Source organism: Carcharodon carcharias, chromosome 13 (genome assembly GCF_017639515.1).
Source record: "Carcharodon carcharias isolate sCarCar2 chromosome 13, sCarCar2.pri, whole genome shotgun sequence".
NCBI lineage: Eukaryota > Metazoa > Chordata > Chondrichthyes > Lamniformes > Lamnidae > Carcharodon > Carcharodon carcharias.
The window spans coordinates 142,479,994-142,549,861 of NC_054479.1; the positions used below are offsets into that span (position 1 = coordinate 142,479,994).

The 69,868-nt window shown below is 42.8% G+C and overlaps 2 protein-coding genes across 9 annotated transcripts; one reads left to right on the top strand and one right to left on the bottom strand.

Moving 5' to 3' along the window:
- Positions 1-2,807: 2,807 nt before the first annotated feature.
- dclre1c (DNA cross-link repair 1C, PSO2 homolog (S. cerevisiae)) lies at positions 2,808-46,886 on the bottom strand. Of its 6 annotated transcripts, XM_041203333.1 has the most exons (15): positions 46,718-46,886; positions 42,859-42,910; positions 28,595-28,679; positions 27,593-27,652; positions 24,539-24,594; positions 22,609-22,710; positions 20,065-20,137; positions 17,673-17,813; positions 17,065-17,166; positions 16,693-16,832; positions 11,636-11,690; positions 10,940-11,028; positions 10,064-10,164; positions 7,046-7,742; positions 2,808-4,341 (listed from the first exon to the last, which is right to left on the bottom strand). In XM_041203333.1, exons 1-15 carry the CDS (start codon positions 46,863-46,865, stop codon positions 4,329-4,331), a joined length of 1,914 nt encoding a protein of 637 aa, XP_041059267.1. In that variant the 5' UTR covers positions 46,866-46,886; the 3' UTR covers positions 2,808-4,328. The 6 variants fall into 6 exon arrangements, with proteins under 6 accessions (XP_041059267.1, XP_041059264.1, XP_041059263.1 ...); XM_041203330.1 differs by lacking the exon at positions 2,808-4,341 and having other exon boundaries at positions 6,569-7,742; positions 17,089-17,166; XM_041203329.1 differs by lacking the exon at positions 2,808-4,341 and having other exon boundaries at positions 6,569-7,742.
- Positions 46,887-47,827: 941 nt separating this feature from the next.
- On the top strand, positions 47,828-54,684 carry meig1 (meiosis/spermiogenesis associated 1). Of its 3 annotated transcripts, none has more exons than XM_041203337.1 (3): positions 47,828-47,876; positions 53,656-53,828; positions 54,513-54,684. In XM_041203337.1, exons 2-3 carry the CDS (start codon positions 53,670-53,672, stop codon positions 54,639-54,641), a joined length of 288 nt encoding a protein of 95 aa, XP_041059271.1. In that variant the 5' UTR covers positions 47,828-47,876; positions 53,656-53,669; the 3' UTR covers positions 54,642-54,684. The 3 variants fall into 3 exon arrangements, with proteins under 3 accessions (XP_041059271.1, XP_041059269.1, XP_041059270.1); XM_041203335.1 differs by lacking the exon at positions 47,828-47,876 and adding an exon at positions 47,910-47,949; XM_041203336.1 differs by lacking the exon at positions 47,828-47,876 and adding an exon at positions 51,700-51,773.
- Positions 54,685-69,868: the final 15,184 nt, after the last annotated feature.

Consider the following 69,868-nt stretch of genomic DNA (forward strand, 5'->3'; position numbering starts at 1 on the left):
GTTAACCAACATACCCGTTTTGTTAGGGCTCTTGCTAAACATGTTAAATGTTGTAATTGTTCAAGTTGGATTGTAACTGTTGCACCTGCCAACACCTGGACACATACTAAAGCCTTATCTATACAAACTATTGAGGAAGATTTTATAACACCTTTTACAGATTCTAGTCTGATAATAAATGGGACTTGCAGCAGTGAAGAAAACAGATGCTGTCAAAGGTGGATCTGAAGACTGCAGTTCGGTCTACCAATGGGAGTGCGTTACATTAAAGGACGCCTTTTGAGGCTGGTTGGTGTCTTGAAAGTAAATTTTTAAATGATTTTACAAGATTATTATTTTATAATAAGCACTTTAATTTAAATTTAAATTTCAAAGACCATGAAATCCCCAAATCCCAGTTAATCAGGAAGCCATTAAGCCCACGTGTGTAAATTCACACATTAGGGAGAATGATTTCAATGATAGTATTAGCACAATATATCCTTATAGTCCATTTAAATGTTCAGTCTGTCAGTTAGTATTTAGGAAGTTAATTTTCTAATTAGTTTTAGGAAGCATTTTAGGAATTCACGTAAGATTACTAAGCTTGTTGTCATGGGTAATAAATATCAAAGTGGGGAGAGTATCACTCCATAGCGTGTCACTATGCAAAACGTACAGGAAGGACTGTGGATGATACAGTTATTGTATTGGTATTGGCATTGGTATTTCAATGTCATCTTTGTGAGAAAAGCTTTTAAGACTCAGAGGCCTCAGTCAACACAAGGTCCAACTGCACCCCGATTTGAGAAATCAAAAACAAATTGCTATGCTAGGGAAATCGCTCCCGTTTCCTCTCTCCCCTCGGACCCCTCCCTGTGGCCTCTTACCTGCTCTCGATCCTTTCATTGCGAACTGTCGGTGTGACATCAGCCATCTTAATTTGTGTTGCTCTCTCCCACTCTAACCTGTCTCCTTCTGAACTTGCTGCATTCCGTTCTCTCAGCTCCAAACCTGACTTTGTTATCAAACTTGCTGACGAGGGTGGTGCTGTTGTTGTCTGGTGTACTGACCTCTACCTTGCAGAGGCTGAGCATCAACTCCCAGACACTTCTTCCTACTTCCCTCTGGACCATGACCCCACCACCGAACAACAAGCCATTGTGGAAATGGACCGTCACTGACCTCATCTCCTCTGGCAATCTTCCATCCACAGTTTCCAATCTCAGTCTCCCAACCCTGGACAGCCCACTTCTACCTCCTTCTCAAAATCCACAAACAGGACTGTCCTGGTAGACCCATCATATCAGGCTGATCCTGCCCCACGGAACTCATTTCTTTCTATCCTGTCTCTATTTCTCTCCATCCAGTCTCTTCCCACCTACATTTGAGATTCCTCTGATACCCTACATCATATCAACAATTTCCAGTTCCCTGGCCCTAAGTGCCTCTTCTTCACCATGGCTGTCCAATCCCTCTACACCTCCATCCCTCACCAGGATGGACAGAGGGCTCTCCGCTTCTTCCTTGAACAGAGGCCTGAACAATCCACCACCACTCTCCTCCGTCTGGCTGAATTTGTTCTCTCACTGAACAATTCCTCCTTAAACTTGTTTCACTTCCTCCAAATGAAAGGTGTGGCTATGGGTACCACATGAGCCCCAATTATGCCTGTCTTTTGGTGGGGTATGTGGAACATTCCTTGTTCTGGTCCTTCTCAGGTCCCCTCCCACAACTCTATCAGTATATCAATGACTGTGACATCTGGACCTGGAAAAATTTATCGATTTTGCTTCCAGCTTCCACTCCTCTCTCACCTTCATAAGGTCCAACTCTGACACTTCCCTTCTCTTCCTTGACCTCTGTGTCTCCATATCTGGTGACAGACTGTTTACCAATATTCATTACAAACCCAGCGACTCCCACAGCTACCTCGACTACAGCTCCTCACACCCCGCTTCCTGTAAGGACTCCATTCCATTCTCCCAGTTCCTTTGCCTCCATCGCATCTGTTCCAATGATACTACCTTTCAAAACAGCACTTCTGACATCTTCCTTTTTCCTTAACTGACGTTTTCCACCCACGGTGATTGACAGGGCCCTCAACCGTGTCCGACCCATTTCCCACACTTCTGCCCTCACCCCTTCCCCTCCCTCCCAGAACCATGATAAGGTCTCCCTTGCCCTCACTTTTCCATCCTACCAGCCTCTGCATTCAAAGGATCATCCTCAACCATTTCCGCCAACTCCAGCATGATGCCACCACCAAACACATCTTCCCCTCACCCCCACCCCATCAGCAGTCTGTAGGGACCATTCCCTCCAGGACGATTCCCTCCTGGTCCACTCCTCCAATCTGCCAACGCCTCATCCCCTTCCCACTGCACCTCTCCCATGCAACCGCAGAAGGTGCAACACCGGCCCCTTTACCTCCTCACGGTCCAAGGGCCCAAACACTCTTTCAGGTGAAGCAGTGCTTCACTTGCACCTCCTTTAATTTAGTCTACTGTATTCGCTGTTCCCAATGCAGTCTCCTCTACATTGGAGAGACCAAAAGTAGACTGGGTGACCGCTTTGTGGAACACCTTTGGTCTGTCCGCAAGCATGACCCAGACCTCCCTGTCGCTTGCCATTTTAACACTCCACCCTGCTGTCACGCCCACATGTCCATCCTTGCCCTGCTGCAATGTTCCAGTGAAGCTCAACGCAAACTGGAGGAACAGCACCTCATCTTCCAATTAGGCACTTTACAGCCTTCCGGACTGAATATTGAGTTCAACAACTTCAGGCCATGAACTCTCTACTCCATCTTGAGCCTTTTTTAAATCCGATTTTTAAATTCTTATTTATTATTTTTTAAAAATCTGTCTCCCCCCCCACCCTGTACAGGGCCATCTGTCACTCGTTTCTATGTTGTGCTTTCACAGAGCGTTGACTCTTGTTTTGCTTTTAACACATCCTGTTATCTCACCTTTATGCCACTGTCAGTACCTTCCTTATTCTTTAACATCACCATTAACACTCTCTTTGTCTTTTGTGTTTATGACATCTTGTCAAATGTCTTCCGCACTCCTACATATCCCTGATCTTTTTTGCTCCACCTCCTCAGTATAAAATCCATAATATTTCTACTCTTTAGCTCTGAAGAAGTCATACAGACTCAAAACATTGATTCAGTCAGACCTGAGCTTTTCTAGCATTTTCTGTTTTTATTTCACTTTACATAAATTTAAAGTAGATCAAAACTAATAGGAAAGGTCTTGGTAGACAGTTAATGGGCTCCTGGACCTGATAAAGTTACGGTTAAGGATTTAAAATATTTGATCACTAAAAATCCCAACGTATTACCAAATATGTTTACAATTTGGCTGTTATCCGGGATTACCCCAAATTCTATTAAGATTTGTGGGATTATATCAATTCCAAAAACAAATGATTCTAAGGCCCTAGAAAGTATTGATAATTGGCGACCTTTAACGATTATTCTTAGATTATTTACTAAAATTATGGCTAACAGATTAGCCAGGGCTGTTGAATTAAATGAAAGCCAAAAGCGGTTTATTGTGGGTGCCTCTGGGCGCAATGAGAATATTGTAGTCCTAAATAATTGTTAAAGGGAGCTAAAAGACATTAAAGGGATCTTGCAGTGGTATTTATTGATTTGGCAAAAGCATTTGATTTGGTTGGCTATAAGTTAATATTTAAAAGTTTAAAACAAATGGGGATTTGTGATAAATTTATTAAGATAATTTATATAACCTGGCCTCCAATTCAATTGAAACAACTAACGGTAAAAACAAATCTGATTTCTATTAAGAAGGGTGTTAAACGGGGCCGATCCTCGATCTCCAGCATTATTCAGGGCGATCCTCTGGGCAAGATTCTGCCCTTGGCGGGGGGCAGTCGGGTAGCTGACCGCTGCCCGCGATCGGCTCCGCATCGCAATTTGACGCGGGCAGGCCAATTATGGGCCACCTAGCGTGAAACGGGAATGGCACAGCACTGAGCACTGCCTGTGCAGGCCGGGGGAGGGGAGGAAGGCGAGTGCACGCGCGAGAACGAGAGCTTCAATCTCCTTGAGGCACGGAGCTATCGGGACGTTCGCCCAACATCAACGCGTGTCATTTTACATTCAAGCAGGTCAAGCATGCACCCGCCCACTGAGGTAAGAATTTCTACCCTGTGAATTTAAGAAATGGGCTGCGTTAAACTATCAAGACATTGGCACTTCATATTTTCACAATGATACCATATCAAATCACTGGCTTCGATTCCACTATTTTAAACAGTCTGTTTTCATTCATGGTCTTTTGTCAAGGTACAATACCCACGCCACTCGGCACTTTTCATCATGTGGAAGACCTGCTAACAATATCAAATTATCAAATGCTGATGTGGTAATACAATTAATTAATGAGACAATTTCACATTGCGGGCAGTTGTTCTTACGTTAAAAATACAAGGATCTTTGGACTCAACAAGATTCTACATCTGCTTAAGGACAAAGTTTTAAAAACGTGGTTTTACCTTTTACCTTGAGTCATACATTAAGACTGATAAGGGTCTACTTTTCAAACCGGGTATTATCTTCCATAAAGGTGACAATGGAGCCGTTATCAGTGTTACTGTCAGATTTGATGATAATGACAGTTCACTACAAAAGGCTTGGGATGAAAAAGGAAAGCAGTACCAACATTTAACTGAAAAGATCAAATCTTACTCATGGCTGGAATGTAAAATATTTTGGCTTTATCATTGGCGTGAGAGGAAAATGGTATGAACAAAATAATTCACGAATGAATTCTTTAAGGGTTGCTCATTTTGAAACTTCACCCAACAGACAGTGGTTTACCATGCTCCTAACTTTACAACTTTTACAAATCTTTATGGATGATTGATTTCGCCTATCATTAGTTTTGATTTTAAGATCTAGTCTTGTTTATGGATAGTCTTTAGATTCATTTTAATTTTTCCTGTTTTTTAGTGATAAAGTTTCTGGTTTTAATTCTAGTAATTGCCTTCAACACTCATCAAATGATGAAGGATACTCTCCATTTATCCTTTGAACGGAACTCATCCTAGCTTTGGTCCCTCTGTGGCTACGATGATATTATACAAGATATTTTATGCCTTTTAGTAACACCTTTTGCCCTGGTTTTCACTGGTGGGTAGGATTTTGATTTCGTGGATGAGCCATGTAAAAAACTTGAAATATACATTTGATATTTTATCGATGTTTTTGTTAGCAGGGCAGGTTGATGAGGTGGTTAAAGAAGGCATACAGAGTACTTTCCTTTATTAGCTGAGGTATAGAATCTAAGAGCAGGGAGGTTACGCTGGAACTATATAAAACATGAGTTAGGCCTCAACTTGAGTAGTGTGTGCAGTTCTGGTCACCTCATTACAGAAAGGATGTGATTGCATTAGAGAGGGTACAGAGGAGATTTACCAGGATGTTGCCCCCGGACTGGAAAATTGCAGCTATGAGAAAAGATTGGATAGTCTAGGGTTGTTCTCCTTGAAACAGAGGAGGCTGAGGGGAGATTTGATTGAGCTGTACAAGGTTGTGAGAGGCCTGGATAGAATGGATAGAAAGGGCCTAGTTCCCTCATCAGGGAGGCCCGTGACTAAGGGGCAAAGATTTAAAGTGATTGGTAGAAGGATTAGAGGGGGGATGAGGAAAACTTTTTTTTCCACCCAGAGGGTGGTAGGGGTCTGGAACTCACTTTCTGAAAGGGTGGTAGAGGGAGAAACCCTCAACTCGTTCGAAAGATGTCTGGACATGCACCTGAAATCCCATAACCTCCAGGGTTATGGACCAAGTGTTGGAAAATGGAATTAGACTGGGGTGATTCTTTTCCTTTGGCTGGCACAGACAAGATGGGAAGAGTGGCCTCCTCCTGTGTTGTAAACTTTCCTACATTTTCTAAATATCTGAAAAGCCGGAATGTGCAGGGATGTGAGGACAGGGCAGGGCAGTGGCAGTATGGGACTTGCTCCTCAGGAGAGTATAATGAGAGTAACTCATTCAGAAAATGAAAAGCTTTGCATTTAAACTCCATCATTTGAAGTGTAGATTATCTCTGGCCAGCACAAAGAATGTGAAATTGTGTAAATATGTATTAAGTTACTATGGTAAGGTGTTATAAACATGGTTTTTATTGATGAGGTCAATGCTGCCCATAAGGAACATAGGAATTGCTCGATGAATAAAGATCGGGAGTAGATGGGAATGTGGAACTCGAAACACGAACAAATCAGTCATGACCTTATTGAATGGCGGGGCTTGAGGGGCCGAATAGCTGCCTTCTGCTCCTATTTCATATGTTTGCATCAAAATCCATCTAATTTGCTTTTTACCATACATAGTCCCAAATGGCCACCTTCTGTGCTGTAACGATTCTATGATTTGAATGTGCAGGGATTAATCGATTTTGGTAAGTGGACCATTGTCCACCCCTAATTGTCCTGAAAAGATAGGTTTGGCTTTCTTTTTGACCCCCTACAATTCTGATAACGATGATGTTAGGTAGAGAATTCCAGGAAATTGTCCCAATGACTGAGGGACAATTTGTCCAGAGTTTTTAAATAATACAAAAAGTTTGTATTAAACAAAATCATTGTAGAGAAAGTGTATGCAACTTATGAGTTCTGTCATAATTCAGTATTTTTCCTCCCATTTTGATCTGGTCAGTGATGGGAAGGACATCAATCAGCCCTCAGGGACTTTTTTTTCTGTAGTTCCTAGTTTCTCATCTGTAAAATTGTGACATACCCTCATTCATATTATTAGGAGTTACTACCACTTAGCTGTTTATAAGCCTTGATTGTCACTGTTTTGCCAGCAGCCAGTTTATAATACAGGGTGTTCAGTTCCTCTGGTTGTGGTAATTCGGAGTCTGGGGTTGACGGTATTTCAAATTCTGAGGAAGTCTGAGAGTCAGACTTGGAAATGGGAATCGAATTTTGTTCTCTTTTTCCCTGCTGGCAACCAGCAATTATACTCAAATGTTCTGAATACATTTCCTTAACATTGGTATTTAACAATGAGCCGGTGGGATCGTACTTCAAATCTGAGACATCATCCGGATGAAATTCATTCCCTTGCTGAAGATCCCAGTTGTTGCTTTTCTCCGTATCAGGAGTTGCGATTAATGCTGATTTATCTTTCACTTTCACGATTTTCACAGAGCCTATTTTATTTTGTGGAATGTGATTTGCTTCAGTGTCAAACAAGCTGCCTTGACTGCCCTGTTCCGATATGTGAGTGGATTGGGATGAAGTTTGAGAGGGAAAGTGGGTGGAGTCTCCATCTTCAGAGTCACTGAACAGTTTTGGCGATTGTGAACCAAGCTCTTGCTCCCTGGCAATCTCGGAATCCTCGTCAGTTTCAGATGTCAAAACCGGCTCCGCTTTGAAAAACATGTCCCAACGTATAGACTCTGTGCCACATGCTTTTTCACCTGTGGTCAACCGTGCTGCGAGATTAGTAAATTCTCCCTTTTGCATGGAATTCAACTCACTTTTTGGGTATATTGCACCAGCCTCTTTGTCCTCTTCTTCATCGTCATCCTCATTTGACTCGTCACACTCAAGAAATTCAGTATTTAAGGAGATGGGAGGTTCACTTGTACTCTCTGTATTGATACTCTGATCTCTCTGCTGCAGCAAGTCCCTGGTTTCATTTTCAAGCTTCGGATGTTTCAACTTCTGCTTCAGTGGAATTAGAAGAGTGTCATCGAAAAGGTCATTGCAGTTCCCATCTGTTTAAAAACAATTTTAAATTAACATAAACTGAAGCAATTTAGTGAAAAATCATACCATACATTAAACCATACCATACATCAAGAAAATAAATGCAAATGGTTAACAGAACCATATTTGAAATCCTACATATTTGCAACCACTTAGTTCATTAGTTGGCTCATAACTTAATTATACATAGGCCAGTCAGTCTCCTGGTTAATGATAGGATGGTGGAAAGCAAACTAGATGGATTTTGATACAAACATATGAAATAAGAGCAGAAGGCCACTCAGCCCCTCAAGCCTGCTCTGCCGTTCAAAAGGTCATGACTGATTTGTTTGTGTTTTGAGTTCCACATTCCCATCTACTCCCGATCTTAATTCATCGAGCAATTCCAGTCGTTGACAGGGCCCTCAATCGTGTCTGGCCCATCTCCCGCGCATCCGCCCTCACGCCTTCTCCTCCCTCCCAGAAACATGATAGGGTCCCCCTTGTCCTCACTTATCACCTTACCAGCCTCCGCATTCAAAGGATCTTCCTCCGCCATTTCCGCTAACTCCAGCATGATGCCAAAACCAAACACATCTTCCCCTTAACCATCCTGTCGGCATTCCGTAGGGATCATTCCCTCCGGGACACCCTGGTCCACTCCTCCATCACCCCCTACTCCTCAACCCCCACCTATGGCACCTCCCCATGCCCACGCAAAAGATGTAACACCTGCCCCTTCACTTCCTCTCTCCTCACCGTCCAAGGACCCAAACACTCCTTTCAAGTGAAGCAGCATTTCACTTGCATTTCCCCCAACTTAGTCTACTGTACTCGTTGTTCCCAATGCGGTCTCCCCTACATTGGAGAGACCAAACGTAAACTGGGCGACCGCTTTGCAGAACACCTGCGGTCTGTCCGCAAGAATGACCCAAACCTCCCTGCCGCTTGCCATTTTAACACTCCACCCTGCTCTCTTGCCCACATGTTTGTCCTTGGCCTGCTGCATTGTTCCAGTGAAGCCCAACGCAAACTGGAGGAACTACACCTCATCTTCCGACTAGGCACTTTACAGCCTTCTGGACTGAATATTGAATTCTTGAGCTCCCTCCTCCATCCCCACCCCCTTTCTGTTTCTTCCCCCTTCCTTTTTTTTTCCCCAATAATTTATATAGATTTTTCTTTTCCCACCTATTTCCATTATTTTTATATCTTTTATGCTCCCCCCACCCCCACTAGAGCTGTACCTTGAGTGCCCTACCATCCATTCATAATTAGCACATTCGTTTAGATAATACCACCAACTTCAACACCTCTGTGTTCTTTTGTTCTTTTGTCTGTGACATCTTTTGATGATATGCTCCTATCCTAACACCACCCCCCCCCCCAACCTTAAACCAACTTATATTTCCCTCTCCTTGTAAAGAAAGATCAGTTCTGTTGAAGGGTCATGAGGACTCGAAACGTCAACTCTTTTCTTCTCCGCTGATGCTGCCAGACTTGCTGAGTTTTTCCAGGTAATTCTGTTTTTGTTGAGCAATTCCTATGTTCCTTATGGGCAGCATTGACCTCATCAATAAAAACCATGTTTATAATACCTTACCATAGCAACTTAATACATATTTACACAATTCCACATTATTTGTGCTTGCTAGAGATAATCTACACTTCAAACGGTAGAGCTTAAATGCAAAGCTTTTCGTTTTCTGAATGAGTTACCCTTCACATACAACATAGCATCAGGAAATCCAATACATGTTAGCTCAGTAAAAGTGCAGTCTTTGATTTTGCTTCATTATTCATTCAGTGGATGGAGTCATTGATGGCAAGGCCAACATTTATTGCTCATTTCTTACAACTGAATGGTTGCTGGGCCATTTCAGAGGCCAGTTAAGAGTCAACAACAGGGCTGTAGCTCAGAGTCACATATTGGCCAGACTCGATAAGAATGGCAGATTTCCTTCCCTAAAGGCTATTAGTGAACCAGATGGGTTTTTATGACAATCTGACAGTTTCATGGTCACCATTATTCCAGATTTAATTAATTGAATTTAAATTCCCCAGCTACCATGGTGGGATTTCAATTCCTGTCTCCATGACATTGATAAAGCTACAAAGTTAACCGAAGGCAGGTATAGCTCCCATTACGTGTCTTGATCAGTGATTTTTCTACAACTCCAGTTGTTTGAGAAGGAGTAATTTCCGTCAGGACTTGCCATTATGCAATATGGTAATATGCATTTTGCTTGACCCCAGAGTCTGTTTTAGGCTTGGTGTGATGGTGCTTTCATTCAGCTGGATTTCTGCAAAAAGTTAATATATCCCATTCCATATATTCCAATGCACATACCTTCCTCATCGATGAAACAACTCCTTGATCTTTTCAGCTTCCCCAGTGGTTTGTAGGTGGGTTCACTATCTCCTAGACACTTCCTACACAATGGCTTCAAACTAAATCAGGACAGAAAAAGAATTAATCACCAATGAAAATCAGATTAAAAATAAACAGTAAAGAGGATGTGCAATCAGCTCTAACTGGGAATTGTTCCAATTATACTTCAGGCGTAGGTTAGATTTACAGCACACAATTAGAAACCTCCTCAACTGGGGGAAGTCAGTGGCGTAGTGCTAATGTCACTGGACTAGTAATCCAGATGCCCAGGCTAATGGCCTGGAATTGAAAGCTAGTTTCAGCAATGGTGACCATGAAACTATCACTGATTGTTGTAAAAACCCATCTATTTCACCAATGTCTTTTAGAGAAGGAAATCTGCCATCCTTACCTGGGATGGCTTATGCGTGATTCCAGACTATTCCTCTGAAATGGCCTAAGCAAGTCACTCAGTTCAAGGGCAATTAGGGATGGGCAACAATGCAGGCCTTGCCAATAACACCCACATCCTATGCAAGATTTTTTTTTAAATGTAGTGTATTCAAAATAGTTACTTGATATTTGACTATTTTCTATTGCAATAGAGTCAACCATGTTGCTGTGGGTCTGGAGTCACATGAAGGCCAGACCAGCTAAGGATGGCAGATTTCCTTCCCTAAAAGGAAGGAAATAACATTTCCAATTATTATCTATTTGGTGTGGAGAAGGTCCAACTGTGGTGGAGTGAGTTTACAAGAAATCCTCAAATAAAAACCACTTGACAACTCAATACAATGGAAAATAGCCAAGGTCATTCACAATGAACACTCGAGGGTTGTCACATGCTGAACTTACATCTCTTTGACATCTTCAAAATTCCGGCCCATTGGCACAACATTTGGGTGAATCCTCACAGGCTGTACATGTGAAAGAAAATCCTTTATCTGAGTTGAGAGAGGGAAGAAAGTGACAGAGAGAGAACAAAAGAGAGAAGCACACAAGACAGAGCGAGGAAGAGTGCGAAGAGAGCAAGAGAGGGTGCGTGAGAAAAGAAAAAAAATGGAACATAGACAAGAGAGAAAAGGAAATGAGAAATGAAGGGAGGTGAGAGACAAAGCATGAGGGAAATAGAGAACAAGGTTGGGGACGGAAGAGAGGGCAAAAACAGATTTTAGTACATGGCATTTTTTCTTCCAAATTCCTTTACATCATTTAGTCTTCAAATAAGTCAACTGGTCTACTTGAGGAATTAAATACACCTATCTTCAAAAAAAAAAAAAAAAAATTCTCTACTACACTCTCGGGACAGATTCTCCTGTCATTCCAGTAGATTTTGGATGATTCTGTAACAGAGCACGGTCAGATCACTGACACCTCTATTTTCCACTAGAAGCAACCTTTGCCATACTAACATCAAGAGGCAAATCACGTAGCATGAAAGATGAGAATAGATAGCAATTAAGATTGCTCTACATGTTATTTATGTTCACCGCATAAAATCTCAGATGTGGAAAAGTATTAACGATAGATAATAGAAAATCTCAGCTTTACCTCACTGAAGGATGAGTGGAATGAGAAACAAGCCCTGTACGAACTCTCTCCAGTTCTGAAATAAATAATAAATACAATTCATAAGAGAGAGCGGAAATTATTTTTTAAGCAGAACCGAGTTACCAATTTCAGTAAATGCTTCAACAGTCCAAATTTATCTGACTCAAAAATACTCAATGTTGTCATCTTTCAATGAAAGCAAACCAAGAGGTTTCATGACTAAGTTTCATTATCAGTATGTGAATGATTATCTTCACCAGCATCAATCTCCATTACACACTTATTCCTTCATGAATCAAATTCTCTATAAACAGGATCCTGTGATGGTCTACACCTCGGATGTAGAGCATTTCCTTCCCAATAACTTAGAAGTATTCAGATTTCCTGTGTTTTGGATCTTTTCAGTCACCTGCCCAAGGCAGCATACATGGATCTACATGCATACCAACCACCAAGTCACATGAGATTTATTCTGGACTGTGGTTTAGGACATTTCCCAATTAAATACCTTTCCACAATTTAAACCACCTTTTGTACAGAAATGCAACTTATTTTATGATAAAAATAGCTGTGTGTTCCCATCCTAAGTCTGACAGGAACTGCTGATGCTACATGCATACACAAAGGATTTGCATTTATGCTCAAAATCTGGAGAATATCAAAGCTTGGGCTGTTAAATAACAAGTAACATTCATGCCGCATGAGTGTCAGGTAATAACAAGAGACAACATAATCATTTCCCTTAAAATACCACAGCATTGCCTTCATTTAATCCCCAACCATCAACATCCTGGGGGGTTACATTGACCAGAGGCTGAACTGGAGCAGCCATATAAATACTGTGGTGGAGAGCAGGTCAGAGGGTGGGAATTCTGTGACAAGTAACTCACCAACTGATTCCCTAAAGCCTATCCACCATCTACAAGGCACAAATAAATCAGTGTGATGGAATACTCTCCACTTGCCTGGATGAGCGCAGTTGCAACAACACTCAAGAAGCTTGACACCATCCAGGACAAAGCAACCTGTTTGATTAAAGCCCCATCCGCCACTTTAAAAATTCACTCCATCCACCAGCGATACACAGTGGCAGCAGTGTGTGCCACCTACAAGATGCACTGCAGGAACTTGCCAAGCCTCCTTCGATAGAACCTTCTAAATCAGCAGCCTCTACCACCAAGAACAAGGGCAGCAGATGCATGGGAACACCACCGCCTGGAGGTTCCCCTCCAAGCCACACACCACACACCACTTGACTTGGAAATATATCGCCGTTCCTTCACTGTCATTGGGTCAAAATCCTGGAACTCCCTTCCTAACAGCACTGTGGATGTACCTACAACACATGGACTGCAGCGGTTCAAGAAGGCAGCTCACCACCACCTTCTCAAGGGCAACTAGGGATGGGCAATAAATGCTGGCCTCGTCAGTGACGCCCACATCTCCTGAATGAATTAAAAACACACCACTGGCCCATGATGCCAAACTTCAAATTCACCATGTTCCATTGGTTCAATATTTTAACATATATTCCAAACAATTTTTGATTAAAATTATGTATTGGGCAAAACAAACTATGGATTAGAATTTAATTACCTTTGTATTACAATATTTTTTAAAGAATGCCATATACACCTAAAACACGATCGCAACAAATGCCTTCAAGACTTGTTTCACGTTTTTGTACATCTCAGAAGTCTCTCTCCCTCCAGTTGTTAGAGCTGGTGGATGTATTTTCTCCTTTTGTCTTGAAACCTATATACTCGATGTAGACCACAATGACTTTGAACAAATTTCGTTTTGTGGCTGTCCCACCTACATTACTGTGGGTTGAACATTGATCCTTCTGCACGCAAAATCTTTCATTAAGGGTACTTACTGTGGTTCAAAGATCCTTTGACAGACTCAGAGCTTAATGGTTAAATATGAAAAACTATGAAAGACGACCCCCCCCCCCCCCCCCCCCCCCCCCCCCCCCCCCCATCCCCCGGCCTGCTGCTGACTGAAAAATTCAGGCCATGAATGCATCGCATGTTGGCAGTAAACAGCAGGCTGGGCAATGTGTAAGAGGTAATCCAACTTAAGGGGTGCCCTCTTCTCTGGAAAAAATTCATTCTATGTTCTGTTAAATTATCTCTCCCAAAATGTTAACCAATGTTTCTTTTCCAGATGCCAATTTGTCTGGTGAACATTTTACCCAGTCTATTTTATTTTACAGCTCAAATTCATACTTGGCCTGATGTTCACAACTGAGGTTTATTCTATTCAGACCAACTGGGGGAAAACTGGTTTGAGATGGTAAAGAATCTACTCCTAAAATCTGCAGTCTTTCGTATCTCGAAGATGCAAAAAGAAAACAATTCATAAAAGAATAAATACATTTAAACTACCAGCTCTGTCACTAAGTAGGTGACCATGGTAACAATGTTAACCAGCTGGTCAAACTTTAGATGGTTTTGGTTGAGGGAAACATGGTGGTCAGAGTGAAATGTTAGATCACTGAATGAACCAATGCCAATGGATCTTTTAACTGCAACAGGAAGACAGGGCCTTGGCCTTCATGCCAAGGGGAGCATTACTGACGATGCTGCACACCCTCTGTACAGAGGGGTCAACCTTATTTATGTGCTTGAGCTCATAAGGGCTCAAATCCAAGTCAAAATATATACAAATTTTTCCAAGTGTGCCAGTGTGATACCGTGTCGATGGCAGTAACTGAGCCAAGAGACTACACCATTGACTTTTTTAAAAATATAGGGGTGAGAACATGGTGAAAAATCACTACTTCAACTGGCTTGATGATTATAAACTGTTACATAGGATATCATGGCTTTAACCACACTGGGGAATAGTACAGTCTGTATATTTTGTTTTGTGGAAATTAAGATTTTATCAGGAGTGTTGTACATGGTTTGAAGTTGGCTGTGTAATTTATACCAGGACACTCTTAATAGCATTTTTGTTTTTTTTTAAAACTCCTGAAATTATAAAAAACTCATCTTTTAAATGCTGCTCTTTAAGCAGCAAGTTCTAAATATAATCAAATTAGGTCAAATCTAGGAGGACAAGAGTAGCAGATGCACAGGAACATCACCGCCTACAAATTCTCCACCATCCTGACTTGCAAATTATATCACCGTCCCTTCAATGTCGCTGGGTCCAAAATCCTGGAACTCCCTCCTTAACAGCACTGTGGGTGTACCTACACCACATGGACTGCAGTGGTTCAAGAAGGCAGCTCACCACCACCTTCTCAAGGGCAACTAGGGATGGGCAATAAACATTGGCCTAGACAGCGATGCCCGCATCCCATGAACAAAAAGTTTGCCCTATTTGGCAATTTTAAAAAAAAATTCATTCCAGGAATACTTTTATTTTCGCGCTGCTGTTACTTACCTGCTTTCACTGCTCACAACCCCCCTTCACCTGGTCACGTTCCCACTTGCAAAAATTAGTTGCAGATTCAAAAGCTTTTCAGCCTCAAACCAGAAAAAAATTTGTACAACATCCCTTTTTAAAGCAAATTTCAGTTAGTGTCATTTTGGGGGCATTTTTGCTCATTTGGGTGTATACCATAGTTTATCTTCAATTGCTTTGCAAAATAATGCATCAGGCACAGTTTGATAGAGTTACTTCACTCACAAGGGGATCTGTAAACTTGCTACAGGCTAGTAACACAGTAAATTTTAATCTAAATTGTCAACATCCAATCTTTGATCCTTCGAGATCCTACCACCCTTCATCAAGCATCAACAATGTACATTTTGTCTCTTTGTTCCAATGCCAAAGCTACATCATAATCCTTAAAATATTAATTAAATCTTGTCTGACCAAAGAAGTGATTTAAAATATCTGTAAAGGATACTCATGAATGCTCACAAAAGGTAGTAAATGTATTGGAAGGGAAGATCTGGTACTGCAGTTTACAAACTCAATCTCAGGTCATTGATAATTGTCTGAACCCAGATTCACTAACAGGGCTGTGAATATTTTTAGGTTTGGTTATTTGTTATTCCAAGTCTCCCAAGTGGCTTTCCTTCACTTGGCAGCTTTGAGATCAAACACAAACAATTGTGGAGGCCACATTGCCCGTACATTGCTGGGAGAGGTCATTGGTTCAGGATCAGAAGGGGAACTCTGGATGAATTTTTCCTCCCAAGCCTGAATGCATCTTCATCAATTGTGGCGCCTCAGATAAAGATCTGGCTGAGATCAGCAAGCTGTTTCAGAGGCTTTCTGACCTATATAGTTGGCTCGTGACACCTTTAACCTACCAGCCATCCAGTTGGAGTGGTGGTGTCAGGAGTTTTACAACAGTTTTTTTTAAACTGAGAGGTTATATAATTTAATTTCTATGAAATTCTGTGTCATGTGCACATGGGACGAAATTAAATCAAGCCACAACAGAATGGCTCAAAAGTGAACATCCGTTCCCTCCCCCACCGACACACAGTAGCAGCAGTGTATACCATCTACAAGATGCACTGCAGCAACTTGCTGAGGCTCCTTCGACAGCATCTTCCAAACCCACGAACACTACCACCTAGAAGAACAGCAGATGCATGGGAACTCCACAACATGCAAGTTTCTCTCCAAGTCACATGCCCTCCTGGCCTTGAACTATATCGCTGTTCCTTCACTGTCAGTGGGTTGAAATCCTGGAACTCCCTGCCTAACAGCACTGTGGATGTACCTACACCACGTGGACTGCAGCGGTTCAAGAAGGCAGCTCACCGCCACCTTCTCAAGGGCAATTAAGGGTGAGTAAAAATGCTGGCCTAGCAGGAATATCCATATCCAATGAACAAAAAAACCAGAAATTGTGAAATAGGCTTGGACTAAGATGCTAACATGCAAATAATTTAATAGAAAAAAAATTGGATCATTTTATGTACTATATTGAATAAAAATTATTGAGGATTAATCTGAGCAACGACCTTCAGCTTCTTCCTTCAGTCAGTCATACCGTCTTCAGCATTTTGTAAGGTCATAAACAAGTTAATTGCCTATAGCATGCTGTGCAGATCATGTGACACTGTTGCCTGATGCTTTCGTACCTTACAATTACACTAGTCTTTTTTGACCTTTCACCAAACCACATAGTAGAAGGTTTAATACTGATAATGCGTAGTGGAGTCCCATCTTTTGCTGTAATACCACAGGGGAGTCTGTTTCCACGAATAAAATCCTCATCATGCTGAAAATATCAATTAAAATATACAAGTTTAGAGAGAGCATCCACGAGCCGGAGAGAGAGCGCGAGCTGGAACATTACATTGAAAGGATTGTGACAATTAAGATTTTTTTAAAAATCAGGATGGAAGAGATAATGCAGTGCCTCATGCATTACAAAATGTACTTATAAATCAAGGAATTGTTCTGGTTTGCTGCAATATGTTAACAAATAAAACCTCAGGAAATAACTGTACCCTGGGGTGTCTACATGCATGAACCTGCGTTGCTCTGTCTGTGGTCACATGGTGCAGAATTTCTGGCATATTATTAAACATATCCAGCTTGTTAAGATGGACCTGAAAGGTACAAAAAAAAATACATTCATACAAGAAAATACGGGTGTGATCTTGGTTTCACAAGAAGCAAGCTAAAAGTATGAAGCATTATACACAAGATAAAAATTACTAAATTAATTTTCCTCTTCCTTCCTTTATCCTGCTATATATCATCTCCGGCAAGATGACAAAGACTGATAGGCTGCACTTTTTACAATATGGCAATACCAGGAATGTAAGTGGCTGCTCACAGGAGAATGGGCCACCCCCACTTTCCTTAGCTTCATCTCTACTCAACATCTAGAGTCAGGCAGGATGTTTTGATTCTTATCACGATGTCCAACGGAGAGAAATTAGCAGGAGGAAATATTCAGACCAAAAAAAAAAACCACTGGACATTCAGCTTTACTTCACTCGATTCTGTTCCAAGAGCAAAACCTACTCTCACCCCTAAAGCACTAAGTTGCAGTGATCTAAGACTCTTATGTTTGTGAACAAACAACCAGCAGCAAACCTCTGCCACCCACCTTAAGGCTGAATTCTTCACTGATGTTAGTGAAGAGATATTCATATCCATAAGCTGCTTTACAGTTTAACCACACTATATGGTAAGAACTGATTGTGATCCAGCTTCTCACCAACTCCAGTATCCCATTTAAGCACTCCTCCTACATCAAAGTACAACACAAAATATTGAACACAGATTGGCTTTTGGCCAATTACTCAGTCATAAATTGCATAGCACTAACGTTGCAAATGATTTACATACTATCTAAATCAGCTGTCTGTACTCAGATGTACAAGATGTAAGAGGGCAATGTCCCAAATGAGAGTCGGTTTTGAACTGCAAATTGAACAGTTTCAGTATCATAAGAACATAGGAGATAGGAGCAGAAACAGACCACTCGGCCCACCGAGCCTGCTCTGCCATTCAAACATGGCCGATCATCTATCTCTACACCATTTTTCCTCATTATCCCCATATCCCTTGACGTCAGTGCTATCCAGAAATCTATCAATTTCTGTCTTGAACATACTCAATGATTGAGCTTCCAAAAAGACACTGGTGACAAGTCCCCAGTAGGTGCAGGATTCAACTCTGACACAGAGCCATAGGACAGAAGGACACTTGTAACATGCAAACCTGGGACAGCAGCATTGGGACAGACCTGTGATACCTCCCGCCTCTGCCACCCTATCTCTACGTTCCACTTTTTAAAACGAATTAAAAAGCAAGAGAATAGCAACGGCTGCTTGTGGGAATTGCAATATCGCCAACGTAGCTGGCTTTCCCCAGATAGCCAACTTTACATGAAAGATGCTGTTAATAATGGGGGAAATTGCGCTTTTTTTTTTAAACTTGTTCATGGGCAAATTGCCCTGGTTCACATTGCTGTGGGTCAGGAGTCACAGATAAGGATGGCAGGTTTCCTTCCCTGAAGGAATACCATTCATTCCCTAAAGGGCAGATCAGATTTTGCGACAATCAGCATCAGACTTTTAGTTCCAGATTTTTATTGAATTCAAATTTCACCATCTGCCGTGGTGAGATTCGAACTTGGGTCCTCAGAGCATTAACCCGGGTCTCTGGATTACTAGTCCAGTGATGATACCACTGTGCCACCGCCTCCTCATCTGCCAGCAAGGGCCCCCACTTGTTGTAGAAGTGCCCCTAGTCTTCACTCTGCACAAATCCTACATGAAATGGGTTTCACCATCAACTATTTCTGTCGTGAACAAAAGATTGTAACACATACGGAACACCACTTGATTAGCCAGCTTGTCATATTCAGTGGAATCATATTATAGATTAGGCCAGTACAGGAGGCCATTTGGCCCATCAAGCCTCTGCCAGCTCTTATTCTATCTGAAATTCTGTTAGTATGAAGAGATGAGAAGTCTTAAAAAAAAAACACACAAGTTCAGCACAGGCTGTTAGTGATGATAAAATCTTATTGACCACAATCATGATAGAGTGATAAGGAAAAAAAAATTCCCTCTGGCGAATGGATCAATAACTAGAGGTCATGGATTCAAAATCATTGGAAGAGATCCAGAGGGGAGAGGAGGAGAATTCCACCCCCACCTCAGTTGTCAGGATTTGGAACGTTCTATTGCAAAGGGTAGTGAAAGTTGATTCCATAATTCATTTGAAAAAAGGAGTTGGACAGAAACTTGAGGATAAGAAACTGACAGCTTATGGACACAAAGCAGGGATGTGGAACTAGGCACAACTCAGTCTCAGCAATGTATTTTTTGGAGTGTCAGCCATGGCTCTGTTGGTAGCACACTTGTCTCTCAATCACAAGAGTCTGGATTCAAGACCCACTCCAGGACCTCAGCACTAAAATCAAGGCTGATACTCCAGTACAAGATTGAAGGAGTGCTGCACTGTTGGAGTGTTGCCTTTCATTAAACCAAGGCCCCATCTGTCTGCTCAGATGGATGCAAGAGATCCCATGCACCATTTCTAAGGGCAGCAGGGGAGTGACCCCTGGTGCCCTGGCCAATATTTACCCCTCAATCAACAACACAAAAAACAAGTTGTTATCTGCTCATTATCACATTGTTTTTGTGGGATCTTACTGTGCACAAATTGGCTGTCATATTTCCTGTATCACAATAGTGATGGCACTTCAAAAAGTACTTAATTAGCTGTATAGCACCTGGTGATCATGAAAAGCGCCAGAGAAATGCAAATCTTTTCTTCTAACTCTTGTTTCAATAAGCTAGCACAGTCACAATGGGCTGAATGGTCTCTATCTCTGTGCTGTAAGTTTCAATGATTCTACAGGAAACTTGCATTACAACATAGATTATACACTCATAACTCACTGGGTTATCAGATTTAGAATGGTGCAAAAATATGACATTCTTGGCATAATCCAGTAGAAAATATTAAGCTTCCAAAATATTTACCCTGCTTGGGATTTGGTAAAATCGAGGATCACAAAAAGTTGTGTCTAAGTAAACAGTCTGAATGTCTTTGACTCTGTAATAGAACAATGAAGTACAGTTCAATTATAAAAGAAATATTTGCATACATACATAATGCAAAACATTCTCGCTATTAGGCCCCACACCATTCACAGAGGATAAGGCTAGAGCAGGAAGCCATAACCAGGAACTGCAAATGCCGCTTTGCAAACAGCATACACAAGAAACGTGAGCATAGTACAGGTGACTAAACATCTGGCTTATCAAACATTCAACTCGGGAGGTCAACACTTGACGCCTTTCCCAACAGAGTCATCCCCATCATGCATTGATATTGTACCTTTAATGTAGAAAAACGTCCCAAAAATCTGAAAACTGTGTACCACAAGGAGGAGTATTTAAGAGATTTAAAAAGGAACAATGGGAGGTAAAAGTGTTCAGAGCCTGGATTGCAGAGACTGGAATGAAGGCAATTGAATGCACAGCAGCAATGGTGGGGAAAGGAATGAAGGAAACATTATTAAACTTAGAAACATCATCATCAAACTGTTGTTTTCCTGAATATTCTGTTATTTGATGTTTATGTAAAAGCGTTACTAACATTTTCAATAAAAATTCTTATTGGTAAAATGTTTGTGACAGTTAACTAAGAATCTCTGAAAAAAATGTTTGAAAACATATTCTTAAAATAAAACCATCTTTCGATTTAAACTCAACTGCTTCAGTGAAAAACTGCACCAAACCATTCAGAGCAGGACACTCAAGTTTCAATGCCAAGATATGAATCACAGCCAGACAAGCGCTGCCCCAATCTCTATCTGATGATCTATGTTGGAAAGTGCAGGTGTGGACGCTACTTACATGGCAGTGTGACTGTCAGGAATATATAATAATTCTCAGTGGTTACTGGAATGTTTTGTAAAATAGTGGTGCGTGTACACGTGTCTTAATTCGATGAAAGGCAGCTGGTCGGAAGGTTTTGATGAATGCGTGTGCACGCAAGACTTAATTGGATTAAAGACAGCTGGTCTGAAGACTTTGATGTAAACATAGTAAACATGGGGAAGTTTAGAATGTAAGGTATAAAAGGACATTTGCATTTTTAAATAAACCAGGCTCGATTCTTTTCAAAGGAGGGGTGAAATGTGTCACCTAGCCAGGTGAAGTTTAGAAGCAGTGTGTTTATTTTTCCCAAAGATTACTGGTAAACTTAGTGCTACGAGAGATTTTTATTATCAGCAAGGTAAAGTCCAAATACATAGTGGAACAATGGGTATTGTATTCAAAGGGGAAAATATGTATAAAGGAGTGAAGGTTGTGTGTAAGGGAAGGCAGTTTAAGATCCAATAAGTGTGAAAAGCCTGTAACCTGTATGTATCAAACTGTTGCTTCCAGGGACTGAAGATAAGAGAACTCACTTTGAATTCAGATATAAAAACAAAAAACTGCAGATGCTGGAAATCCAAAACTTTGAATTCAACTGCTCAGGATATTGTTACTTTGCCTGGATCTTTTAAAATCTCTGTGTCTTACTGTTGCCTTATCAAAAGTGTAACTGGGAGTGAAATTAATTAGGGGATTTAGAAGTTATTATAGCAGTAATTTGTAAACATACGTATGCAGTTACAATCTTTTCTTTTATTAATAAATATTTAATTTAGTTTTATGAAAACCTATTAAGATTCAATCTTATTGCAGAATTCAAAGCCTGCACCTCAAAACGTACAAATTGAAAATTAGTCGTGACAGTTGTTTCAAGTTTCCCTCTGGGATTTGAACAGATCAGCATTTACCCATCTACTGTGTCATAACAGATACCGTCAGTGTTACTGACGCCAGATGCACATATCCAATACAGTCAATGGCAACACCACAGAAAACTTGCCAGATTTTGAAATGATGGTTTTATTACCACCGGTCTGCATGAATCTGGCAATCTGGGTGTCTGTGACAAAAGCAATGGTACAATATAAAAAAGGAGACAGCATTTCCAGCAATTCTAACCAGCAGCAAACAACTTCTGCAAAAATTTAATTTAGTTTACCAGACTAATACCTGGATGGACGGGTTGTCTTAGGAGGCAGGATTGGACAGACGAGGCTTGTATCTGCTGGAGTTTAGAAGAGTAAGGGGTAACTTGATTGATACCTTTAAGGTCCTGAGGGGACTTGACAGGGTGAATGTGGAGAGGATGTTTCCTCTTGTGGGAGAACCTAGAACTAGGGGGTCACTGTTTAAAAATAAGGGGTCACCCATTTAAAACAGAGAAGAGGAGAATTTTTTCCATTCAGAGAGTGGTGAGTCTTTGGAACTCTCTTCCTGAAAAGGTGGTGGACACAGGGTCTTTGAATATTTTTAAGGTCGAGGTGGATAGATTCTTGGTAAGCAAGGGGGTGATAGGTTATCGGCAGTAGATGGGATGCAGGTTTCAGGTTACCATCAGATCAACCATGAGCTTATTAAATGGCGGAGCAGGCTCGAGGGGCTGAACGAAAGGCTTAACAAATGAGGAAGGTAAAACTTTACCTGCCACCTGAATGCAACAATTCCATGCGAGCAGCTTCGCCTTTGGCCAGTCTGAAATCTCCAGTGTACAACACTGTGCCACCTACACCCTCAAACAAGAACCTGAAAGAGGCCAGAGGGACAGCCAGTTCAATTACATCTCGAGATAAAAGCAAAGAACTGCGGATGCTGGAAATCCAAAACAAAAACAGAAACAGAAATACCTGGAAAAACTCAGCAGGTCTGGCAGCATCGGTGGAGAAGAGCACAGTTGACGTTTCGAGTCCTCATGACCCTTCAACGGAACTAAGTAAAAATAGGAAAGGGGTGAAATATAAGCTGGTATAAAATATAAGTTGGATGGTTGGGACACGAAGAGCTAGGTAAAGGGCCAGTGATAGGTGGAGATAACCAAAAGATGTCATAGACAAAAGGACAAAGAGGTGTTGAAGGTGGCGATTAAGCATTACCCAGACCTCCCTGTCGCTTGCCATTTTAACACTCCACCCTGCTCTCATGCCCACATGTCCGTCCTTGGCCTGCTGCAATGTTCCAGTGAAGCTCAATGCAAACTGGAGGAACAGCACCTCATCTTCCGACTAGGCACTTTACAGCCTTCCGGACTTAATATTGAGTTCAACAATTTTAGATCATGAACTCTCTCCTCCATCCCCACCTCCTTACCGTTTCTTCCCCCACCTTTTTGTTTCTTCCAATAATTTATATAGATTTTTCTTTTCCCACCTATTTCCATTATTTTTAAATGTATTTCCATCCATTGTTTTATCTCTACCTTTTAGCCTTTTTAGATTCCTTCACCCCACCCCACCCCCACTAGAGCTATCTGTACCTTGCTCGTCCTGCTTTCTACTCTTAATTAGCACATTCCTTTAGATAATAGATAACCTTCAACACCTCTTTGTCCTTTTGTCTGTGACATCTTTTGGTTATCTCCACCTATCAATGGCCCTTTACCTAGCTCTTCTTGTCCCAACCCCGCCCCCCCCCCCCCACCTTTAAACCAGTTTATATTTCACCCCTTTCTTATTTTTACTTAGTTCTGTTGAAGGGTCATGAGGACTCGAAACGTCAACTGTGCTCTTCTCCACCGATGCTGCCAGAACTGCTGAGTTTTTCCAGGTATTTTTTTTTTGTGTTTGTTTTCAATTACATCTCATATCATTATTTAAACTGTGTTTAAACTTTAAAAGTTAAGAAAAGTGAGATGTAAATACTAGGAATATAAAGTTCAAGTAAAACATTTTATTTCATATTTTATAGTATTACACGTACTCCCTACAGAACCTGACAAAAGTTAAATTTTTAGCCATTCGATAAAATCTTTGTTTTCAAAGATCTGGACTGAACAACAGAGGAATGCGAGATGCATGGAATCAGACCTTCGCAATCTTGACATGCAAGAGGGAATTCAATGTTCAAACTCAGTAGCTCACATGTCAAGAGCTGCCAGAAGAGCAGAACAATGCACACATTCTCACGAAACCTGACCTAGATCAAAGCATTTTCAACAGCAAACTGGAAAGATCTGCTTCCACAATTTCCGCACAGTCTCTGTCCAACGAGCCTGCTCGATGGAGAGTTAGGTGTTCTTCTCATCAGCATATCACAAAGGCTGATCCAATTTACTTTGCTGGTAGCATCAGGGTGCCAGCATGCTGCTTTATTGAATCATAAGATATCTCAGTACCAAAGGAGGCCATTTGGCCCATTACGCCTTTGACACCCAATCTACCATTCCAACACAATTCCTCTACCCTTTCCTTCAGTTAACCATATCTCTTTTACAGATGGCCTGTTGCTACGAATTCCCAGTTTTTAATTCCCAACACTGGTCATATAAACACACACAACTTTACAAAAAGAATTATTTCCTAACATATGCACTTTCTCCAAGGCGTGTTAGATTAAACCACAAGATAGCAATACCTACATAACTGATCCAGGGCAGTGTCCTGCAGGTAAAAGGGTAACAAGTATATCTTCTTTCTATTTTAAGAGGAAAAAAAAAGACATGAAATTATATAGAAACAGACACACAGTAAGCAAACATAATTAACATGCTCGAGTTGTGAATTGAAGCTATTGTTATGGATTAATAAAATTTCTGTGATGAGATTTTCGGCTGGAAGGCCAGTGTGGATCAGGTGAGGTGAGAGTGACTGCCCTTGACATCAAGGCAACATTTGACCGAGTGTGGCATCAAGGAGCCCTAACAAAACTGGAGTCATTGGGAATCAGGGGAAAGGTCTCTGCTGGCTGGAGTCATATCTGGCACAAAAGGAGATGGTTGTGGTTGTTGGAGGTCAGTCATCTCAGTTCCAGGACATCACTGCAGGAGTTCCTCAGGGTAGTGTCCTAGGCCCAACCATCTTCAGCTGCTTCATTAATGGTCTTCCTTCCATCATAAGGTCAGAAGTGGGGGTGTTCACTGACGATTGCACAACGTTCAGCAATATTCACCGACTCTTCAGTTACTGAAGCAGTCCATGTCCAAATGCAGCAAGACTTGGACATTATCTGGGTTTGGGATGACAAGTGGCAAATAACATTCACACTACACAAGTGTCAGGCAATGACCATCTCCAACAACCATCACCCCTTGACATTCAATGCCATTATCATCTCATCATTGAATCTCTCAGTAGCAACATCCTGGCGGTTACCATTGACCTGGACAACTCAAATGCTGTGGCCACAAGGGCAGGTCAGAAGCTAGGAATTGTGCAAAAAGTAGCTCACCTCCTGACTCTTCAAAGCCTGTCCATCATCTACAAGACACAAGTCAGGACTGCAATGGAATATTCTCCGCTTGCCTGGACAAGTGCAGCTCCCACAACACTCAAGAAGCTTGACACCATCCAGGACAAAGGAACCCAGTGGATTGGCACCACATCCACAAACATTCACCCCCTCTGCCACCAAGGCACAGTGGCAGCAGTGTGTGTACCATCTACAAGATGCACTGCAGGAACTCACCAAGGCTCCTTAGACAGCACCTTCCAAACCCATAACCGCTACCAAACAGAAGGACAAGGGCAGCAGATAGATGGGAACACCACCAACTGGAAGTTCCCCATCAAGTTACTCACCATTGTGACTTGGGAAATATATCACAGTTCCTTTACTGTTGTTGGGTCAAAATCTTGGAGCTCCCTTTCTAACAGCGCTGTGGGCGTACACACGCTACTTGCATTGCAGCAGTTCAAGGCGACAGTACACCACCACCCTCTCAAGGGAAATTAGGGATGGGTAATAAACGTTGGCCTTGCCAGCAACACCCAAGTCGCATGAACAAATAAGAGATTGGTGCAAACATCATGGGGTTCAATCCCCATTTGGGCTGGGGCGGATTTGGGACCTGCCTTCTTGCCCTGCATGCAGTGGAGACACAGCACCATGGGTCAGACCTGCCACTGGGTAGGGAACCGACGAAAATTCTATGTAACTGCTAAATAAAAGATCTACAAGAAAACAGGTGTCTCAAAAGGGTTGGTTTCTGTTGAATGTGCATTGTGAACAGTTCAGCACATATTCAGCACTTTTTCAGTTACACAGCACAGCTGCAATGCTTTCATTTGCTGTAAAAGAATAAAGCTCCCTTCTTACAGAAGAAAACAATGTTTGATTTGCATGGTGGGAAGGAGGGTGGGGGATGGGGAGAGAAAAGGTTGCATCTGCCACCACAGTAATCAATGATCAGCTAATGTCACAGTTAAGATTTTCGTACAAGATAAGTTGTCATTTAAAAAAAAAATTAAGTAAAATATTCTGGAGTCACACACTGTTTGGGCCCTGGAAGATTTTAAAGCTCAGCTATTGCAACATTATCACAGCCATGTCATTAGGAAAGCAGTGATAATGAATATAAGCCACATGGAGTTACAGTACTGTAACACAGGCATATGGGAAAACCTATTGGACTCTGGGTTGAGATTAGGCAAGGAGAGAGAGAAGAAAAATAAAATTCCAAACTCCTGTCCATCAATATCGTATTATCCACTTGTGAAAGGCACATTCCAGAACCATGGATGTTAGCCAAGTTCAGCATCAAACATAGTTACAACATCTGCACAGTGGAACAACGTGCCAATAGCACCTTTCTGGGCTCTCAAATGATGAAATGCCACTTGGTGATGCATAGCTAATGGCCACACATACCCGTACTCAAATGAGAGAGTGAGCACCTTTAGGAGAAAGGGGGGGCACAGGGAAAATATTAAACACTTTCTTAACAAACTGACCACTGGAATATAGTCGGCTCTGAATACAGGCCAAAGTGTGAACGCTGTGCATTAAGGCATGAAAGGTGCCAGGCTGTGGTTTCTGATTCCTTATGTGATGAAGTTCTGGGGTACAGAGTCACTGAGCAGAGGCCAGATCCTTTCCAGACATGGCAAACAGAAGAACAATCCTTGTTATCGCAGGGTGCCTTAGTATCCCTGAACAGTGTGGCACTGGCAGGGAAAGAGAATGAGATGTGTACCTTGCCCTCTCAGGTGAGGGAAGTTTGCACAGGAAGTAACATCTCTACAGAAGGGATTACCAAATTTAGAAAATAAAATGCAGAGTGTCTTCACAAAAATACTTCCGTAACTATAAACGTAGCGAAGGGAGCCAAAGACGTTAAATTTTAAAGATAAAAGCAAAATACTGCAGATGCTGGAAATCTGAAACAAAATCAAAAACAGATGGAAAAACTCAGCAGGCCTGACAGCATGTGCGGAGAGGAACAGAGTCAACATTTCAAGTCCGTATGACTCCGATGAAGAGTCATACAGACTCGAAACGTTGACTGTGTTCCTCTCTGCAGATGCTGTCAGGCATGTTAAATTTTAAACGCTTCAACTTCTTAAAATTTATTAATTGCCAGATAAACATTTTCTTAAAGTGAGACTAACATATTCAGCCCACAGTCACAACTAACAGCATCATTTTGACATCTTCCCCTGAATAAAGTTAGAGAGCGAGGACTTCTTGCATCTACCTCACCAGTTGCTTCATCAACCAAGGAAATTTGTGTTGGAGTTTCAACTTCAATAGCTATCTGTAAAAAACAGAAATATTAACTGTACTTATTTTCTTGAAGTAACACAAACTGAATCCTACCTCGATACAAAACAAACATATCTGCTATTTCTCAAAATTTATGATTCATTGCTACTTGATATTAAATATCCATTCAAGCTGGTTATACTGCTCCAGGGCAAATCAAGGACATTCAGTGATGCAACTGTTAAAAACACCCTTCCCCTTTTACATCCCAGAGATCTGGGCTCATATACAGCCCACAATGACAGGATGAAAAACTCCTTTCTCTGCCTTAGAGAAACAAGAGCCCAGTTAAAAATAACCATGGGCACTCGCTTACTCAGTTTCTAACTGGCATGTGTCCATTGTGCAAGAATGACCCTAAAACAGCACCAATTGGGAATCTCACTCAGAGATTGAGTGGGGAGGGGAGGGGAAATGGAACACATGATAATCACATAAGGCGCTCTTTTTTGATACATTGGGCGTATTATTTGTGGGGAAAAAAACTTGTTAGTTACTTTTATTACCCAAAGATCACTGATAATGGTTAGAGATATAACTTATGGCACATTCTAGGCAATACCCAATAGACCCAGAGTGAAATGATTCCTATTGACCAGGAGGAGGTCTGTGCAAAGTCAACGTCAGCTGAAATACACAACAGGGCACAACAGCTGGCCTGAACATCCCTGGTTAGGAAGGTAGAGTTGTAAGAAACAGCCAGAGCTCCCGCTGGTGACCCCGAGCCAATGTTTCTTCCTGGACACGTGTCTGCAGCGAGGACAAAACCAGGCTCAGCAACGATGGACACTTCAATCAAACAGCCTGCTTACTACAACCTAACTTCCACACAAATTTGGTAAGTACCGTCAGGGGTCAATACTCCTGAGTGAGCACCTTAAGCAAAGGAGGTGAGAAAATAGGGTACAAACGATTTAAACATAAAGGAACTTACAATATCATTCTCCCAGAATTTGTACTTGCTACTTGTTAGTAGAATCTCCTTTGTGACTGGGGAACAATAAAGCTTCAACTTCAAGCTGTAATGAAGAGGAACAGGTAATAGTTTATTATAAAACAGTATGATAGCAAATATTGGCAGGTTTCAGTCTCAGTGCTAGCAGGTTGCAGAGCCTGATGTCGTTCTTACCCAATGATTGCACAGGTTCACTATCAGCTGGAGGTGCTAGACAGCAACATAACGAACCCTGACCGACTTTCTGCTTTCTAATCTATGGGTACAGAGTTCAACTGCACTCCCATTTATCTCTGAGAGCAGGTTACTCAATAAGGAATACATTTCCTCCACCCCCCCCCCCACCCCCGTCCATTCATGGGATGTGGGCTTCACTGGATAGGGCCGCATTTATTGCTAATCCCCAATTGCCCTCTAGAAGGTGATGGTCAGCTGCCTTCTTGAGCTGCTGCAGTCCATGTGGTACACCCACAGTGCTGTTACGGAGGGAGGGGTTCCAGGATTTTGACACAGCGACACTGAAGGAATGGCGATATATTTCCAAGTCAGGACAGCAAGTGGCTTGGAGGGGAACTTCCAGGTGGTGGTGTTCCCATGTCCTTCTAGATGGTAGAAACAAAAAAACTGCGGATGCTGGAAATCCAAAACAAAAACAGAATTACCTGGAAAAAACTCAGCAGGTCTGGCAGCATCGGCGGAGAAGAAAAGAGTTGACGTTTTGAGTCCTCATGACCCTTCGACAGAACTAGATTTGAAAGTCCACATGTCCTTCTAGGTGGTAAAAACAAAAAAACTGCGGATGCTGGAAATCCAAAACAAAAACAGAATTACCTGGAAAAACTCAGCAGGTCTGGCAGCATCGGCAAAGAAGAAAAGAGTTGACGTTTCGAGTCCTCATGACCCTTCGACAGAACTTTCAAATCTAGTTCTGTCGAAGGGTCATGAGGACTCGAAACGTCAACTCTTCTCTTCTCCGCCAATGCTGCCAGACCTGCTGAGTTTTTCCAGGTAATTCTGTTTTTGTCCTTCTAGATGGTAGTGCCCGTGGGTTTGGGAGGTGCTGTCAAAGGAGACTTGGCGAGTTCCTGCAGTGCATCTTGAAGATGGTACACACTGCTGGCACTGTGCATCATGGGATGTGGGTGCAGGGAGTGAATATTTGCGGATGAGGTGCCAATCAAGTGGACTGCTTTGTCCTGGAAGGTGTCAAGCTTCGAGTATTGTTGGAGCTGCACTCACCCAGGCAAGTGGAGAGTATTCCATCACACTCCTGACCTGTGCCTTGTAGATGGTGGACACATTTTAGGGAGTCAGGGGGTGAGTTACTTGCCACAGGATTCTCAGCCTCTGACCTGCTCTTGTAGCCACAGTAATTATATGGCTAGTCCAGATCAGTTTCTGGTCAATGGTAACCCCCAGGATGTTGATATTGGGGGATGCAGCGATGATAATACCATTGAATGTCAAGGAGAGATGGTTAGATTTGCTCTTGTTGGAGATGGTCATTGCCTGGCGCTTGTGTGACGCGAATATTACTTGCCACTTGTCAGCCCAAGCCTGGATATTGTCCAGGTCTTGCTGCATTTGGACATGGACTGCTTCACTATCTGAGAAGTGGCGAATGGTGCTGAACATCGTGCATTCATTAGCGAACATCCCCACTTCTGACCATATGATGGAAGAAAGGTCATTAATCTGTATCAAAGCTATTCACCTAGCCTGCAGGGACAGTGACTATAATTATATTGCTTAAGTTTTATTTACACTTTTATGGTGAGTGGCTCAGAAGGAAAAGGATTATCATTTTTCTGTGAATCTCCATTTTGTTGCATGTAGATTATTGTAGAGTAGTCATGAAGGATTGGTTAGTTCATTTCTGCTGGGTAAACCAACATAAACATCACATGGCCTATTAATATTCCTGTACAGCACCTGCAAAATGCCAAATAATACTTCAACAAAATACAGTTCAGTGACACATGTCAGCACCATGCTCCACTGACCACAACTACCCTGGCGAATTCAAAATAACATTTCACACTAGGCTGTGAAAGTTATGAAAAAAGGAGAATTATAAATGAATGCTATGTCTCCGTATGTAGGTTATGTAGTCATGAGTAATCAAGAGAAAAATTCTTGCAAAGTAATAGTTAATATTTACACAGAATGTTATTCACTGCTTTTAAAAGGCATCGTTCCAGTGACAGCAACAAAGAGGATCTCTCTTGGATTATATCTCCCCCTCATTTACAGAAGGCTATAAGAAATAGGAAGAGTAGATCACATCGAGCCTGCTCCGCCATTCAATATGATCAAGCCTGATCTTGGGCTTCAACTTCACTTCCCTGCCCATTTCCCACAATTCCTTCACTAGACACCAAAAATCTGTCCATTGCAGCCTTAAATGTATTCATTGGTGGAGCAGCCACAACCCTCTGGGATAGAGAATTCCAAAGACTCAAAACCCCTTGAGTAAAGAAATTTCTCCTCACCTCAGTCCTGATTGATTGACCCCTTATCCTGAGACCCCTCATCCTGAGACTGTGTCCCCACATTTTAGCTTCTCTGTTTCTGCTGGCCAATCTCTCAGCTTCTACCCTGTCACGTGCCCTCAGAATTTTGTAGCTTTCAATGAGATCACCTCTCATTCTTCTAAAATCCAGAGAACATAAGCCCAATTTACTCGGCCTCTGATTATAGGACACCCCCTCATTCCAGGGACCAATTTATTGAACCTTCACTGCACTGCACTGCATCCAATGCAGTATATCCTTCATTAAATATGGAAACCAAAGCTGCACAGAATATTCCAGATGCAGCAGGACTTCTTTATGTTTGTACTCCAATCCTCTTGCAATAAAGGCCAGCATGCCATTTGCTTGCTGTATCTGCATGCTAACTTTCTGCATTCCATGTACCAACACACCCAAGTCTCTTCGAACATCAAAAACTTACAGGTTTCTCACCTTTTGAAACACATTCTGCTTTTTTATTCTTACCGCCAAAGTGAATAACTTCACATTTCCCCACATTATGCTCCATCTGCCACCTTGCTGCCCACTCACCTAACCTGTCTATATCTGTTCGCAGTCTCTTGGTATGCTCCCCACAGTTTACTCCAGGTTAGGTGGGAAGGTAATGTGTCTAGGTTTGCTGATACCAAGTCGTTGATATGGATTGATAGGATTGCCCCACCACTGATTCTTGCAGCTCTCCACTATTCACTGCCTGTCAACTTGGTAAAAAACAACCCTGCTTATGCCCACTCTGTTATCTATCCATTAACCGCTCCAATAACCATAACACTTTTCTGTTGGAGTGTATAGAAACACAGCAGCGTGGGGATGGTGGGGTTGGAGGTGATGCTACCAATTAGAATTTTTCATTAAATTGAGAAACACAGGCGAACGACCAAGGTTCATAACACAGGGCTCCTTCCAGACTGAAAGAGAGAGAGGAAGTGGTGATTAGAAAATTATTTTAGGGCATCAGTGGAAAGGCCTGCATTTATTTTCTCAATTAATTCAACTTCTTAACTCCTGGTCTACTTGAGATGGTGGTGGTGAGCCCCCTGTTTGAATAATTGCAGTCTGTGGTCCATGGGGTGAAAGCACTCCCACAGTGCTGTTAGGTAGGGGTTGGCAGGTTCCATGATTATGGCTCAATGATGGAGGAATGGTGATGTCTGTAAGGATGGTGTGTAACTTGGGGCTGACTTTCCCAAGCGCCTACTGCCCCTGGTCCTTCCAAGCTCAGAGGTCACAGTCTTGAAAGTTGCTGCCAAATTCTGGTTCTTGTTTTCAAGCAGCTATCTCTGTAAACTACCACCACCACCACCACCACCACCCCCCCCCCCCCCCTCCCCCGGCAACCCCACCACCCCCGGCCTTACACTCCTCTGACATCAGTGCCCCTCCAATGCTGGCTTCTTGTGTGGCCCTAATCTTCATTGTTCCACCATTGCTGGTCATGGCTTCAGATGCTTAGATCCCAAGCTCGGGAATAATGTTGAGACCATATAACAGCAACTTGATTAAGTCTGCACACCAGACCTTGTCCGAGCCAGAGCTTCAGGAGTACATAACAAAGCAACAAGATAATAAATGGAATAGCCAAGTCAAAAAATACACAGGCTACCATGTATTAGGCTAGAATTAAAAGTGTATAAGTCAACTCAACATATAAGATGACCCAATTTTTTTGGCAGCAAAAATCATGTTTAGGCCTATGCCCAGCGTATAAATTAACACCCCGATTCCCGCCATCCCCCCACCTTTTCTGCTAAGGAAGGCTATTCTCTCATTAGGAGTCCACTCAATTTTTCACCTCAGAAACACATGTTTTACTCAACTTGTAAACTGGTGCATGGGATCAAGCAGGCCACCAAGATGATGTGTAGGAGTTTAAGACACACCCACAGAGAACAGACTGTACATAGTGAACGATGAACAGAAATGGGTCCTCCAGCAAGAAACTAACATACGAAGTTGGTCTCAAGGTAAAAGTTGTAACATTTGCTAACTCAAATACCTGAGCTGCAGCAAGAGAATTCAATGTTCAGGAAAAACTGATGTGAGAATGAGAGGAGGAGGAATCCATCCTGAAGAAGGTGCCCAAAGCCAATGTGCCAATGGCCTGATCTTAATCATGTATCAGAATGGTTCCTCGAAAATCGTCAGAAAAGGTTACATTGTCACCAGAAATGCAGTGTATTTACGCACTTAAGTTGCTGTTGGATCCAGTGCCTTGGTTTGTTGGTGCTAAAGGATCCAGGTTGCATACTTGTTTCAGGGTGACCGAGTTGGTACCAAGACAGAGAAGATCAGTAGAATGTTCCTAAGAAGAAATGCATTCTGTTTATTTACAAAAGGAACTCAGCAGCTACACTTGTGTATTTACAACTCAAAACTCTGTCTTCACTCTTCAGGCTCTAACCTAAGACTACTGACCACAGAGGTAGCCCGCACTACTCTGCTATTGGGTGCCAAGATCATGTGATCTAACATTACCACATGTGTCTTAAAGGTATATGACACATCAGGTTACTACATCCCTCGCCCTTTTCTCAGAAGTACATCTTACAATTTTATTTTCAAAATAACAAATTTTTCACACAGGTAAGTAATTTACAAAGTCAGTCTTTCTGGGGGTTTTCTTATGCATGTAGAACATCTCAGCTCTACAGCTTCTGATGTTTTATCCGGGACCTCCCTCACTGCAGTTGTCCGAGCTTCTGGTTCTTCGGTAGGTATCTGTAAACCTGTTTCCTCGACTCTCAGGTGCGGTCGACCCTTCAGACACATCTGTACTTGGTTGAGTTCTTTCAACAGGAGATGTTGACTCAGTCACAAACACTGGTGGAATCATTTCTGGGTATTTTGTTTCTCCTCTTCTTATACGATCCACATGTCTCCGTATGACTCGATCTTCCACTTTCAGGAAAGAGGCCCAGTTACTGCACTTATTTCACCAAACAACCGTGTTGGTCCTTCTCTAAAGCTTTTCACAAATGCTTTCACTCTTACTTTAAATGCCCTGTCACGACTGTGGACAGTCATGCCCAATTTTCTGACTTCCCTGACTCCTTTCCACCTTCCCCTCCAAGTTTGGCATAATTAGGTTCAATCTCGATTGGAGATGGTGTTTCAACAATTCTGCAGGCGTCACACCTGTCTCTGTACGAGGGGTGGTTCTATAATGGAAAAGAAAACTTGCTAATTTAGTCACTATTGAATCTCCAGACAATTTCATCATACCAGAGTTGAACGTCAGAACTGCTCTCTCAGCCAGTCCATTTGAAGAAGGGTGGTATGGTGAAGTTTTCACATGAGTAATACCATTCAGGCTAATAAATTGGTGAAATTCAGCACTCATAAATACTGTTCCATTGTCTGCTACGACCACTTCAGGTAGTCCGAATGCAAAACTTTGCTGTAGCTTGTCAATTGTAGAAGATGTCGTTGACCTCACTTCATATATGTCCATCCATTTTGAATGTACAACGACGAAAAGTAGAAACATTGCTCCCATAAAAGGTCCCACATAGTTGATGTGTAATCGCACCCACGGCCTTCCTGGCCACACCCAGGGGTGTAACGGAGCTGTTGAAGGTAATTTTTGTACTTGCTGACACTGCAGACAACTTCTCACTAAGTTTCCTATTTCTCCATGCATCCCAGGCCACTATAGATAGCCGTGTGCTGTTGCCTTCCTTTGGGAAATTCCAGGATGTGCACTGTGAAGTTCAGATAACAATGGTTATCATCCTTTTGGAGGAACAATCACTCGTGCTCCCCACAATAAGATACCTTCTTGGCTGATTATCTTGTATCTTCTCTGGAAATACAGTTTCATTTCATCAGATTCTTGTTCTTGTGGCCAACTGTGAAGAACTTGGTCTCGCACTTTGGATAAGACTGGGTCTCGATTTGTCCAACCTTTAATCTGTCTGGCACATATCGGTGATGAATTCAGGAAGTTCAATAATAAAATGAATTCTTGAGGAATTGGAACATCCTCATCTTTTACCTGTATGGGCAAACGACTGGTTGCATCTGAGTTTGCAATTTGACTCCCGGGTCTATAAATGAAAGTATACGTGCACTTGCCAAGATCAATACCCTCCTTTGCTTTCTTGCTGAGGCTATAGAGGGTATAGCCTTATCTTCACTGAACCGATATGATAGCAAAATGACAACCGTGTAAGTATTGGTGAAACATATCAAGAACGATTGACAGGCCGCCTTTTTCTATTTGAGAGTCCCATTTCTCTGCAGTATTGAGCACTTGCACTCTCTTTTCGGCTGAGGCTCCCAACCCAACATGGAGGATGGCGTCATTTTGCGCTCCCTGTATGGCTTTCGAGTCTCACACTGCACCTTCCATTGCCAGAGTGATTTCCAATGCCTTCTGAAAATCTAAATTTGTTTCAGTGATATCTTCTGAATTGCATCTTCGTTTGTACCGCACACCAATCGATCTCTAAGCATATCATTGATAAATGTACTAAACGCACAATATTCAGTTAATTGTTTCAGACTTGCCACATAACAAGCAACTGTCTCCCTGCGGCTCTATTCCTCGAGTTAAATTTGACCTGTTGCACCGACTTGGGCTGGTAATGATTCTTTATGAGATTGACTATGTCATCAAAACTTTTCGAATCTGTGGCACTGGGTGCCAACAAATTTCAAATTAATCCATATGTCTTACTCCCACACGTGGATAAGAGGATCACACGCTTCTTCTCCACCACAATGACGTTCGTCTGGAAGAACAACGCGAGGCGTTCAACATAATGAGACCAGTCGTCTGAAGTTGGATCCAGAGGCTCCACTCTTCCAAATTGTGGCACGCTCTAAGGGGATTGCTTCAACGATTAGGAAAGAAATTTTTTCTTTACCTACAACCATGTGCAGTCTGGCTCGATTTCTGTCCTTGAGATTTCCTTCCTTCTTTCTTGCTTTTTACTCTCGTCACCAGTTTGTTAAATCCAGTGCCCTGGTTTGTTGGTGCTAAAGGATCCAGGTTGCACATTCGTTTCAGGGTGACCGAGTTGGTACCAAGACAGAGAAGATCAGTAGAACGTTCTTAGAAGAAACACATTCTCTTTATTTACAAAATGAACTCAGCAGCTACACTTGTGTGTTTACAACTCAAAACTCTGTCTTTACGCTTCAGACTCTAACTCAAGACTACTGACTACAGAGGTAGCCCGTGCTACTCTGCTATTGGGTACCAAGATCATGTGATCTTACATTACCACATTTGTCTTAAAGGTATATTACACATCAGATTACTACAGTTGCCTGCAAAGTTTCCAAGCACCAAATTGTTGGTGCAACCACTTTATGGATCGAAAATGCCTAGCGTTACAGAAGGCCAAGATTACATAGACCAGTCATCTGAAGTTGGATCCAGAGGCTCCACTCTTCCAAATTGTGGCATGCTCTAAGGGGATTGCTTCAACGATTAGGAAAGAAATTTTTTCTTTACCTACAACCGTGTGCAGTCTGGCTCGATTTCTGTCCTTGAGATTTCCTTCCTTCTTAGACCTTAATGCCAAAATGAGCAGTTCCCAGCAATTTCATCATCAGGCAGCAGCAAAATCACGAGTAGCCATTAAGTCATATTGGTAACAAGCGTGAAAAGCTCATAAATTTTGGTATGCCCAGCAGCCACACTGGAGCAGAACTGTTTTTGAATCTTTCTAGTGAAAGCCTCAGGACAGGAGAAGACAAGTTTCACTGTGGTGCCAACCTACATGGCCAACAGAATGAAATTAATGCCTATGGTAATTTTCAAACATAAAATCATGCCAAAACAGAAGTTCCTGGCAGTGGTTTTTGCGACAACAGTTGGATGGATGGGGATGGAGCAAAGTTCTGGGTCGATGGTGGCCTACATAAAGAATGCTGCTTATTAGTGTGGGACATGTTCAGATCCCCATATAATCAAATGAGATCAAGAGGCACCTGTGAAGAAATAGCAGCCACACCGCAGTTATACTGGGGCGGGGGCGGGGGCGGGTGGGGGGTTGGGGGTGGTGTGTTGGGGGGGGGGGGGGTCCCAACATCCGCAGTTTAACCTTTGGATGTGTGCCTTAACCAGCCATTCAAGGGTCATGTCTGCACCGAGTGGAGTAGATGAATGGTTGGTGGAGATAAAAAACCCTTCACAAAAAAAAGTGAAAATATGCCTGTGCCGCTACTTAATGTTCTGTGCGGCTTCATCGTGAGATTGTGGGATCCTATTTGAGGGAGGTGGTGGCATGGTGGTATTATCACTTGACTAGTATTTCATTGACCCAGGATAATGCTCTTGCGAGCTGGGTTCGAATCCTATCACAGATGAAGTTTGAATTTAAAAAAAAAATAAATCCGGTGATGCGTGGTCATAAAAACCTCTGGTTCACTAATAGCCTTTAGGGAAGGAAATCTGTCGTCCTTACTTGCTCTGGCCTACATGTGACTCTAGACCCACAGCAATGGGATTGACTCTTAATTGCCCTCTGGACAAGGGCAATTAGGAATGGGCAAAAAATTGTTGGCCTAACCAGCGATGCCCAAATCCCATGAAGGTATATTAAGGAAAGGAATACGATTTGACACGGAGGCTGATTCAGAAACCAGAAGCACCAAATCTGATCCAGAGCGAGATCCTTACAAAGATGCCAGAGTTTAAGTGACTCAAATGAACTCGATGAACTCTTTGTATTGGATGCTGAAGACAAAGGATTTGGAGTTTAATGCAGTTTGATCGTGGTTAAAGCTATCTTTGCAGAATTAATTCACATTGATTTAATCTGAATTACTGGTGTTAAATTTTATTTTCACACTTCAAAATGATAACCAACCACACCAACACTGGCAGTTCACATTTTATACTCTTTGTTTAAGTCAACCTTTGAAGTCTCAAGATCCTTCCAAAAACAGGGGTCAATTTATACAGTTAAACTTACGATAATTTGAGAGTCAACAGCCTCCACACTGTAAAACGTACTAATACAAGCTGAACAGAGGGTTAAAACAGGCACAATAAAGGGTTTGGTGGACACAAAAGGTGTGCCAAGACTAAAAGATTGAAGAGAGAGCACAGTACAGAGACAGATTAAAAGTGTACACAGGGCAATGAGACCTACAGCAACAAGGCTAGAAGTCTCAGTTGTAGTCTAGAAAGAAGGCCTAGAAAACCTGGTGCAGTCAAGACCTGATGTTAGTGGCAATTCTAGAACAAGATTAGAAGCAGAAAAATAGGCTTAAAAATGGCAAATCTTTTCTTTGAAAGTAGCTGCTCTAGTACCATGGAGATGGAAGAAAAGCAGAAAGGGGATTCACACAATTCATGAGGGTCACAGGTGACAAAGAAATTAAAAAGTAACATCTGTTGAAGAGGAGAAAGACAGCAGTGTCATGCCCCAATATATTATGAACTTTCAGTCAATAAGTTTTAAACTGGACACAAAAGAGACTGTTAAAATGGCCACTGCAAGCGTGACCTTTGGCATTTTGAGATCCAAGAACAGGTCACAAGAACATAAAAAAGAGGATCAGGAGTAGACCACATGGACTGCTCTACCATTCAATACGATCATGGCTGATCTTGGACTTAAACTCCATTTTCCCACCTGTTCCCCATATCCCTTAATTCTGAGTCCAAAATCTGTCTATCCCAGTCTTCAGTATATTAAACAATGGAACATCCAAAACCCTCCACAGTAGAGAATTCCAAAGGTTCACAACCCTTTGGGTGAAGTAACTTTTCCTAATTCCAGTCCTAAATGATCGGCCTTTAATCCCGAGACTGTGTCCCCAAGTTTTAGACTATCCAACCAATCTCTCAGCATTCACCCTATCAAGACCCCTCAGAATTTTGTAGGTTTCAATGACATCACTTATTTTCCTAAATTCCAGAAAATAAACCCAATTTACTCTGCCTCTCATCATAGGACAACCCCCTCACCCCAGGGACCAATTTAGTGACCATTCACATACAAGTCCATCCTTTATTAAATGGAGACCAACATTGCACAGAGAATTCCAGATGTGGTCTCACCAAAACTCTATACAAATGTAGTAAGGCTTCTTTATTCTTGTACTTCAAACCCCTTGCAATAAAGGCCAACATTTGCCTTCCTAATGGCTTGCTGTACCTGCATGCTAACTTTTTGTTCCTTGTACCAGCACACTCAAGTCTCTTTGAATATCAACATTTACAAGTTTCTCACCTTTAAAACATTCTGCTTTTCTATTCTTATGACCAAAGTGAATAACTTCACACTTCCCTACATTATAATCCATTGGACATCTTGTTGCCCATCACTTAACCTGTCTATATTTCTTTGCACCTCTGTGTCCTCCCCACAGCGTACCTTCCCACCCAGCTCGGTATCATCAGCAAACTATGATACATCACTCTTTCATTCAAGTCATTAATATAGATGCTAAATAGCTGAGGCCTCAGCACGGATCCTTGCAGCAGTCCATTTTCACTGACTGCCAACTGAAAAGGCCCATTTATGCCCATTCTCTGCTTTGTTAACCAATCTTCTATCCATGCTAAATACTACCCCCAACTCAATGAGCATTTATCTTGCCTATTAACCTTTTGTGCGTTTGGAAATCTAGGTATACTACATCTACTGGTTCCCCTTTATCTGCCCTACTTGTTACAGCCTCAAAACACTCAATTTGTCAAACAGAATTTCCATTCAGTAAAACCATGTTTACTTGTTCTAATCATATTAGGCTTTTCTAAATGCATTGTTAAGATTTCCTTAGTATTAGATTCTAGCATTTTCCTAACAACTGGTGTTAGGATGTTAGAATTCCAGCTGACTCAACTCTGCTTCACCCTGGACAAAAGGGCATGTCAAAACGCTGGGTAAGGCAGATGTGAATGGATCCTATCAACATTCCATTGTATTATGATGGTGTCCCTCATCCGAACTAGGCTGGGTGAATCTCAAGGTGTCAAACAACAATACAAGATGATTGGAATCAACATACACATCACCTTTTGTTTGAAAAAAAGACTTTGAACTTGAAGTCACAAGGGGAAACTATTTTTATCGTCTGTTTTTAAAATTAGCAAGAAGCTGCTTGCAGGCAGGGTTTCACTGAAAGCCAAACGAGCTGAAAGTGATCCAAGCAGCCAAGGTAATTAACAGCAACACCCTCCTTGAAAGCGGGGGTTTCGGACAGAGACGGACTCCCTAGTCGATTCCAACTTTGAGTTCACCTGAGATCCAATCTTTTTGAAATTTGACTACAAGAAACCTCACGGCTTACTGAGAACCCATTGCTTTATCAGACCTACGCTTCATCTAACGCATCAACTTCAGCCAAGGCACTACAGGCTCACCATGAACGAGACCGAGATAATTATAAGCTGTAACAGTATATTACCTTTAGCTGTATCTAATCTTTGTGCGTGAGACACGAACAAGCAAAGCGTTGCATCAAATTCAGGTTAGTGTGTTATAATAAATGACCTTTTTCAAACTCTCAAAGTTTGCTGCTCGAAATATTTAATTAGGACGCTCATTCTGAGGCTAAGAAAACACACACCTCAAATATAAACACACTGATTGAGGGTAGTAAAAGGAAACACACAAATATTTGTTCATGACAGTAGTTTAAAATTTCCTTTCAATAAAGTTACATTGTGGATTTCCCTGAACCTCATATACCAGTTGCAATAGACAGAATTCATTTGAGTGCTGTAGTATTCTTATGAAGGGGAAGGGATGATGTTCATCAGCAAAGCAAAAGCATTTCATGGATAACACTGACAATCCTGGGAGAATGTGAGGTGAAACATTATTCTAGTAATCATCATCTCCATAAGATGTAGGAACAGAAGTAGGCCATTTAAAAAATATATCATTCATGGGATGTGGGTGTCGATAGGCCAGCATTTATTGCCCATCCCTAATTGCCCTTGTTCAGAGGGCATTTAAAAGCTAACCACATTGTTGTGGGCCTGGAGTCACATGTAGGCCAGACCAGGTAAGAACAGCAGATTTCCTTCCCTAAAGGGCATTAGTGAACCAGATGGGTTTTTACAACAATCGACAATGGTTTCAAGGTCATCATTAGACTTTTAATTCCAGATTTTTATTGAATTCAAATTCCACTATCTGCTGTGATAGGATTCGAACCCAGGTCCCCAGAGCATTACCCTGGGTCTCTGGATTACTCATCCAGCGACAATACCAGGACACCATCACCTCCCCATCTAGGTGGCCCATTGGCCCATCTAGTCTGCTCCGCCATTCAGTGAGATCATGGCTGATCTGATAATCCTCAACTCCATTTTCATGCCTTTTCCCCATAACCCTTGATTCCCTTACTGATTAAAAATCTGTCTCTCACAGCCTTGAATATAATGAACAACCCAGCTTCTACGGTAAAGAATACCATAGATTCACTACGCTCAGAAAATAAATTCCTCCTCATCTCTGTCTTAAATGGGCGACCCCTTACTCTGAGATTATGCCCTCTGGTTCTAGACTCTCCCACAAGGGGAAACAACCTCAGCATCTACCCAATCAAGCCTAAGAATGTTTTCTGTTTCAATAAGGTCGCCTCTCATTCTCATCCTCAATGAGTACAGGCCCAGCCTACTCAACCTCTCCTCATGAGAAAATCCCTCCATATCCAGATTCAACCTAGTGAGCTTTCTCTGGACTGCCCCAATACCACGATATCTATACTTAAAGGGACCAGAACTGTTCACAGTATTCTAGCTGTGGTCTAACTAGTGCCTTGCATAGTTTTAGCAAGACTTCCCTATTTTTATACTCCATTCCCTTTGAAATAAAGGCCAGCGTTTCATTTGCCTTTCCTATTACCTGCTGATCTTGTATGTTAGCTTTTTGTGATTCATGCACAACCCCCAAATCCCTCTGTGCTGCAGCTTTCTGCAGTCTTTCTCCGTTTAAATTATATTCAGCTCCTCTATTCTTCCTGCCAAAGTGCATAACCTCACATTTTCCCACATTATATTCCATCTACCAAGTTTTTGCCCTTTCATTTAACCTGTCTATATCCCTCTGTAGACACTGTATCATCTGCAACACTTGACTTCCCACCAATTTTTGTGTCATCTGCAAACTTGGTGATAGTACATTCACTTCCCTCATCTAAGTCATTAATATATATTGTAAATAATTGTGGCCCCAGCACTGATCCCTGTGGCACGTTGCTAGTTACAGGTTGCCTTCCTGAAAACGTCCCCCTTATCCCAACTCTCTGTCTTCTATTAGTTAGCCAACCCTCTATCCATGCTAACAGACTACCCCCAACACCATGGGCTCTTAAGTATATTAAACCATGCCACTAAACCTTATGATTTAATGAATACAAAATATTTATTCTAGAATGGAAAATCTTGAAGACTATAATATATGCACAAGGATCTAACTTGTTTGCAATTAAAACCATTTGATAATTTTTAGACAATATCTCATGTCTATTACCAAATGTCAAAAAAGCTAAACTGGACGGGCAGCTTTGAATTCGAAAGCAGCATTTAAGTTATAGACGGTGGAACATGTGATTATTCTTAGTTTCACCTCTGTAAATCACATTACCAGTACTATAAATTCTTCAGAGTGAGAACACAGGCGGGACCTAACTGAAATACACAAGATACACAATCCAGGTACACCACCATTCGAAACACAAGAGGAGACATTTCCTGCAAAGATCACTTAAGAAAAGCCAAAGCAGGATCAGTACCTGCATTCCAATCGTCTTTTCAAGGCAGGAGCTCTTAATCCTTTCATGTGATCTGCAAAATAGTTGGAAATCCTATGATTCAGCAATTATTTTTCCGAACTAAAAGCTTTACCACTCCTATTCTAATTGAAGTGTTTTTAGATAACAGTGTACAGCATTAATGGAGTGCTTGATCTTAAAAGAAATCTGTAAATTATCTTTACTATTCTCTCCCTTACACCCTATCCAGATACTTGAAAATGATGACCTCCAAATGTTTCTTCAGGTTGTAATCCATTGTCATTTGCTAATGCACTGTGTTAAAGAGTCATTAGCATGAGAATTTCATTCAGGTGAAGTGACTCACCTCCTGACTCCCCAAAGTCTGTCCACCATCTACAAGGTGCAAGTCAGGGCTTTTCTGCACGAGTGGAGCTCTAACAGCACTTTAAGCTCAAGACCATCCAGGACAAAGCTGCCTGCTTGATTGGGAGCCCACCCACCACCTTCAACATTCACACCCTCCACCACCAGTGCACAGTGGCAGCAGTGTGTACCATCTACAAGGCCCCTTCAACAGCATCTTCCAAATCTGTGACCTCTACCACCTAGAAGGACAAGGGCAGATGATGTATGGGAACACCACCACCTGCAAGTTCCCCTCCAAGCCACTCATCTTCTCGACTTGGAACTATAATCGCCATTTATTCATAGCCGCTGGCTCAAAATCCTGGAACTCCCTCCCTAACAGTGCTGTGGGTTTTCCTATACCACATGAACTGTAGCGGTTCAAGGCTGCAGCTCACCACCACCTCAAAGGGCACGTAAAATGTGAAGGGAATTTGCATTTTTAGATAGATGAAGGGGGATTTAGTTTTCAAAGGGCTTTCAGTCTGTTTACAAATAGTCAGACAAGCAGGCTAATGAATGTGTTTATTTTTCCCCCTCGAGGGTTACTGACAATATATAGTGACAGCATGAAAGTTTTATATTGTGAGGAAGATACAGTTTCAGAGACATATGGGAACAATGGAATTTACATTTTAAAAAAGGAAGAAACATATATAAAGGAGAATGAGGCTGTGTGTCAGGGGAAGGCATTGTTCTGTTGAAGGGTCATGAGGACTCGAAACGTCAACTCTTTTCTTCGCCGATGCTGCCAGACCTGCTGAGTTTTTCCAGGTAATTCTGTTTTTGTTTTGGATTTCCAGCATCCGCAGTTTTTTGTTTTTATCATTGTTAAGATTTAACAGGAGCGTGTGAAATAGCCTCCAAGAGGCCTCCAGTATTTATGCATCAAGCCTGCTGTCTACAGAAACCAAAGTTGGAGAAAGCCATTTTGAATTTCAGATGTGTAGGGTATTGTGTTAATTTGCTGGATCTATTTAAAATCTAACATCTATTTTTGGAATGTTGCCTTAAAGGGGCCGTAACAGGGAGTCCGGTTAATTAGGGATTTTAGGAATTATTATAGTAGTAATTTGTAGTTCTATGTATATACTTGAAATATTTTTTGTTAGTAAATATTTTAATTTTAGGTTTTTAAAAAAGTCTCTTAAGTTTTGGTGGACTTATTACTTCTGAATTCAGGGCATGCATCACAAAATAAATACAAATTGCAAAACCGTTGTGATAGCGTGATCAAGTTTCCCTCATTGCTTTGATCCACCTGGCACACATCATCTGCCACATCATGAGTGTAATTGTGTTTTGTTTCTTTCCTCTATTCTTTTAACAAATGTTTACTTTACTATAAAATTACCACAAGGAGTCGGGGACATCATTTCCTGAGTTCAGAACCGCTCATACTATACAAATTGCAGCTATTTCACGTTTCCCTCTGGGATTTGAGCAGCTTGGCATTTACCATCTGCTGTTCCTTAACAACATGTCTGTTGAGAGAATGCAAGAATCTCTTATTTTCTGAAGTTTTTAAAAAGTTTCTGATGAATCATCAAGAAACAAAACGCCTCATCCAAACTCTGCATCATTCCAAAGGTTAACATATCAGGGATTACTTTGAAATGCAGTAAGTGCCAAGTACTGTTGGGACAGCAATTTTGCGTTCAAGATCTCAAAAACATGATCAGTTAATTTGTTTGAGATAGTTTGGATGATGTCTCCATGTTCTTCTTGAAGGAACAGGGAGAGTAAAAGCATCTTTACTAGAAGATAGCGTACAGATGCACAGCTGGAAGATTTTCTAAATTTCAGAATGTGGACAACGCCAAGCTAGAAACTGCCATAACTAATTAACTGTCAGGATGCTGCATTCCCCCCCCACCCCCGCCCCTCCTCCACACCTTCCCCCACCCTACCCTGCCTCCCCCAAAAGAGGCTTTGAGGACATCCCCGAAACATTTCCCTTGCCCTCCTGATATCCGCTTGCCATGGCAAAACTTGGAGTAGTCAGCTTGCTTTGGGATTCTTGTGTCAGGCATGCAGACTATGTGGCCCGCTCAACATAGCTGATTAACCATGGCCAGTGCTGCAATACTGGGGATGTTGGCCTGAGAGGGGACACTGATATTGGAGCGCCTACCCTGCCATTCGATTTCCAGGGTTTTGTGGAGGAATCACTGGTGATATTTCTCCAGGGGTTTAAGATGTCTGCTGTACATTGTCCATGTCTCTGACGCATACAGGAAGGCAGGTAACACTGCAGCCCTGTAGACCATGAGCTGGGTGTTGGGTTTGGTGTCTTTGCCATCAAACACTCTCTTATCCTTAGGTGGCCACAGGCTGAGCTGGCACACCGGAGGCGATGTTGCGTTACATTGTTGATGCCTGCCCTCACTGAGGGGAAGCTCCCGAGATATGAGAAATGATCCACATTGTCCAATGGTTCCCTGTGGGTTTTGATATTTGGTGGGGGGTGGGGAGCAGGTAAAGGATCTTAGTCGAGAGTTCTTCTCCGCTGTGATCTGCATTTCTGCAGAGATTCTGTCTATACTGGCAGCCTTGTCGGTCCTTAGCTGTCGAATGGTCTTTCCAGCCTCAGGTCAGACTGGCACTTCTGCTGCTTCAGGAGCAGGAAAATCAATGTTGATGGACCCTCGGACTCAGCCAAGACAGACCCACTCGGACAGCGCCTCACAAACAATCTGGTGGCTCTTGGTTTTTTTTGAGCCAAGTTGGTAGAGACAGCAGCCCAGGTTAGGCGAGTTGATCAGTCCAACAGTCATCTGCTCTCCTGTCATGGTCCGGATGGTGCGAACATCCTTGCGGTCCCTCACTTAGATAATAACATAATCAAGCAGGTGCCAATGTTTGGAGCCAGGGTGTTGCTGTGAGGTTTTGTATTGGTCACTCCGACGAAAAAGGGTGTTCATTATGATCAGATCACGTTCTAGGCATCTATCATTTGGTTCCTATAGCTTGCACCCTCTCTCCTGGAAAGCCTGCGGTGCAGGAATTCAATTGAAATTGGGTTTTTTTTCCACTATTTTGTTGTAAGCCAACAAAATTGAACACAACTTGAATGCCAAAATTGTCGTCACGTGGAATTCAGTCCCAACCTCAGTCAGTGATCCCAGAGATTGCTCCTGTAACTAATACTACATAACGCTTATAGCAGAAACGAGAAATTCGTTGCGCTACCGAACTGGCAGCATCTGTGGAAAGAGACAGTTGACACTTCGAGTCCGTACGACTCTAGCATGTTCTGTTCTTATTTTACAGGGAGCCCCGTTTCACCTCCCTACGTCCCGGTGACCCACTCTACCCTCAAAATGTTAGGAAGGTGGGGAGAGAAAAAAAAAAACTAAATAAACTTGCGTGTGGCTGGTTACGTAAATAGAAACCTTGCTCCAACGATCTGAACAAACTGCATTGCGAATTACTTTCCGTTCCCCACAGGTTTAAAAGAGGAGTTGCCCACCTTTATGACAGTGCGACAGGAAATAAGCCTTGGCCAGCAAATTGTCTCTGTCAAATCTGTCGATAGAAGCGCTCGGATATTCCTGCATCCGACCCTGGAAGGAACTCATCGCTGTTCGAATTCGCAACAAATTGGAACCCTCTGACATGAAATTGCTACATTGCCAATCGTGATGTCCCACCGGCTGAGATTGACATCCCAGCCGACCAATCAGGCAGCTGGCCAGCGCCGGGCGCCTGTCTGCAGCACCAATCGAGGCAGCGCATGGGCGGGGCTTTCTTGCTGAGGATCCCGGAAGAACAGGCGGAAGAAAGAACACACACACACACACACACACAAAGCACCAAGAGGATCCAGAGCAGCAGACGTTCCGCCGGGTCTGCTGGTGCTCTCTGCTGGCTGGGAGCTGAATGTTTTAAGTGCCAAACTTTAATCTCTTGTTCACATGAACGAGGATTACAAACTATTAAGCCAGCACAACCTGCAGAGAGGCAAACACAGAAAATGCTGGAAAAACTCAGCAGGTTTAACAGCATCTGTGGAGAGAAAGACAGAGTTAGCGTTGACTCTTCTTCAGAGCTAACGTTGACTCTTCTTCAGAGCTAAAGAGAAGTAAAAATGTGATGAAATTTATACTGTTTAAGGGTGGGTGGGTGGAGCAAGTGAAGCTGGATAGAAGGCCAGTGGAGGGAAAGGAGAGACTGCCAGAAATGTCATGGACAAAAGGGTGTTAATGATAGTGATACTGGCTAAAGAGAGAGAGAGAGAGAGAGACAGTCATCATCCTCAAAGAGAAAGTTGTGCCTGCAACTTGACACCATTGTTTTTATTTCAGATCCCAGCGTTCAGTGTTTTCCCTTACTTTTTTGTCACTTTATCTTATTGTAAATCTCTGACATCTGCCCTCTCTCCTCAAGAAATTATGGACAACATTCAGAAACAGGAAGAGACCAATCGGTCCATTGCATCTGTGCTAGCCAAAAAGGAGCAATCCAGTCTCCTTTCCAGTTTCTCGTCCATAGCCTTGTAGGTTACAGAACTTCAAGTGAACATCTGAATATTTTTTAACCTTTAAGCCATCAGCATGAGGAGGGAAATTGCCCACCGATAATTCATTCTTTTTGATGCTGAAGATGGATCCGACCTGCCTGTTCTTCATGTGAGCAGCTGTTGCTTTTTATTCATTCATGGCATGTGGGTGTCGCTGGCTAATTACCCTTGGGAAAGTGCTGGTGAGCTGCCTTTTTGAATGGCTGTAGTCCATGTGGTGAAGGCTGTGTTTGCTGATGCTGCAGCTACAGATGGCGCATTCCCCACACAGGCAGTTGCAATGCAGTGACAGCACTGACCATGATATCCCAGGCAGCTGCCTGCATCAAAGCTGGAGAAGACATAAACAAAGCGAGAAAAGAGCACGCACCATGTTCCTGCTCGTGTCCCCCCCCAACTCTCTTTGCCACTCCCTCCCTCTCACTGCTCCTTCCTGTCCCCTGCCGTGTGCCTCCCTTCCCTGTTCACTTTCATTTCCTGTCCTCTCCCTCCCATTTCCCCCAGCTCTCTTCACTTGTCCATCCTGCCCTGGCTGTCTGCCTCCTGCTGCCACTCCTTTTGTTGCTCCCTCCTATTTGAGTGGGACACTGTCGGGAGGGAATGGTGAAGATAGTGTGGAAAACAGCGAATAGAGCTGAGGGAAGTGGGATTTTATTTTGAAAGCCTGCAAAGTAGTGATAAGTAAAAGTCACCGAGGATAATTTCACCAACAAATCTGTCTGGAAGAACTACTAGATTTATTGTGACCAGAATTCTGTTAGATCAACAGCGCTGAGATCTTTTCAAATTTTATCCTTTTAAAAGAAGCACTCCAATCCTCCAGCCTCTGTTGGGACTGTGTTTGTTTTGTCCTGTTTATGTGTGTGTATGGGGGTTCAAATATATGTTTTTTTTAAAAGGGGAAAATTGTTACATTTCTAAACTACAATTTGTATGTTAACTAGTTTACCAACTTGTTTTTAAAAGGAAGTTTGTTTTAAAATAAATCAATATATTTTGTGTTGACTGAAAGAAGCCTGGTTAGAATCTTTTTATGCTGAGAATAACAGTATCAAAGGTAACAATTCACTGCTCCCAATGCAGTCTCCTCGATATTGGAGAGACCAAACGCAGACTGGGTGACTGCTTTGCAGAACATCTTCGGTGTGTTCACAAGCATGACCCAGACCTCCCTGTTGCTTGCCATTTCAACATGCCACCCTGCTCTCTTGCCCACATGTCCATCCTTGGCCTGCTGCAATGTTCCAGTAAAGCTCTACGCAAACTGGAGGAACAGCACATCATCTTCCGACTAGGCACTTTACAGCCTTCCAGAATGAATATTGACTGAATATCAACGACTTTAGATCCTGAACTCTCTCCTCCATCCCCACCCCCTTTCCAATCCCCCTTTTTTCCAATAATTTATATAGATTTTTCTTTTCCCACCTATTTCCATTATTTTTAAATGTATTTCCATCCATTGTTTTATCTCTACCTTTTAGCCTATTTCGATCCCTTCCATTCACCCCACCCCCACTAGGGCTATCTGTACCTTGCTCGTCCTGCTTTCTACCCTTAATGACACCTATTAGCATATTCCTTAGATAATATCACCACCTTCAACACCTCTTTGTCCTTTTGTCTCTGACATCTTTTGGCAATCTCCACCTATCACTGGCCCTCTATCCAGCTCTACCTGTCCCCCCACCCCACCCTTAAACCAGCTTATATTTCACCTCTTTTCTATTTTTCCTTAGTTCTGTTGAAGAGTCATGTGGACTCGAAACGTTAACTGTGTTCCTCTCCGCAGATGCTGTCAGACCTGCTGAGTTTTTACAGGTATTTTTATTTTTGGTTTGTAACAATTGGCCAGTTTTGTGAGTGAATTCAACATTCAAACTATTGTTGCGATCTATGGTGGCAGGAATTGCAGTATTTCAACTCTGGTAGAGAATATTCTGGGAGATTTCACCTCCTGCCTTGTCCAGTCAAACAACAACCCCATCTGTTTAACTTCTCATTGAAATGATAGCATCCTCTGTAAGGTAGCAGTCCCTCAGTGCTGCACAAAAGTATCTACTGAGACTCTGTGCTCTCACATTCAGTGTGGGCCTGAAACCCACAATTTTCTAATGCAGAAATAAGAATATTACCAGTGAGCAAAGTTAATTGTTGTATCCAATTTCCCAGGGTGCAGAAAAGGTGCAATTACACAATAAGGCCATAGCCTGAACCTCCCAAACACCTCATAGTAGCCAGGGTCACTCATTTCAACCCATCCGAGCATCAGATTCAACATATCCACCCTGGGAGACCTTATTGGTGCAGATGAAGCACAGGCGTGCTGGGGAAGGGTGTGGTGCAGTCAGTGGAGGAACAGGATCATGCTTTGTGAAGGGCCAGATTGCATCCCCTAACTAAAGGAGAGCCAAGGAATGCAGGCCTTATAAACGAAAATGCTTTCTGAGCACATAAATGATAGTCAGTGGACACTGTGCCATTCACCCGAGAACAACTGAAGGCTCTGGAGAAGTGTCCGCATGCTGCATCTTTATAGAGGTGAAAATGCATACTGCACTCTGCAGTTTACCTAGGGACATCTAGTGAACAACCTTCCTCATCAGAGACCTGTACGCCAATACACAATGTGTTCTTTCTTCAAGTTTTCTAGCAGACTGCACTGAATGAAGTGTCAGCAAGGGCCTCACATCTGGTGTGGTCATACGGATGAGTGGCCATGGAAATTCAGTTGCAGCAGTGAAAGTATGGTTAAAACTAGCATGATGAAGGTACTGCGCCTCTGGACAATTCCACATCTCGCTCAATTCCCTTCTATAAACTACAGCCGCCTAACCAGGCCAAAGTGGCAATCCTAGCAGCTGTGGATGTGGTGGAGTCAGTAACTTTGTGATTTCAGGTCTTAGCTCAGTGTCACAGTGCTACTTCAGTTCAAAGAAGCTTCAGCCTCTTTGACTGCAGCCACGCAGGGGGGGCCATATAGAGCAGTAGTAGACTTCGCTCAAAATTACAACCCCACCCCAATTCTTCCAGGCTCAAGAGCTGACCCCATTATGCTGTCACATGGTGCAAAGCAATGATCAATTTTCCGTATGCTCCTGAAATTCTGTATGGGTTGCCTCTGTAACTCCAGTCGAGGGTTCCAGTGATTTTTTTTTGTGCATCCACTGATGTATTAATCCATTCGTTCTCTGCAAATCTGTCCTTAGTTTCATTAGTGTATGCCACTTTGTCACATTTCTCTCCAACCCCGAGGTTCTCCCCATTTGTGCTTGGCTTTTATGTTCACCTAACTCTCTCTCCCTTATACCGTCACAGGCAACCTTGTGTTAACCTCTGTTAACCGGCGTTCCATTACCATATTATAAATAACTTGGTATTGCAAGCTTCTTAACGTCATTCGTCCATGGTATTAATCGAGGAAGTGCTATCAATAGTGCTAATCAAATATGCTTTTAAAGGATGAAAACCCCCCTTGTTTCGCCTGCATGAATGAACACAAACCAGCTCATTGATAATGGGATAAAAGCAAAATACTGCGGATGCTGGAAATCTAGAACAAAAACAAAAATAGGTGGAAAAACTCAGCAGGTCTGACAGCATCTGCGGAGAGGGACACAGTTAATGTTTCGAGTCTGTATGACCCTTCATCAGAACTAAGACTTATAGAAAGGCTTTTTTTCATCTCATTTCATTTCACACCTCATTGCAATATTTAAACGAGATGGATATAGACATGTCTTAGTTCTGATGAAGAGTCATACGGATTCGAAACGTTAACTGTGTCCCCCTCCGCAGATGCTGTCAGAGCTGCTGAGTTTTTGCAGCTATTTTTGTTTTTGTTCATTGATAATGGGCCCGGAAGAATATTCTCAGCTATATTGTAGCGTCACGGGTTGCCTAGTTACGTTGACAACAACACACTAACGACATCCAACGTCCAGCGTGAAGTAACAGTCCAGCCTGTGTCGTCCTCTGTGTAGAAATAACTGTGTGGCACTTCAGGGTAAGTCTCTTTCATCTCTGTCTTAGCTGCTTCCACCGGAGAATTTTTGGCAAGTCAAACAACTAAAAGTTTGGCAGTGGATTCTCACTACGGGGACCTGGAGGATGATTGACTTAAAGATCTGGTTCCAAAATAGAGGCTCAGTGATTGGGGATTGGACCCCGCACCTTCGGAAAACTTGGTCATCCTACACTTGAGTCAGGCAAGTCTGCCATATTTCCGGCTGCTGCGCTAGATTGGCCGGCTCTGACCCATTGATGGACCTGGGGGAACAAATCGGCCACTGGGGAGTTTCCCCAGTCAACAGCCTTGTATGCCAATGCTCGAAAGAGCCGGATAATCCCAAGTACATTTGCCAACGCCCTTTGCCAATAAACTGCAGGATTTTAATCAGTAGACATCCCCTAAACTTGGCTGCTGCCAATGTGTAACTGACAGCTCTGTTCTTGGATAAATGAGACCTGACTGTCTGGGAAGTACGGATTTTGCATCGTGCAGAGGGACAATTTATTTAAGTTACATTTCTCAGTGGGTTTCTTTCAACACTGCTCAGCACGGTGATGGTTTTTCACATGTGCCCCAGGCATGCTGAGCAGGTCACAACAGTCATTTTCAGAATACACGGACAATGCCTCTGTTTAGGATCTGTCATTGTTTCGAAGCAGAACAGGGAAGTTTCACTCAGTGTCCTGGCCATCATCCCTCAGCCAACTGAAGCAGGTTATCTGTCACTGCTGTTGGTAGGAGTTTGCTGTGTGCAAATTGGTTGCCTCATTTCCCACATTACAACAGTGGCTGCATTTCAAATATACTTGATTAGCTGTAAAGTGCTTTGGGACATCCTGAAGTCATGACAAACATAATATAAATGAAACTCTTTCTTTCTAAACATAAGTTAAATGTATTCTGAAGGATCAATGCCCACAAATATACAACTTCAGAAATTTCATATATTTTTGCTGAATTTACACGTGAACATAGGCATTAGGAGCAGGAGTAGGCCACTCGGCCCTTCGAGCCTGCTCCACCATTCAATAAGATCATGACTGACCTGAATGTAACCTCAACGCCACATTCCTGCCCACCCCTGATAACCTTTCACCCCCTTGTTAATCAAGAATCTATCTAGCTCTGCCTTAAAAATATTCAAAGACTCTGCTTCCACCACCTTTTGAGGAAGAGAGTTCCAAAGACTCAGAAAAAAATTCTCCTTATCTATGTCTTAAATGAGCGACCCCTTATTTTTAAGCAGTGACCCCTTGTTCTAGATTCTCCCACAGGAGGAAACATCCTCTCCACATCCACCCTGTCAAGACCCCTCTGGATCTTCAAGGTTTCAATTAAGTCGCCTTTTACTCTTCTAAACTCCAGCGGATACAAGTCTAACCTGTCCAGCCTTTCCTCATAAGACAACCTGCCCATTCCTGTTATTAGCCTAGTAAACCTTGTCTGAACCGCTTCTAACACATTTACATCTTTCTTTAAATAAGGAGACCAGTACTGTACACAATATTACAGATGTGGTCTCACCAAGGCCCTGTACAAGTGAAGCATAACTTCCCTACTTATGTAATCAATTCCCCTCGTAATAAACAATAACATTCTATTAGCTTTCCTAATTACCTACTGTACCTGCATACTAACCTTTTGTGATTCAAAAGGTAATCTATTATAATGATATGATTTTTGTGGCACCTTAAGTGAAGATGTAGGCTTGGCCTAAATAGCCAAGTGGTTATGGTACTGGGTTTGGAACCCCAAGATCAAGAGTTCAAATCTCACAATGGCCAACTATGAAACAATGAAGGTGTTTGAGTGAGTTAAAATCTTAAGTGAAGATGTACATTAGAAGGTCAATTTTTAACTTTCTTTTTTGTTTTAGGTATTTATTACATTATGTCTTTGAGAGATTTTGGAACCCAAGGGCAGGAAGTAAAGCCTAAATTTATGAGTCGTGCCAAGCAATGGACTGAAGAAATAGAAAATTTGTACAGATTTCAACAAGCTGGATACAGAGATGAAATAGAATACAAGCAAGTAAAGCAAGTAGATGGGGTAATGAATTCCATGGTTTATTAATTGTATGCACAATTATCTAATTTCCAATATTTGTAATTAAAAACCTGCTGAAAATTTATAAGGGGTAGTACACATTTATCTATTTCAGGTGATTTAATCAATGGAATGAACACAATGGACAGTAATGAGATACACATAGCACTACAAATAAGGTCAGCCCAGGTTTGAGTGATGAACTCATAAAAGCATTATGGGTGTGGCCAAGTTCTACAATTCTACAAGTTCTACAAATTCTACCAGTTCTACAAGACTGATTTTTATAACATAAAAGCAGGTTAAAATTATCTCCTTATTTAAAAGTAGCTATTGCTATATTTTTCTAGAGAAATTGCTGCTTCCAAAACAATCTGATTGTCTAGGCTCCCTAAATCTTTGTCCCTCATTCTTGCAATTTCAACATCTGCTGGTTAATTTTTTTTTTTACAATCTAATCAATTTTATTCCCACGGGAGAACTGTGAAATACTTCTGAAATAAAGTACCATTCCACACAACGTGTTATATATTTATAAGGAAGTTTCATCGTATATCACAACAGCTACCCAGCTGTTTCATATGTTGCATTTCAATGCCTACCTATTGGTTTGCAATGTGTTATATGTATGAGATAATCAATGAGATGTGTGATAAAATTGAGACAGTGATGTCCTGTTCAATGCAGGTGGATCGTTGGCCAGATACTGGATATGTGAAAAAACTTCAAAGACGAGATAACACATTTTATTACTACAGTAGAAAAAGGGAATGTGAGGACAAAGAAGTTCAGAAAGTCAAGGTTTACGCCTATTGAACAATTCTTGTTTGACACACTTTTGAGTCTAAATAAATCAACATTTACCTTCAAAATCTTTGTGATTGAACAGCTTACGTTTCAACATTTGTGAGTTTTTGTTGTGTTCTTTCCCCTTTACTCTCTAGTTAAACCTGAATGAAAATATGTGAGCTCTGTTGGAAAAGACCAACAAGCTTATTAGTAACTTATGAATATATTGCCCACCTGAATGTTTATCACACAAGGAAGGCAAATGTTATAATTCTAAAGGGCTGTTAAAATCACTTCTATAAATGGGGAGATGATATAATATTGGATTGTTTTAGTTTTACATTTCAATATAAATTTTCTGTTTAATTTTACAATTTTTTTGGTATTGCTAGTGTTTTGCTTTTATCTTCAACAGAATACTAATGCATGATTTTATTAAATTACTTTTGTTTTTACATTAAAGTAAATTCACACATCATCAAATTAGATACTAATAAGTAGCGAATTAATACATAATAATGAGCAAAATGATACTGTATTTTAAAACCTTTACTGTGTTCCAACAAACATACATTCTCATACATTTTGGAGTACATGCACACGTATTCTATGAAGCCATTCATTTTGTAATTATAGGTAACTTCATACAGATATATTTTATGAGCTCCTTATATATTTAGGTGCACAATTATGCACTTCTTATGGACAAGTACATTTCCATACATAGCTAATGACTGTGCAGTCTGACTGCAAAATACCTGCAGGAGGAATCAGTCCATGCTGGGATAATTGTAGGTTGCATGTGTTTTGCTGGGATAGTTGAAACTGGGGACAATGGAGAGGGGATCAGAATTTTGATATGTTTTTTAAAAATTAATTCACTGGATGTGGGCTTCGCTGGCTGGGTCAGCATTTATTGCCCATCCCTAGTTGCCCTTGAGAAGGTGGTGGTGTGCTGCCTTCTTGGACTGCTGCAGTCCATGTGGTGTAGGTACACCCACAGTGCTGTTAGGAAGGGAGTTCCAGGATTTTGACTCAGCAACAGTGAAGGAACAGCAATATATTTCCAAGTCAGGATGGTGAGTGACTTGGAGGGGAAATTCCAGGTGGTGGTGTTCCCATCTCTCTTCTGTCCTTATACTTCTAGATGGTACTGGTTGTGGGTTTGGAAGATGCTGTCTAAGGAGCCTTGGTGAATTCCTGCATTGCATCTTGTAAATGGCACACACTACTGCTACCGTGCATCAGTGATAGAGGGAGTGAACGTTTGTGGATATGGTGCCATTCAAGTGGGCTGCTTTGTCCTGGATGGTGTCAAGCTTCTTGAGTGTTGTGGGAGCTGCACTCATCCAAGCAGGTGGGGAGTATTCCATCACACTCCTGACTTGTGCCTTGTAGATGGTGGACAGGCTTTGGGGAGTCAGGAGGTGAGTTAATTGCCGCAGGATTCCCAGCCTCTGACCTGCTCTTGTAGCCACAGTATTTATACAGCTAGTCCAGTTCAGTTTCTGGTCGATGGTAACCCCTAGGATGTTGATAGTGGGGGATTCAGTGACGGTAATGCCATGGATTGTCAAGGGGCGATGTTTAGACTCTCTCTTGTTTGAGATAGTCATTGCCTGACACTTGTGTGGCATGAATGTTACTTGCCAATTGTCAGCCCAAGCCTGGATATTGTCCAGGTCTTGCTGCATTTGGACTTGGACTGCTTCAGTATCTGAGGAGTCGCGAATGGTGCTGAACATTGTGCAATCATCAGTGAACATCCCCACTTCTGACCCTGGGATGGAAGGAAGGTCATTGATGAAGCAGCTGAAGATGGTTGGGCCTAGGACACTACCCTGAGGAACTCCTGCAGTGATGTCCTGGAGCTGAGATGACTGACCTCCAGCAACCACAACCATCTTCCTTTGTGCTAGGTATGACTCCAACCAGCGGAGAGTTTTCCCCCTAATTCCAATTGACTCCAGCTTTGCTAGGGCAGTCACTCTCACCTCACCTCTGGAGTTCAGCTCTTTTATCCATGTTTGAACCAAGGCTGCAATGAGGTCAGGAGCTGAGTGGCCCTGGCGGAACCCAAACTGGGTATCAATGAGCAGGTTATTGCTAAGCAAGTGCTGCTTGATGGCATTGTTGATGACCTCTTCCATTACTTTACTGATGGTCGAGAGTAGACTGATGGGGCGGTAATTGGCTGGGTTAGATTTATCCTGCATTTTGTGTACAGGACATACCTGGGCAATTTTCCACATAGCCGGGTAGATGCCAGTGTTGTAGCTGTACTGGAACAGCTTGGCTAGGGGTGCAGCAAGTTCTGGAGCACAAGTCTTCAGCACTATTGCTGAAATATTGTCACGGCCCATAACCTTTGCAGTATCCAGTGCCTTCAGCCATTTCTTGATATCATGTTGAGTGAATTGAATTGGCTGAAGACTGGCATTTGTGATGCTGGGGACCTCTTGAGGAGGCCAAGATGGATCATCTACTTGGCAGTTCTGGCTGAAGATTGTAGCAAATGCTTCAGTCTTATCTTTTGCACTGGGCTCCCCCATCATTCAGGATGAGGTTACTTGTGCAGCCGCCTCCTCCAGTGAGATATTTAATTGTCACCACCATTCACGATTGGATGTGGCCGGACTGCAGAGCTTATATCTGATCTGTTGGTTGTAGGGTCGCTTACCTCTGCCTATCACTTGCTGCTTATGTTGTTTGGCATGCAAGTAGCCCTGTGTTATGGCTTCACCAGGTTGACACCTCATTTTTAGGTATGCCTGCTGCTGCTCCTGGTATGACCTCCTGCACTCTTCATTAAACCAGGGTTGATCCCCTGGCTTGATGGTAATAGTAGAGTGGGTAATATAACAGGCCATGAGGTTACAGATTGTGTTTGAGTACAATTCTGCTGCTGCTGATGGCCTATAGCACTTCATGCCTGCCCAGTCTTGCTAGATGTGTTCACAATATATCCCATTTAGCATGGTGGTAGTGCAACACAATACGATGGAGAGTATCCTCAATGCAAAGGCAGGACTTCGTCTCCACAACAACTGTGCAGTGGTCACTCCTACCGACACTGTCATGGACAGTATCATGGATCTCAGCAGGCAGGTTGGTGAGGATATCAAGTATATTTTCCTCCACTTCTTGGTTCCCTTGCCACCTGCCACATAGTCTACCAGCTATGTCCTTTGGGACTCGGCCAGCTGAGTCAGTGGACATTGAAATCTCCAACCCAGAGTACATTCTGCGCCCTTGCCACCTTCAGTGTTCAACATGGAGGAGCATTGATTCATCAGCTGAGGGAGGGCAGAACATGGTAATCAGCAGGAAGTTTCATGCCCACGTTTGACCTTCATGGGGTCCGGAGTCGATGTTGAGGACTCCCAGGGCAACTCCCTCCCGACTGCATACAACTGTGCTGCCACCTCTGCTGGGTCTGTCCTGCCAGTGGGACAGGACATACCCAGGGATGGTGATGGTGGACTCTGGGACATTATCTGTAAAATACGATTCTGTGAGGATGCCTATGTCAGGCTGTTGCTTGACTAGTCTGTGAATCAGCTCTCCCAATTTTGGGATGTTAGCAAGGAGGACTTTGCAGGGTTGCGTTGTTGTTTCCAGTGCCTAGGTCGATTGGTCTGACCTCTTTTATGACTTCGTAGTGGTTTGATACAACTGAGTCGCTTACTAGGCCATTTGAGAAGGCATTTAAGCGTCAACCACATTGCTGGGTGTCTGGAGATTGCAGATTTCCTTCCCTAAAGCACATTATTGAACCAGGTGGGGTTTTACAACAATCGACAATAGTTTCGTGGTCTTGCCGTGCTGGGATTTGAACCCACGTCCCCAGGGCATTATCTGGATTACTAGACCAGCGACAATACCACTATGCTATCGCCTCTCCCGTTAAGCTGGTTAAAGTTGTACAGTGCGTCAATTGCTGCTCTGAGAGGATAGGGGTAGTTTGTGCTGAGTGGGTCTCCAAGAAATTATCAGAAACTGCCTGGTAGTCCACCCCCACCCCCCCCAACCTTCTAGCTGGGGGCTGATCATCACTCGTTCTGCTTGGCAGATTTCTCACATGTGTTTCAGTGTTACATTTATTACGGGTGAGACTGCACTTCCTATAGAGCGGGATGCATCTCCTTGCAATTAGTAGCAAGATTACACTGACCCACCTGTTGGCTTCAGGTATTGGAGGCATACGAGGAGATGGGTGCACCGTGTCCAGAGCCCAGCAGCTGACTGGTGTGGAGAGGTGGACCTTTTGGAGCATGTGCGATTTGTGTAATACCTGGTTCTAAATTGGCCTTACTACATTTTTCTGCAGTTGATGGTGTTTAGGGATTGACTGCTCACCTTTAGCCATTCCTGCTTCCTTATCACTTGGTCATGTTACCACACGGCCTTCAGGCTTTCTGTCCCGGCTTTGGTCATGGAGATAGAGGTGCACTTGCAAAAAGGTTGTTGGGCAGCAGAGGAAAATTTCCAAAAGTTGTATGTTGCCTGATGCTGAAGCCTGGAAGGTATTGCAGAGTTCTGGAGGATCTGGAGAAAGCAGGGTTGGCCATGTTGGACAAGGTGAAATTTGTCAGCTAGCCAGCGGAAGAACATAGGCTAGCCCCACATGATCATCAAGTAGTCTTTCTACTCCTAGTTACTATGTGAGGGTACAACCATAGCTCTACACTCTTGAATTGTTTCCAACGTCAACTTCGGAGGTAAAAGCAGAGGCTACAGCATGAGCTCACAAACTACACCACTTGACCTCAGTCTCTAAGTTAAGGACACCAGTTTTGCCAAGTCAAAGGACATTCATTGTTAACTTCTACATATATATGATGAAGATTAATTGTGGAGCAACTATTGCAACCTATCGCTTTAAAAAATCTTCCTGATCCTTTCAGCATGTTTAGCTTGCAATTACATAATTTTAAAAAAATTATAGTGATCTTTGTTACTTGTTATGGAGCCTTGTTACAGTAATCTTTGGCTCCGGTTAGTTGTTATGCCATTTCATTTTATAGAAAAATTGTACAGATGAATCTCCAAGCAGTTGACTAACAAGCCATGAATTTTAAAATTGATGCAAAAACGCTCCTATGGAGAGGGACCTTCATCGGCTGACATGCTATTTGATACAGTGGAATTCATTTCTATATTTTTTGTTCTTTTTCCCCTCCTGTTAACTTCATGTCCCCACATTGACCTCTTTTCCAGAATATATTTTACAGACTAAGCTCTGGCACAGAGAGAGAAGATTGAAAAGTAAAAGCAATCTAGGTCAATCCTCTGCATTCCCTGGGTGTCACTCCCGCTAAGTCTTTATTCACAAGGGCTGAGAGTCTATGAAAGTCATCGCAATGCCCTGGCCTGAATGATTATCATGGGAGCCCATTAAATATTTTCATGCATTGGGATAGGAGGAGACCTTTCAGCCCCTCAAATTTGTTCCTTTAAATTAGATTAGATTATGGCGGATCTGTATCTTAATTCCAACTACCTGACTTTTTACATAACCCATAATACTCTTAATTAGCTTACCTTAGCTACAGCAATGGTAGATGTTTTACAATCGGCATCCCTAATGCATGATTTGGGAGAGGAAAACAGATCAGGATGCTGCCAATCCACTGTTCAATGGTTCCTGCTGGAAGAGGTCGTGTGTGAACATCAGGTGAGAACAGGGTGAACTCATAGAAACATAGAAAATAGGAGCAGGAGTAGGTTATTCGACCCTTCGAGCCTGCTCCGTCATTCATTATGATCATGGCTGATCATCCAACTCAATAACCTGCTCCTGCTTTCTCCCCATATCCTTTGATCGCTTTCGCCACAAGAGCTATATATAACTCCTCCTTGAAAACATACAATGTTTTGGCCTTTACTTTCTGTGGTAACGAATTCCACAGGCTCACTACTCTCTGGGTGAAGAAATTTCTCCTCATCTCAGTCCTAAATGGTCTACCCCATATCTTCAGACTGTGACCCCGGTCTGGATTCCCCCACCATCGGGAACATCCTGCGTCTACCCTGTCTAGTCATGTTAGAATTTTATAGGTTTCTATGAGATCGCCCCTCATTCTTCTGAACTCCAGCGAATATAATCCTAATCGACTCAATCTCTCCTCATATGTCAGTCCCGCCTTCCCAGGAATCAGTCTGGTAAACCTTCACTGCACTCCCTCTATAGCTAGAACATCCTTCCTCAGATAACTTGAGTGTGACGGCCCTGTGGCAGGATTAGAGAACAGTTTCTAGTCTAAATGGGAAGAGAAATTTTTTGGAAAATGCAACCAACATGTTTCTTTAATCATAATGTGGCATGTCCAGCAAGGAAGAATGCATTGCCAGATCTGAAAAGGAGGAGAATTGAACCACTTGAAGTAACTACTGCAACAGAATTAGGTTCACATTGAAATCAATAAGAACCCATGAAATTACAGGACTGAAAAGTATTCGATTGGCTCCACAAGCCAATTCCTCTAAATAGAGTCATTATTATGGCACAGAAGGAGGCCATTTGGCCCATTGAGTCCATGCCGGCGCTCTGTGGAGCAATTCAGTTCGTCCTATTTCCCGCTCTATCCGTTTATCAAGGGAAGTTTCTTTCCCTTGCAATGAAACTCAAATACTTACCTTCTTTCGTTCATAGGCAGGAGCTCTGGTTCCCAATGAACATTGGGCCTCCTGCGCATGCGCCGACTGGAAACTGGCCGCGCGTGTGCAGTTCAGTTATTCATTATATTCTTCAGGCCAGGGACCAGCCCTGTGCACTTTTGGAGAGGGGAATGCCATTGTAAGAGTGGGTCCCACGGAGCAGGACACGGGAGGGGGACAGGGAAAAGGTCCTAATCCAGGAATGGGGACAGGGAGAGGTCCTAAAAGGTAGTAACAGGTGAGAGACCAAGCTACTGGACAGGAATAGGTCCCCTTAAGTGAAGCTAAAGAAAGGAGCAGAGTAATAGGCTCCAAATTCAAGAAAGAGCTGCAGGGAGCAGACTTTAGCAAACTGGGCATGGGAGGAACCCTGAAGATCTGGGAACGCAGCCAAAAGTTGGTGACTCTGCTGCAGGACTTTGGGGCAAAGGTACCCCTTTGGAACAGTGTGTTCAGCTTGGCACAGCCGAAGATCTGAAATTGTGCTTGGAAGGTGAAGCTTGGGTGTGTTTGAAGATCCAGGGGAAAGGAATCTCAGCAGGTGAGATTGAAACCCTGAGGGGTTGAAACTGTCCAAGTGGGAGCGACCATTAGAGAAAATTCCAAGGCGAGATCTTCAAATGTGGAGATTGGAAACCGAAAGTGTAATTGGGGCTCACAATATGGCAAACGTCTGGGTTGGTTGTTGAGAAATCCATGGAATCTGTCTTGGTTGCATCTGTCATCTATTGTGTAGTGTAATGTGTCCGTCTCAGTTTGCCTGTTAATTCACATGTATCTCATATTTACCCTGAATGTTAGAGCGTAAGATCGGTATCGTAAATTGTTTTATGTTTCTGAACTTGTAAAGTTTATTTTTGCTTGTTGAAAACCCTTGGAATTTTGTGGCTTTATTCACTTAGTAAGCGTCTTGAATCTCAAACTTTATCTATTTTAAATAAAATGTTATTGGTCCCTAACCAGATCTCCCTCCATGATCTGGGGTCTGGCCAAGGGTCATAACACTCTTAAGTGCCCATCCAATATCCTTTTGAAATCATTGATTGTCTCTACTTCCACAACTCGTGTAAGCAGTGAGTTTCAGGTCATTGCCACTCATAGCTTAAAAAAAATTGTTCCTCACACCCCTCTGCACACCCCAGTTCCTCAAATAACAGTTAAATTCCCTGAGATTTTAACAATTTATCTGTTGCCACTGTCTTAATTCAAGGAAGTTAACCTATTACATACAACATCCACCAGATGGATAAAAGCAAAAATACTGTGGATGCTGGAAGTCTGAAACAAAAACAAAAATTGTTGGAAAAACTCAGCAGGTCTGACAGCATCTGTGGAGAGAAAGACAGAGTTAACTTTTCAAGTCTGTATGACTCTTCTTCGGAACTCCACCAGATGGAGATGGTGGGAGGTTTTTTTGGGGGGAATGAAAGAGTGAGTTTGTAACTTGGGTTAAGGCAGGGAATGAGTGAGTCCATGTGTTCCACATCGAAAGAGCAGTGGGGAAGGTTACACATCTGTGCAAAAGTTAGGTATGATAAAGACAAGAAAGTAATGATTATATATATCTTTTCCGTCCAATACATTTTCATCACATTCATTTTTAGAAGTTGATGTTTAACTCCAACTTATTTTGCTTAAAATATTACAATTCAATGCACCAAAAATATAAAAAAAGAGGAATGGCAATCAGCTGTTTTCTGGCAGTTGTTGTGATCGTGACGTCTAGGCCTCTCTTCAAGGACAAGAGACTGTCTGGGATTAACAAAGTGCCACAACTATCTTCCAATTGACCTCAGGGTGGATGAGTTGCTGGCTCGGGATTTCCTCTCCTTGCGTTTTCTCTCTGCCTCTGATATACGCCTGCTTTCCAAGGAGGCCACACCATTTTTTTATTAAGTTGCGCCAGGTGCAGCGATCCTGGTTGAGCTTCTCCAAGGGCTCAAAGTCAATATCCAAACTCCTAAATGAAGCCTTCAGAGTGTCCTTGTAGCACTTCCTTGGACCTCAATGAGAGCTATGGTAAGCAAGTGTCAGACGTTCTGGCTGCTCCTTTTCCATGCAGAAGCTATAGATAAAAAAATAATTAAAATTTACCTGCTTAGGGTTTGTGTCTTAGGTTAAAATAACAGATCAGTGATGTAATTGCAGCCTAATTTGTATATTTAAAGAGGCTTTGCCCTTGGGCATCTGTCCACAGCCCCCCCCAGAGGTTTCACACCCCTATGGCCTCTCAAACTCTGGCCCTCCGCCACCCGCCCTCCCCCTCGACTCCCCTCACCCCCGAGACAGTTACAGAGTTCTAATCCATTGCAGCTCACCTCCTCAACGCCTGAGTGCAGAACCAGCAGTGGCCACCACTCCTGCTGGCATTACTGGTGCTGGAGAGTGTTGCTGGCCTCTGATTGGCTGGCAGCTCTCTGAAGCGGGACTTCTGTCTCAGAGGGACAGAAATCCTGCCTCCAGTCTAACGGTCAATTGACCATCAAGTGACTGCAGGGCAGCCGGTCTTCCCCTGGGTGGGCTCCCCCCCCTACTCCCTGCCCCTACTCCCCCCCCCCCACCACTACCCCCCCCCTACTTCCCCCACTACTCCCCCCCTACTCCCCCCCACTCCCCTCCCTACAACCCCCACTCCCTACTCCCCCCCACTCCCCTCCCTACTCCCCCACTCCCTACTCCCCCCCACTCCCCTCCCTACAACCCCACTCCCTACTCCCCCCCACTCCCCTCCCTACTCCCCCCCCACTCCCCCTGACTTTTTAGTTAGGGGGAGGGGGACAATGGTGCCCCTTATAGTTCAACCCATGATTTAAGAACTAGAAACAGGAGTTGACCATAAGCCCCTCGAACCTGTTGCACCACTCAATAAGATCATGGCTGATCTTCAACCTCAACTCCACTTTTCTACACTATCCCCATATCATTTGATACCCTTAGTATCAAAAAATCTATTGATCTCAGCTTTGAATACCCTCAAATTCTGAGTAACCACAGCCCTCTGGTGTAGAGAATTCCAAAGATTCGCCTACCCTCTGGGTGAAGAAATTTCTCCTCATCTCAGTCCTAAGTGCCCGACCCCTTATCCTGAGACTATGACCCCTAGTCCTAGACTCTCCAGCTGGGTACCATCGTCCTCCTCCCACCCCAGCTAAAAAGTGAGCAGGTGTCGGGTGGGAATGGGTGAGTTGGTGGGTGGGGCACCCGCCTAGGGAAAGAATGATTTCCAGCAGTCATTTAACAATCAATTGACTGTTAGGTTGGAGGTGGGATTCTGTCTCCCTGGGGCAGATAACTGCTGGCCAATCAGAGGCCAGTCTTTCAGCATCTACCCTGTCAAGCCCTCTTTGAATCTTATACTTTTCAATGAGGCCAACTCTCATTCTACTAAACTCAAAAGAATATAGACCCACTCTACTCAATCTCTTCTGACAGGACAGTGCTCTCATGCCAGGATGCATGTTACACCCTGCCTAAGGCAACTATAGCTTTCCCTATAAGTAGGGAGACCAAAAGTACAATTCCAGCAAAACTTTCTTACTCTTGTACTCCAATTCCCTTGCAATGAAGGCTAGCATACTACTTGTTTCTAATTGCTTGCTGTATCTGCATGAAAATTTATAGGTGGTTTGAAGAAATCTGAGATGAACCTAATCATAAAAACAACATGGATTTTAAATTCAGCAGGTCTGGCAGCATCGGCGGAGAAGAAAAGAGTTGACGTTTCGAATCCTCATGACCCTTCGACAGAACTTGCGTTCGAGTCCAAGAAAGAGTTGAAATATAAGCTGGTTTAAGGTGCGTGTGTGGGGGGCGGAGAGATAGAGAGACAAAGAGGTGGGGGGGGGTGTGGTTGTAGGGACAAACAAGCAGTGATAGAAGCAGATCATCAAAAGATGTCAATGACAATAGTACAATAGAACACATAGGTGTTAAAATTAAAGTTGGTGATACTATCTAAACGAATGTGCTAATTAAGAATGGATGGTAGGGCACTCAAGGTATAGCTCTAGTGGGGTTTTTTTTTATATAATGGAAATAGGTGGGAAAAGGAAAATCTTATATAATTTATTGGAAAAAAAAAAGGGAAGGGGGAAACAGAAAGGGGGTGGGGATGGGGGAGGGAGCTTACGACCTAAAGTTGTTGAATTCAATATTCAGTCCGGAAGGCTGTAAAGTCCCTAGTCGGAAGATGAGGTGTTGTTCCTCCAGTTTGCGTTGGGCTTCACTGGAACAATGCAGCAAGCCAAGGACAGACATGTGGGCAAGAGAGCAGGGTGGAGTGTTAAAATGGCAAGCGACAGGGAGGTTTGGGTCATTCTTGCGGACAGACCGCAGGTGTTCTGCAAAGCGGTCGCCCAGTTTACGTTTGGTCTCTCCAATGTAGAGGAGACCACATTGGGAGCAACGAATGCAGTAGACTAAGTTGGGGGAAATGCAAGTGAAACGCTGCTTCACTTGAAAGGAGTGTTTGGGTCCTTGGACGGTGAGGACAGAGGAAGTGAAGGGGCAGGTGTTGCATCTTTTGCGTGGGCATGGGGTGGTGCCATAGGAGGGGGTTGAGGAATAGGGGGTGATGGAGGAGTGGACCAGGGTGTCCCGGAGGGAGCGATCCCTATGGAATGCCGATAAGGGGGGTGAAGGGAAGATGTGTTTGGTGGTGGCATCATGCTGGAGTTGGCGGAAATGGCGGAGGATGATCCTTTGAATGCGGAGGCTGGTGGGGTGATAAGTGAGGACAAGGGGGACCCTATCATGTTTCTGGGAGGGAGGAGAAGGCGTGAGGGCGGATGCGCGGGAGATGGGCCGGACACGGTTGAGGGCCCTGTCAATGACCGTGGGTGGAAAACCTCGGTTAAGGAAGAAGGAGGACATGTCAGAGGAACTGTTTTTGAATGTAGCATCATCGGAACAGATGCGACGGAGGCGAAGGAACTGAGAGAATGGGATGGAGTCCTTACAGGAAGCGGGGTGTGAGGAGCTGTAGTCGAGATAGCTGTGGGAGTCGGTGGGTTTGTAATGGATATTGGTGGACAGTCTATCACCAGAGATTGAGACAGAGAGGTCAAGGAAGGGAAGGGAAGTGTCAGAGATGGACCACGTGAGAATGATGGAGGGGTGGAGGTTGGAAGCAAAATTAATAAATTTTTCCAAGTCCTGACGAGAGCATGAAGCGGCACCGAAGTAATCATCGATGTACCGGAGAAAGAGTTGTGGAAGGGGGCCGGAGTAGGACTGGAACAAGGAATGTTCCACATACCCCATAAAGAGACAGGCATAGCTGGGACCCATGCGGGTACCCATAGCCACACCACAAAGGTGGTGTGGCACCACACCTTTGTGGTGTGGCTATGGGTACCCGCATGGGTCCCAGCTATGCCTGTCTCTTTGTGGGGTATGTGGAACATTCCTTGTTGCAGTCCTACTCCAGCCCCCTTCCACAACTCTTTCTCCGGTACATCGATGATTACTTCGGTGCCGCTTCATGCTCTCGTCAGGACTTGGAAAAATTTATTAATTTTGCTTCCAATCTCCACCCCTCCATCATTTTCACGTGGTCCATCTCTGACACTTCCCTTCCCTTCCTTGACCTCTCTGTCTCAATCTCTGGTGATAGACTGTCCACCAATATCCATTACAAACCCACCGACTCCCACAGCTATCTCGACTACAGCTCCTCACACCCCGCTTCCTGTAAGGACTCCATCCCATTCTCTCAGTTCCTTCGCCTCCGTCGCATCTGTTCCGATGATGCTACATTCAAAAACAGTTCCTCTGACATGTCCTCCTTCTTCCTTAACCGAGGTTTTCCACCCACGGTCGTTGACAGGGCCCTCAACCGTGTCCGGCCCATCTCCCGCGCATCCGCCCTCACGCCTTCTCCTCCCTCCCAGAAACATGATAGGGTCCCCCTTGTCCTCACTTATCACCCCACCAGCCTCCGCATTCAAAGGATCATCCTCCGCCATTTCCGCCAACTCCAGCATGATGCCACCACCAAACACATCTTCCCTTCACCCCCCTTATCGGCATTCCATAGGGATCGCTCCCTCCGGGACACCCTGGTCCACTCCTCCATCACCCCCTATTCCTCAACCCCCTCCTATGGCACCACCCCATGCCCACGCAAAAGATGCAACACCTGCCCCTTCACTTCCTCTGTCCTCACCGTCCAAGGACCCAAACACTCCTTTCAAGTGAAGCAGCATTTCACTTGCATTTCCCCCAACTTAGTCTACTGCATTCGTTGCTCCCAATGTGGTCTCCTCTACATTGGAGAGACCAAACGTAAACTGGGCGACCGCTTTGCAGAACACCTGCGGTCTGTCCGCAAGAATGACCCAAACCTCCCTGTTGCTTGCCATTTCAACACTCCACCCTGCTCTCTTGCCCACATGTCTGTCCTTGGCTTGCTGCATTGTTCCAGTGAAGCCCAACGCAAACTGGAGGAACAACACCTCATCTTCCGACTAGGGACTTTACAGCCTTCCGGACTGAATATTGAATTCAACAACTTTAGGTCGTAAGCTCCCTCCCCCATCCCCACCCCCTTTCTGTTTCCCCCTTCCCTTTTTTTTTCCCAATAAATTATAAAGATTTTCCTTTTCCCACCTATTTCCATTATATAAAAAAAAACCCCACTAGAGCTATACCTTGAGTGCCCTACCATCCATTCTTAATTAGCACATTCGTTTAGATAATATCACCAACTTTAATTTTAACACCTATGTGTTCTATTGTACTATTGTCATTGACATCTTTTGATGATCTGCTTCTATCACTGCTTGTTTGTCCCTACAACCACACCCACCCCCCCCCACCTCTTTGTCTCTCTATCTTTCCGCCCCCCACACACACACCTTAAACCAGCTTATATTTCAACTCTTTCTTGGACTCGAACGCAAGTTCTGTCGAAGGGTCATGAGGACTCGAAACGTCAACTCTTTTCTTCTCCGCCGATGCTGCCAGACCTGCTGAGTTTTTCCAGGTAATTCTGTTTTTGTTTTGGATTTCCAGCATCCGCAGTTTTTTTGTTTTTATCTATGGATTTTAAATTATTAGGATTTATTTTATTTATTTGTTTAGCTATCTTTATACTGAGTATAATTATTTTCGGTTGTTAAAAACTAAGTTACAAACTAATCTAGTTAACTAGACAAACTGAAACATGTGTTCTAATTTTATATAGCCCATAAACATATACACATATTCTGTGAAGAAGCTATCACCAGCAGGGACAGAAGGGAATGATTTAATGGATTTGCAGGAATCACTACAATACTTTGCGGTGCATTTTAAGCTTTATCACAGTACATAAGGGAAAATTTGAAAGATATATTGGCTCTTTTTTTTAATTAAAGCCTGTTTAGGATCTGGAGTTCTATGTCTGGTAACTTGTGATAAGATGTTTATCCCAACAGTAGACAGCCCTCAATTTATTTCTCTCCAAGAGGGAATGTCTTCCTATCAGACATTGCTTTAGCACACCAGGAACACAAATATTGGAAAAAAAACCCAGAAAGTTTAGGAAATTACTCTAATACCTGTACCATGCCGTGTAGTATTAAGTCACAAAGATAAGGAAGGTACTGAATTAATCCCACCCAGGCCACTTTGAAGTATTATAATTGGTTCAGTGTTCTTAGAGGAGATGGGAAATAAGACTTAGGGATGTTACCTTTGACTAGCCCAGGCAGGAAATTGGGTTTTGGGGGTGGGGGGCTGAAGATGATTGACAGCAATATGATGAAGAGAATAGAAAGCACAATGGTCACATTATTATTATTTACTCTTATTAATATTTGAATTATTTTTATGAGCCCTTCCACCTTTAAATCCTTTCCCCGAAGGCATATTTGCTGCAATAATTGCATGAATCACACAATCACTTAATGCAAATAAAACCTGTGCCAGTATAAACAATCACAAGGCAGCACATCACTGAATATCACGAAGCTTGTGTTAGAGGGTGGAATGATGTGAGAAAAGGGGGAGAATCATTGGCACTTCAGCCTTGAAAGGAAGGGAGCTGAGAGGAGATTTGACTGTAATAGGCAATAATGAATAAAATAGCAAAAATAAATCCAAAAACTTACAGAACAAATGAAGAGGGCGCTCAGTAGAGTGCATACCTTTGTCACACTGTGTTAACTCAACGTTATTATAATTACACATTTCTTCCTCAAGGCTTTTCCCTGCCTGGTTGATGTTCTGTAACTACAAAGCCGAAAAAATAAAGCTTTTTATCAAGAGCTTCCATCTCACTGAGGAGGCTTCAGGCCAATCCATACCTAAGAACCTGCTCTGAAAACTTTCCTCACATTCCACCTGTGACAAATTCCACCACAGCAGCTGAGATAAATCACAGCTTTCTAAAAAAATTAACAACATTATTGATAAAAAAACCCACAACATTCTAAAAAAAATAGACAATTCAGCCTATCTCCCAACATTAATGCATCCTTTAAAAATTTCGAGGATCCAGGCCCATATATTCGGCAAAAACTATTTCGCTTTTCCTTGGCCATACCCTATCTGTGTACCAAGTTTCATGGAAATCAGTCCATTAGTTTTTGAGATATATTGTTTACAGTCGA

Excerpts from the sequence above, each read along its gene's own strand:
- meig1 (XM_041203335.1), top strand. The coding sequence starts at position 47,910 with ATGTGGGTGTCGCTGGCTAATTACCCTTGGGAAAGTGCTG. Across the intron at positions 47,950-53,655 it reads TTACCCTTGGGAAAGTGCTG|GTATTTATTACATTATGTCT; the intron begins GTGAGCTGCCTT and ends TTTTTGTTTTAG. Across the intron at positions 53,829-54,512 it reads AAGTAAAGCAAGTAGATGGG|GTGGATCGTTGGCCAGATAC; the intron begins GTAATGAATTCC and ends TGTTCAATGCAG.
- dclre1c (XM_041203329.1), bottom strand. The coding sequence starts at position 46,865 with ATGTCAGAGGGTTCCAATTTGTTGCGAATTCGAACAGCGATGAGTTCC. Across the intron at positions 17,167-17,672 it reads GTGAAGAATTCAGCCTTAAG|GTCCATCTTAACAAGCTGGA; the intron begins GTGGGTGGCAGA and ends TGTACCTTTCAG. Across the intron at positions 11,691-16,692 it reads AAGACTAGTGTAATTGTAAG|AACTGGAGAGAGTTCGTACA; the intron begins GTACGAAAGCAT and ends TATTTATTTCAG.